A 72,089-nucleotide genomic window follows, 5' to 3' on the forward strand; every position below is an offset into this window, starting at 1 on the left:
TAGTCTAAAGACAACCTTTAAGAGGCAGGAAGTGCCTCTTATAGTTGGGGCATAAATCTTTACCCAATCCCGCAACATATTGCTCCCTTTCCCCAATCACGACAGGCACAGGTGCTTTCTGTACAGTTACTCCTCTCAATTTTTGCAAGGCATGTAATAAATAGGGCTAGCAGCTGAACGTGAACTGGAGTGCTTCCCACCACGCTCCCTTGGAAGAGTCGATATGCACTATAAAAGTATGTTTCTTTTCTTTTGGAATTCCCTCCTCATAAAAATGCAAGCTAAAACGCTTCACACCTTTCTTTGCTGACGGCAGGACTAAAGAGACGCTCACCTTTATGACAGGGTACATGTCGCTGGTGTCCCGCTACATGAACCTGCCAAAGGCAAAGTTAAAATGACTTGCGAAAGCGCACCCTGCACTTAATGACTTAAACAGGTAAGTGCTTTAATGTTTATTCTGAAAAGTCGACTTTACCCTATTCGTAGGACTTTTTCCTTTAAAGTAGTGTTGTGGGTTACAAAAGCTGTACATTTTGGTTTATATTTCCATTATATTTTGTTCAAGACAAAACAACAGATGAACAAAATTCAGGACACATCAAAGCATATCCTCTTCCTAGTTGTACCTCACTTTTAAAACAGCTATCAATTACTTTATAACCTGAGAAAGGATGGACATCTAATTATTTTACAGCCAGGGAAAGGAAGACATGCCGATACCTTAGGCAACATCAAATATTTTTATTGTTTGGGAAACCGGACAGTGAATTCATTCATCATAGTGACAGCCAGCCAATCAGACTATCTAACAATCACATCTTGCAAAACCCCCTGGTAGAATTTTATAATAAATATGCCTCGTCTGAAGAGTGATATAAGAGGGAGTAAGAAGAAGGGATGAAGATGTCAGGAGAAGGGAACAGAGCAACGGCAACGTGCAGCCATTTCTATCTGATCATCAGAAAAGCATCTAATGAAAAACTAGATCAGAAGCCACCTGCAACATTCATCCTTGTCATCTTTAACTTTTCGTAAGCTTTTTCTAAAGACTATATATATCCAGACTGTACTATCCGTTCTATTTTCTATTATTATTTGTTCTACTGATATTATTTTTCCTGTAATAAATACCATGCTGCTTTTAACTTTCTATGCTTTGTCTTAATGTCTAGAGTGATTGAAGTAATAAGGTAGATTTCTTTGAGCACCTGGTGCAGTCGGAGATTTGCCATTACCTTTGTGCTGTGAGGCTTATTAAGGGCTGAGGGTGAGAGCTCCACCCAAAAGTAGGGAACAGTATGTAAAGTAAGGCATTCTTGGCTGATAAATGGCCTATAGTCAATTATGCTGAGCCTTTGTATGTTTACATGTATTCTTGGAGACCAAAAGTAATATTTAGATCTGAGATACAGTATCTTTAAAACATTGTATGTTGTTTGTGCCGATAATAAATAAGTCTCTTGAAGTGCTGAGTGAGTGACAAGCTGCCAGCTGTGTGTTTGTTATTCATAGGGCACTGTTGTGATTAGGGTCAGTGTGTATGTAAGTCTCATGAAGTCCTAGGAGAGTGACAAGTTGTGTTATTCATAAGGCACTTGTCTGTCTTAAAGTGCTAGAGTTTAACCAGCTGTGTGTTTGTCATACAAAGGGCACTATTGAGTTTCTGTGTGTATGCATATAGCTATGTATGCATGTGTTACTCTTAAGCTGCAACAGTAGATCAACCCGGTAATGAATCTGATGAGTACACTTACCCCTAGGTAAAGGGTAAGTAGAGGAGAATGCTATTATAATACAAGTGGTAATGCCTGGTAGGCGGATTACCACACGTCAGTATTCCACTATTAAATTGTATTTAGTAATCACAGCATTTACTGCAAAATATCTGGAAAACCACCTGACTTTGTTTAATGGTTTAAACCCAAACAGCCTCTGCAGCTTTGATAAATCCTTCAAATTCTGCCTTTTTAAACAATGACCTGCAGAAAATTGTGTAAATAGTCCTTAGCAAACTCTCAGTGTCTCTCATCATGGGATTGTCTTTCCAAACATCATCTATACCCATGTACTCATGATGTGCCGAACAATGTTGATCTGATTAGTGTGGAATGGACTGGCACAAATGAGCAACTATACCTTTCTGTTGGCCCTGCATGACTGATGCTCCATCTATTACATTCTGGGTTAAATTTAACTTGTTTTCCATATAAAACTGTTAAATATCCTCATGAACAGATAAACTGTCACATGCTTTAATTTATATGCCAGTGAACATTATGAATGGGTTCACTTTAATTCCTAAATGTAATGTATAAAATTAACATTTTTTAAACTGTTATGCCAGTTGATGCAAAGACTGACATCAAAGTGTGGTGGGCTAATTTTGTAATTTCATTTAATATGTCTGATTTGATTGTTGAATTTATGCACTTGATGAATTCAATGGCAACATTTTTACTTCACCAACAATTTGGTATTTCCATGTATTTGGCAACATGATTTTGAATATCCTGGACCATCACCATAGAAGAATGTATGTTCAAATCCAGCAAAACATTATCATTAAAACTTTTTTACCTTGTCAAGTGTCTTTTGTTTTTGCTGCATAAGTTATTTTGTCTTCACGTTCTTGTTTAGATTTTGTTAATATTTTTTTCAATAAACCTTTTGATTAATTTCTGTGACTGAGTTGATATGAGATTTCTGGTTCAAATGTAGTTTGAGATGGTCCATTTTACTGTAACTCCATGCTTTCTAGGAGGCCAGTTCATTAAAAGATTCCATAGTACTGTATAGCAAGTCCCTTAAGTCATATTGTTTGTTTTATATCATTTTTATCATCTTTCTTAGTGCATTGTGTAGATTTTCTGTCGTTTTTTTGTGTATTTTTTTTAAATTTATTTAGTTATTACTGTTGCTCACGTGGGTGCCCAAACCTTTAATAGCTTCCATGAATCCTTTCTTTGTATGCATTATGTTACTTCATCAGTATGAGCCTCACCCAGTGTTTATTGTGATAACTGTGAGAGGAGAAATTGTACCAGTAGAGTTTGAGCTCTCCAGTTTTCTGTTTTTTAAGCCTGTTAATAATAAACATTAACAGATAAAGGAGTTCAGTTACGGTTTCATAACTCCTTTGTGGTGGTTCACATGAAGCGGCACATCGTGAGTCACAACGCAGAAGCTTCACAGAACTGAATTCAAAGCCAGAGCACAGCCGCGCAGCACAGGTGGTGAACTCCAGTTATAATGGGATAAGTTAAAGTCACATACGATCACATTCGCTTTCTTTTCTCCCTCATACTGTCTGATCACCATCAATTGAATTTTCCTGTAATTGTAAGACAAATGTAACTAAACACAGTCGATACTGCTGCAGGTAATAAACTGAGATCAAGATGAATGTCACGGCATATGGAGCTTTTCTGGCGAAAACTGCCATTTGCCCTTGACACATGATAGCGGTTGTTAGTTGAATGGTCATAAGTCGCATAGGTTGTAAGTTGCCGACTAACTGTAATCAATATTGTTAACATAAACAATGAGCAAAATAGCCATAAAGACATCTTCATTCTTAGACTACACTTTCTGTCATATGAACTTTGACTTTTTATCATGTATTTTGATGTGCTATGTTGTTTACTTATATTTACCCATGGATTAATGACCTTATTCTGTTTTTATTGTGTCTTTGCTCTGGCTTGCAGTCTCATTGATTTAAGTACACACTTTTTTAACAGTGCTTCTCTTAATAAATATGTTAACTTTGAGTGTTAAGAGGAAGTAAAAACCTGGTTAAGGTAGGACTGAGCATACAGCCATTTCACACTCCGTCCTCATTTCTTCTTATTATCCTAAGCAATGTTTTGTTCCTCTTGGATTCTTTCTAAACAATTTCAAGTTCTGCAGCTCATTCTGTCTATCCCTATAGACTAATGTTGAGTAGTGCAGGTAGAGCCTTGTTGACTTATCTTTCTTTGGCAATTTCTGTCCTGGAGGTGTGTGCTGTTCAGCAATTTGTATCTGAAAATGGTGGAGCCAATTTACCTATTGATCTTTTCCCCCCAAAAAAAGCCAGGACTAGTAGCCAATCTATACAGATATTGTGATCTACATGTTACATAGATGAGCATGGGGAATGTTTCGTAGGTTTTGGTGAAGGAAAGCTAAAGGAGAAGAATAAAGATGTCACACATTTACACTTGCCTTTTGTTTCTGTATTTAAAAAGACAGCAGAAGAACCATGACATCACTTCCTCTGGAGTCCTTTATGACCCGCCTCTTCTGGCTCCACAGGCATTTAAGAAGACTGCCGAGTGGAAGTCAACATTCATTCTAGTACATACTTCTGATAATGATGTTGTGATTTTTGACTGTTTTTTCTTTTGATTTATAATAGATAGATCGATAATAGTATAGGAAGAGAAATAGTAAGAGAGACTGACAAAGAGAGATTAACAAGGCTGTGGCCAGCCACGCTAACAATCTTGCATACATGTAAACTGGATTTAAGCTACTGTCATTCATTGTGTCAGCTTTCTTTCTCAACAAAGTAATCTATAACATGTTTTTTTTTGTGGTTCATTTGTATTTTGATTGACTAACTGACATCTTTGAAAAGAATAGAGCATGTTTTAACTTTCTATTATTTGAAACTTTGATTTCACTAGACAGTAAACAAAGGGTTCATACTGATGGAACACCTATTCATATTTTCATCATTTTCCACTTTGGAGAGAACTGAGGCATACTAGTCATTTAGGGTCAATTAGTAACTCTAAATTTGCCTTGTATGAACAAGCAATAGGTGTGAGTGAATGTATCTTTTGAGAACAAATATTCAAGCTTCCTACCCTCAGTTTGGTTCCTATCTTGTTCCAGATGCTACTGTGATAGGCTGAGGGGGCTAAATCTGTTACAACATGCCTCAAAAAGTATTGGCCCTGCACTCCACCATTTCCACTCAGATACTACAGCAGAAGCAAGAGTCAAATTTGGGCTAGAAAAAGAGTTTGTATTAATGAGTAAAGTATGCTGTTCCATTTAGATAAATACTGGGCATGGTGTTGTTATTGCACATGTGCAGGCCACACAATAACTTTATGTATCTAGGGGCTACAGGTTCAGTCCAATTAGGACTCGGCTCCCGCTGCTTTTGGCTGTACTTATACCCATCTTGCCTGACTGGAAGTGCTAATGTAGTTTGGAGGTCCCTCTGCAGCTGCTGTTTAAGTCTTTCATCTCACTTGTGAAAAACTAAAATCAATATGCACTTCGTAATTTCAGTCCACCACATAATATGTCACTTCAGTTTTTATTTTTTTAATTATTATTTTTTTCAGATACTCAAAACACATACCCAAGGTACTGCATATATGGTTTTAAGTTCTACTTAAACTAGAAATGTAGAACTAAACTTTGAATGGCCTTTTATATTTCACTTTGGCACTGACTTTAGCTAAAATGAAATTTAAACACTAGACACTTTTTTGTCTTTTGGAATACTATTTAGTTTTTGGATCATTTTAAAACTGAAATGAAAACAGCATTACGATTAGAATCTATAAGAAACTTTTTTTAAATTTGTCTGCTTTTCTACTTTTTCATAAATGTTCCTACATTTACAAAAATTATACAAAGTAAGTAAAGTTATGTAGATTTAAAAAGTGGAATATGCTACAGAATCTTTAGTCTTTGAAGCATTAATTTTTAGATGTGATAGTACTGGAGATTATGATGTTAAAAAGTGTATATTAAGTTTGTGAAAGCATAGCAAATTCATAATTGTATGGATATAGAGATACATAACCTCTATGTTAAGGTCTTAGGCAAAAGTGGAAGAACATGTTGACAATGCAGCCTTATGAAGTATTGAAGAGTGTGCATCTCAGCAAGGTATGAATTTGCCCACATTACCCCACTTCCCACTCCTATGATGGCTTTGCTATTATTGTACCCAACTGTTCCTTACTCTTTATACTGTCAAATTTAATTTGTATTCTAAGGCAAACTGGTCAAAAAAACTAAACATAAACTAAACCAAAAAAAGGCAACAAAAACAGCACTTTAAAGATTTAAATCCCAAGATTTAGATAACAAAAATGATGTATGGCTGCCTTAAACTGTCCAGTAATAATGACAGTTCACATTCTGTTAATGTCAGTCACATGACAGCAACTGGTCTAGCCACTGGCAGCCAACCTGACTGCCACCACAAGAAAATCACAACTAGAGATGCAAATCAGGCCTTAAAATTGTGGTAGGATGACATAATCAAAATAATGCAAAAATTACGTAAACTCCAAAAAATATTAAAATATTAATATTAAAATATTATGAATATACACATAGATACATACAATCTGCTATGCTTTGTGGACCCTCCCCCCACCCCGGGGTGCGCCACGCACCAGCCACTTAGCGTCTCTGCCACTCACGTTGTGAAGGGGGTGGCAGAACGCACACTTTGAAGATGCAGATGGATCACCTGCTTGCTTACTGCTCCTTCTGCCGTGCTTTGTGTTCTGCTTCTTGTGTGTGCGCGTCGATCATTTCAAAATCTGTACAGCAGCTGTCCTTGCTTCGCTCGTGGGACGTCCCGGCTGATTATTACTTTGCTTATTTTCTGAATTTGCACATAGATTATTAATGTTCTCTTGTGCATCCTTTTTTGCCGCCTTTTCTCTCCAACGCTTTCGTATCTCTTTTCGATGCGATACTCTTTCTTCTTTGCTTAGTCATTCATGTGCCATCTAGAACGTATAATATTTTTAAGAGCTGGGAGCACATGAAGTGTGTCTGCCAAAAGCATTCCAACAACTGCGAGGTTAGATGTTTGTGAACTTGTTTTAAATTGTTTGTAAGTAGGGCATAACGTGCAAAAGTGACTGTCTCACGGGTCTTGCTTCCTAAGGTTGTAATGTCTAGTCACGCGTGACGTCAAAGTGTCTCTCCGAGATGATCACGTCTCGACCCAAGATTTTTTTATATTAAATATATATATATATATATATATATATATATATATATATATAGTAAGTAATAAAAGGCACTATATAGCACCCGACCCGGCACAGACTTACACAGAGGCACGCATAAAATAAACAGGTTCTTTATTTTTCTTCAGCTGGAGGGCACGTCTTCCCCGTAATCCCTCCAGCCACAACACAGTTCCACAAGCACTAATACACCACAAAACAACACTTCTTCTCTCCACCTTGGCACCACCACTCCTCCCAGGCAACCTCGTCCTCTTCCTCCTGATTCTCGCTATGCGTGGTGGATGCTGGCCCTTTTTATAGCCCTCCCGGAAGTGCTCCAGGTGCTTGATCACCTGTGGCTAATTGCACTTCCGAGTGGGGCTGCAGAGATGTCCAGGTGGGTTCCTGGCTCCATGCAGCACCCCCTGTCGGCCACCCCAGCTCCCCACAGGGCTGTGGAGAACTCCATCTCCCATTAAACCCTGCAGGAAACTGAGGCACCATCGTCAGCCAGGGAGGCTTCCACCAAGCGTCCCGGAGGAGGTAGTGAGATGTCTATAGCTGCTCCCCCGGAACATATACAGAAGGGACGTCCCGGCTGGGCATGGGACCCGGCCGCCTGTCACAATATATATATATATATATATAAAGAAAGAGACAACTCGCTCAAAAAGTTTTGGGGGTTTGCCTCCCCTGTATAGTGAAAGGTCCAGTAGTCTTTCTCAGACTTGTACAATCAAAGAACATTGAATCACAACAAGGACAACCATATTGGTGAAATAGCTGGATTTACTGTATATAAGGGACGGACAGGAAATTATGTACAATGGGCATGATGGGAAAATCCAGGAAATGCCAGAGATGACATGGTAACATGGAGCCGGAAGTGATGTCATTAGAACGGGACAGGAGAAAGATACAGGTTGTTGTGCATATGGAAGTTAAATTGCCTGCAAGTCTTCAAAAAGATTTGTTTATTCGTCCATTTTTCTGCTAAATAAAAAAGAGAGGTGTTACTACTCTGTTCCAACCTGTTTTTTGTGTATTCTCACACTCCTTTGAGCCAGTTGGCTGCTCCCTAATCGAGCATGTGTGACAATATATATACATACATACATACTGTCACACAGGTGCGCATGGGAGGCAGCTAAAAGGACCAATAGAAGGTAATTCCATGCCAGGCCAGGGGGTGGTGGGATGTTATAAACCTTTCTCTGATATCCTTACAGACCAAACACGTCTGTAAGGATATCAGGTTAGGTACCAGGGCCAATTCTTTTTCACTCTATTTATTACTATTAATAGATGTAATCCAGAGACATAACATGAATTAATTTGTAAACTGATGACACTACATTTATCAAGGAAACCTAAAGAAATATTTGAAATTATAATACATAAATTTTTGAACTATATTCCTTGATGAAATGAAATAGTTGCTTGAGTGACAAGTACAGGTGTCAACGCAGGGTGTGATTATGTTTCACTAATATGAAAGATTCTCTGAGAAAGCAGCCTTGAGATATTAATTACTTTGATTACTAAAATAAATTTGATGAGCCACCTCATTACAGCTTTCTCATGAATATACAAAAATGGATATTTAATGCTCAATGTCTAGATGGGTATAGAACTGTCTTAAGCACAGAATACAACAGGATGTGGTGCAAGAATCTTACTCTGTTAGACTGTGTTAAAAGCGTCTCTTAGAGATGAGCTCCTTGACCATTAAATTACATAAATTACATACTGTAGATGATGTAAATTAAGAAGGACCTAGCAAGCTGAAGGAGTGGCCAGCACCGTAGAGTCTCACATGTCTCCTGGTCTCCATCCCCATTTTGATATTTTAGAGCATGTAAAACACTGCCATCTTATGGCCAATGCAATTCTAAACTGGCACGACCAGGACATCACCTATCACAGTCAGTGTCATTACCTTTCCCCCTCTGTCCTGGAGTCTGTTTGTAGGATTTAACTCTGCCCATTGTTATCCAAGTGGTGCGCTTAACCTTGGGAACTTGTTCCCAACTAAAGACTTCCTCATAATGATTTTTAAACTAGTATAGTGCCTGTCAAAAATATGTCTGATTTTAATTTCATTAGCAAGGCAGCCTGCAGTTTTCTACACAGCATATCTTTGCTATTTTTGATAACAGATCTATGGAACTCTTACAAAATTAACATACTTTATGTTTTGTAAAGCTTCACAAACTTTGCTTAAAGTTACTTATGACTTTCTGAAGCGTTTATGATACCTAGTTGATCAATCCATGAAGATTTCTGTTTTATATTTTTTAACACAAATTTATTTGGAAAGATGTCATGTGAGGGAAAGATTTGAGAAGGAAATTTGTGAATTATGCGCAAAATTTGGTGGACACCTTAACAAAGTGGGATAACTTTGATGTTGCATGAGGCTGTCCAATGTCCCTTAGGATGCTGTGGTTGAGGTACGGGAATGGAAGAGGAATGCAAGGAATCAAATTTATAAAAAAATGACTCACTGCTTTTAAATTCTTTAGCGACGTTGCCATTTCCTTTCATTAATCCTCAGTTTTGTTCTGGTACAAAAATAACACTTTACAATATATCAACAAACAACTACTTCCGCATTTTCTTTACAAAAGCGACACCTTTCTGCTGCTCCTCACAATAATGTAGTTTGCTCTCATTCCTCTTTATCAGCTTTTATTTTCTTGGACACTTCATTGGGTTAGGAAAGCTATCAGCAGTTATGGGACAGAAATCATTATTGAATGCAAAACTTACATCAGTAAATAAAGTCAAGTGAGATCAGCAATGCTGACGTGTGGGAGTAAAGCTAAGCAAATCTGTTTAAATCACCACCTACATACGTCATGATTGGATGGCACTGGACCAAATTAAAAGAATAAAAAAAACATGTGAATGTGCTGGTGATGTATAACACAGACCAAATTCAAAGTATGTCAGAAACCAGTAGCAATCACATTTAACAAGTGTGGAAATGTACATGTGCTTTCTCTCCACATAAACAACCAAGTCAGGTGAGAAGACAAAAGAATCATTAGGGTAAGTTGAAGCTGTACGGTAAGCCATGTCACATCTTTAGCATCAAACCAAATAACTATAGTCCTTCAAGGCAGTGAGACATGTCACCATCTTTTAATTTTTTCTTGTGTTAGTTTCCATTCTAACTATAGGTTTGTAACTGCAGTGCACTGTGTAGTGCAGAGAAATACAAGCTGACACTGGTGATGCATTTTAATGTCTGGTGTTAAAATAATACAGCTAAATTATATACACATACAATCTATATATGAATTTTAACTTTAAAGGGGTCTTTGAGAAAACTAATGATCATTCTGCTCTGTATGTAACATAGTGAACTGCAAATTTTTGCTTTTTTCAGCATTCATTTGAGTGTTAATACTTCCAACTCCAACTTCTTTCTAGACTGCATCCTGTTCATTAAATTTTTAAAATAACTTACACTTATTATTTTGGTTGTTTCTGATTTTTATTTTGACCCTTTCCCATTCACATGAGATTTTGGGTGTGACACTAAATAAATGCAGAGAAGTACACATCAGACATGAATAATAAATCACAAATGATCAGTTTGCAAGCAATATCATCATAAATTTTTACTGTATATATTATGACTATGTAAAAGGCAAAGCATGGTGTTCATCTTTAGTTTTATCTAGTTCCAGATGTTTTTACTGTTAAATAAAAGAAGCAGAAGAATGGAAAAATGTATGCTGTATTTTTTCTTTACCACTTCAGTACTGACAGTATTTGTATTTCATGCAGTAATGTTTCTTTCAGATATAATAAATCAACATGTCTGTTTCTTTGTAATATGGCAGGGTAGAGAGCACCGTTTCCTTACAGCTTCTTGAGTTTGAATTCCGGCCGGGTCACTTTTTTTGCATTGTTATTACATTCTTCCTGTATCCATATGGGCCCTTCTTAAATATGAATAATAGGGTCAGATGAGCACTCCTCTTCGCATACCTGTTTAGAATGACACATAGATGAGAGAAATTAAATGTTTAGGCAATAATGAAGTCAAAAGATGTGCACGGGTTAGAATACTGAGAAGACCAGATAGAACCAATCTCCCAAACTAAAGTCGCAAACTGGAAATGAAGTATAAAAGTCCTCAACCCCACAATGCTATTTTTGTTTTTTAAAGTTGAATATTCCAGTGCTAGGGTATCAAATAAAGTTTGTATGATGATGCAACTTGTCATAATGCCACCTTAGCAACAGGCATCATCGTCATAAACAATGTGTCTGCAGCCTTGAAAAACAAGTATGTAACCACAGCAGATGACATCAGTGTCATAACAATAACAAATAAACTATACATATAGTAATGAAATAGATTAGCTCAAATATATACAAAAATAAACAAACCCAAGAATCATGATGTCAACTTTGGACTTCAGTGTCCTCTCAGTCCTTTTGCCAAGTGTGTGGAGTGCACTTAAAGATGAGCCCAGAGCTATTCCAAAGATCAGTTTGCAAATGTTTACAATGTCAAGAATGCACTCTAATTGTCTTACCAAAGCTAAATCTGTCAACATCAGGTCTGTAACAGGCAGCAAGACCCCGTATGTTTCCTAAATGAACAGCTTCCTAGTCATGAGAACTTCTAAATACTTGTTAGTCTCCACTGACTAATATGCGATGCTCACAGACTAATAACATTTCAGGCACAATACTTGTTCCTGCAGTACATTTCCTACCCATCACCCCAGGTATCCCAGTTTTTTCCCAAATCCCTTAGACAAGCAGGTCAGGTCAATTGAAATGTTTAAATTGGTCTGATATATGTAGATGGACATGGATATCTGGGATAACTCCTGTCTTGCACCTGTTACTTATGGGGTACCATTTCCTTATTTCCCACTACTGTGTAAAGGAATAATTATATATAAATATTCTGTGTAATAAGTTTATGTTTAGAATTTAATTTTAATATTTGCAGAACTGTTGTCAATTCAACAAATGTGTCATCTGCTGCCTGGACAGACCCAGGCTTCTGGTAGCCCTAAATGGCATCACATGGGCTTAGTAAATAATTGATGGATGACTTGCCAATATCAGTTTGGATTTTTAGTGGAAATATTGCATTTAAAAGCAAATACAGTGGAACCTCGGTTTGCGAGCATAATTCATTCCGGAAACGTGCTCGCAGTCCAAAGCACTCGTATATCAAAGTGAATTTCCCCATAAGAAATAATGGAAACTCAGATGATTCGTTCCACAACCCAAAACTATTCATATAAAAATGATTAATGCAAAATATAAAGTAAAAATACATAAAACAAATTAATCTGCACTTTACCTTTGAAAAGAATCATGGCTGGTGTGAGTGAGTTTCTAAACTCTTGTGGGATTCCACCCAACGGGACGACACGTGGAAGAGCGCCCCAAAGCAATCGCAGTCTCCCAGCACTGTAGCAGTTCACCGTAAAAGCAAATCCGAAAAGATCGCTGACATGCTATAAGCGCCTGCCATCGATGGGTGATACTAGGAACAAGGAACATTATAAATGCGCAGGGCACAGTACTACTTGGCCACGACCCTGCCTGACTGCTGTGTCTGTGAATAGGAGAGTGGCAGATCCCGCTACAATAAATAACCGCGCTGTTGCTGTTTCAAGCTCATCCCCTCTCGAAAGCCTCTGAGAAATTCACTGCTAAACTGGCTCCTAAGTGGTTTGGCCCGGCTACGGTTGTCCAAAAGAAGGGACCAGTGACCTACGCAATAGAGTGGGGATTGCCAGGGACTAAGAAAATAGACACTGTAAACATCTCCAATCTCAAGCCTTGGTTCGGCCGTACACCACGGCCTGGGGGTGGGGATTGCAGCAGTGCTACTTAAGAACCGCATCTCCCAGCAGACCCTGCTGGGGCTGCTGGGGTCAAAGGTAGCCACAGGCAGTTAAAAGGAGGGCAGAGGGCAAAGAGAAGAAAAAAAGTTTGTTTTGTTTTTGTTGCAGTTATCTGTCGTTTCTGCCTGCTGTTATTGGTTTTCTAATCTTTTTGTCCTGGACTGTATTCGTTTGTTGGGGGTCTGGATTGTCTGTCTACCTGTACACTAAGAACTGTGTTGGATTATTTGGTTTTCCGGAAGATTGGAGCGCTCCTGAATCAACCATCAACCATCAACATCATCAGTAACTACCGGTAGGACTGTATTTTTCCTTCTCCATTTCAACATACAGATCGCTGGACTTAACTTGGTCACTTTTCGTCTTCATCCTGTTTGGTATATATGGACTTTGCTGTGTGGTGTTTGTGTTTATATGTAATATCACCGAAGGGGTCAGGGGTGGTATTACTGTTTTCATTATTATTTCAGGTCATTATATTTGTAATTGTTTGCCTTTCCCAGTGTGCTTTATTGTCTCTGTTGTGAGTGTGTGTGTGGGTCGATCCAAGGCTGGGGACGTTCCTGGGATCTCTTCAATTAAAATAAATAAATCACCGTCATCTTTGACGGTGTGAATCTTAGCGGCCCCTGACCGCTACAAGTTCACCGTAAAAGCAAATCCGAAAAGATCGCTGACATGCTATAAGCGCCTGCCATCGATGGGTGATACAAGGAACAAGGAACATTATAAATGCGCAGGGCACAGTACTACTTGGCCACGACCCTGCCTGACTGCTGTGTCTGTGAATAGGAGAGTGGCAGATCCCGCTACAATAAATAACCGCGCTGTTGCTGTTTCAAGCTAAATAAAGCTGGTGTTGCTAAAGTACTGAGACTCAGCTTCGTGTTTTGGGGTTCAAGACGGGGACTCGCACGTCACATCACACACGCGCACACACACACAGTCACAATGCTGTAGTAAACAGTATACGCTCGTACGGATGTTGACTATATGAGTGAGGCACACCGACTCAGACGGAAAATAGGAGACAATTGCCCACAATCCCGCAGCGAGAGAGAGAGAGAAGAACCATCAGCTCAGTGGACAAAGCGTATACATACTACTCGTATTGCAAGACCTCGCTCGTTTATCAAGTCAAAATTTATTAAAAATTTTAGCTCGACTTGCAAAACACTCGTAAACCAAGTTACTCGCAAACTGAGGTTCCACTCTATTGGTAATTTGCTTTTCTTATATCTCTGTGCCTTACAATTCTACATGAATTTAAAATGAAAGTCCTTGGCTTTATTTTCTTATTAAAATATTTAACATTAAAGTTTTTGGAATATTTCTCCATTCGTAGAACAGAAAAACATTTAAGTAAGAGTAAACTAAACATGAAATGGAGTCATTAATGCAGAATCAGTGTAGCAACTAGAGTGACAAAGAAGCTAGGAAGCAAAACAGAACACTGAACAACATTGTGATTATCATTTTAACAATCTTCATTGACTTAACTAGTAATTTAAAGAGGATTACTTATACCACGCTAATTGGGTTATGGGTGGAATTCAATATAGGCAAAAGGAACATTGCAAACTAAAAAGGTGTCATAAGCTTTGTACCCAGTACACTGAAAGAAAACCACAAACAATCATAAAGGATTGGGGCATCCTCAGGTAAACCCCATATAATTGAAAAAGAACATGCAAGTTATAAAGGCGTTAAAAAAAATACACATTTACACAGGTCCAAGTCTCAAGTGTGATAGAATCAAAATGACAGAACTTCCGGTAATGATGACTTCCAGCAGGAAGAGGTGGATCCATGTGGACAGACACCAGAAGTGACGTCTTAGGGCTCGTTTATACTTCATGCTCAGAACGCGTATGCGCCAGCATCATGGCTGCCATGTGTTCTGAGCGTTCATTTGATGCGTCCTCTGAGCAGGTCCTCAGAAATTGACGTGATGCGTGCGCAAGTTGCAGTACCAGCAAAAAGTTGGGGGGGGGGGGGGAGGGATTGGCGCAGTGTGCTAAAAGTTGGAATGTGACGTCAGAGTCTCTGTTTACTATCTACATGTGACAGAAAGCCGCTTTGCGGATCCTATGAGACTGGTGTGCGTACTTCGATATTTGATAAATGGTTCAATGTGGTGAAGCAAAATACCGACATACAGATGTATTCGTGGTGCTTTTATATTCAAGTGTTGCATATTCCCGATCATAATGACACGATACGTTTTAAAAGTCTCACATACCGTCTTCTGTGCCGTCTTTTTTTCTAGGGCTTCCTCTGGCCCTGACAGCAGTGAATTGCCAGCAATAGATCACTATGCTGAGCACATTAAATGTATGATATTCCAACTCTCTGCACATTTAGAATCCTTAGATTTATACTTGATATCACTTTCATGATGAAAAGCATTAAAGTATGTATATTACATTTTACAGATAAATCGGTAATTTCGTTTAAATAATGAATTCTGTTAATAATTACGTACATGGGGGTGACATAGTGGTGGAGCATTAGCACTGCAGGGAGTCACGTGGCTGATATTCCCTGCCTGGAGTTTACATGTTTTCCTGCTGGGTTTCCTCAGTGTGCTCCAGTTTCCTTCCAAAGATATGCAGATTTGGGGATTTGGTGCCGCTAAAATGACGCTAGTGTATGTGTGTGCTTGTATTCACCTTGCGATGAGCCGAGGCCTCGTCCAGAGTTTCTCACTCGTGCCCAATGCTTGCTGGAATGGACACATCCTTGGATTTAATCAATAAACATCCTTTTCAGAGATATTGCGGTAAGGTGTCATCAGAATTTAATGGGTGTTCTAGGCAATTCACAACACAGAGACGCCGTGATAATATCTCGCACTGCCACCTGGCGGATTCCTCCAGATTTACATAAAGTACACGCGCAAGTATAAACACTACAACGATTGCGTAGCAGGAGTGTCTGCTGCAGCATGCGTTGCATCGCGTGAAGTATAAATCCGGCCTTAGGTGGTAAATCCGTCTGTCTTACGGTCTGCAGAAGGAGGAAGAGACAAGGTGTTAATAAACAGCACCATCCTGTGTTCCAGTGGGAAATTAGTATCTCCCAAGCCTTTAAGCCGTCCCCAATGCGCACATAAAAATCGTAAATCTTAGCAGATCAACATGATTGAAATATTATACATCCTCTCTAATTCCACAAATTCACCAGATACTTATAACAATGTTACGTTATATTTTCTTACTTTTGTACTGATGTATTTGCTGATCACTCGCTTTTACAGGTGTAATAAATATTTTGCCTACTCGTTTACTGTAAATTTAGATTTTTTGCAAAAATTGCCTATTGATGAAAGCAGCACTGTTCTTTCTCCACTTCAGATTTGTCCTTCTGTTTTTAAATTATAATAGCCTAAGGTAAAGGTTTTCCATTTGCTGGCACCATGCCTCAGTATAGAAGCAAGTTGAAATTCAAAAATTTATGAAATACAGATTTGTTAATGTTATAACCTAAACACTCACTAAGTGTGGAATAATAAAGTGCAGTTTAAAAATACCTTTATTTATGCGTAGGCTTCAGTCTTAAAGGCACATTAGTAGTGCTGAACCAAGTGTATATTACAGGACAGAGCACTTTGATAACTCAGTCAACTGACTTGCACAATTAAGACTTACATTTCCTTCTTTTGACACCTTAATGTCATAGCTTCTATAGTTTAATTAGCCTTGCATCTTTACTCACACTGTTAGAAATTATGCCACTAAACTTGAGAGATTTTGCATATTTCTAGCCATATTAAGCCTTTTTATTTATAAATCATTCAGACTATTTTTCTTGTCCAGTAAGGACTTTGGGAATATGTTAATGGGCTAATCCAGTTATGTGGTGTGGTCATTTAGGTGTCTTTTGGACTACCTCAGTGTTCACATCCCTGCAGATGAAGCTCTGCACCATAGCTGTTAATGCACATAAAACAGCACAGACATTACAGCTCTTCCTCATGTCATGATTTCTTTGCTCAAGAAGATGGGCAATCCTTTACTGCGTGCAGCATTAAATATACCATTCAAGGCCTGTTTTGAATAGTTTTTCCAAAGTAAAGGATACGCTTTTGACTGACGCATATTTTGGAATAGTTTATTTTGTTATTTTGTACTGGGTCCAAACCCCACATAGTTGATTCTGTCATGACAAAGACGAGAGAGCATACTTTACTTTTCAATTTTCTGTCTGAAACCACCACAAAGTAATAATGACTGGCTGATGTTAGCCAGAACAAGACTACTGAGGGATTTTGCTGAGGCCTTGTTTGCTCATCCTGTGCAGATCTCTTTTCAGTAAGTGCTGTCAGTTATGAGAGAATGTATGCCAGAATAGAATATTTTTACAATATGCAAACTCTCCAGAGGTTTTCCTGGTGCTGGAACCAGCTTTATATGAAACCTGTAAGAGCTATTACCGCTTTCTAGTTTGGATGACGTTCAAGTGCCATATTTTGTATTTCAAAGGCTGTTAAGCAAATCAGTAATTAAATGTCCCATATAATAAACATTCATAATACAATATAACAAAAGCCCCAAGTTATTTTTAACTCAAAATATTTTTATTTTACCCAGAAGTAATATAACTGAATATAGCAGATAAAACTTAAAATGGTATGCAAGTGTCCATATTTAGCTGACCAGAAGTGAATAAGACCAATCCTGGGAGGGCCAGCACTCAGCAGCAGTTGTTCACTAAACACCTAATTGTACAGTGCTCTTCACTAAGAAGATTACTGCAATGACAAAATCTTTAAAACTAAGAAATGTTATCAAAGTATTAAAAGCATAAGTTAATATATAAGGCCAACATTTAACATCTACGATAATAACAACCTTTATTTTAAATAGTGTCGACAATAAACACCACTTAGAAGTATAGAGGTATTGTGTGGTTGTGTACATTGATTTTGTTTTGTTTTTTTCTATTGTGGCTTGGGCAGGTGAAATATCACATAGGCAAGGACTAAACTGGAGACCTCCACTACTAGGCTACACTGCCTGCCTGTTTTCTAAAATATCTTATTTAATTACAGAAAAAAACTCTGGCATGGTTATAGTTGCACAAAAACAGTAAACACACACTCACTATGACTTTCATGGGTCAATTTAGGGTCATCAATTAATTGAAAATGTTTATCTCTGGTATGTTAAAGGATAATGGACTACCTAAAATAAACCCACATGGTCAAGGGAAGAACATGCTAACACCATGTAGTGTCTGGCTGGGCTTTGAACCCAATCACACTGAACTGTGAGGAAGCGGCATTACCAGTGGCACCACACACTATTCAATGTGACTTTTTTTCAGACCTATGTTAACTGTAGCAGGGAGTAACTCATTGGTGTCATTTTATCTTCCACATTTAATGTAAATTGTAAACTGTTTCATTGCTAGCCTCAAGTCTGTTTCTCCTTGGCAAAACTAGAAAGCATTACTAGCCACTTCTTAACGGCATAGCACGTCAAATGATATTTCAGAAAGTGCTGACCAGAACGGACCATAAAACAGTCTGGTCTTATGAGCAGGATGTATATCTCTCTATTATAATAAAAAAAATCCCGGGACGAGACAAGACTTTTTAGCCTGGGACGAGATGTGACGTTTTCAGAGAGATGCTTTCATGTCCCACGAGACAAGACTTTATGCCAAGAGATTTAACCACGCCTGGGGCCAGAAATAAAAGACAAAGTGTAGATGACAAAGTAGAACAGCGTAAAGAATTCAAAAACGTTGGTGCGATACACATGCAGAGCAGGTTAGACATAATAAAAGTACTAACATTCGAAAGTCTCAAAAAATGATAGTAAAGATTGCATTAGCGCAAACAAACAGAAATTATTACTTGGTGAAATAACAGAAAACAGTGAAAAGAGATCAAATATATTGTTAGGATTTAAACTTTAAGTCGGAGACTTGTCGATCGTCTAATTCGTGTTGCCATCAGGGAAAAGTAGTGTTTTTTCCCAATGAAGAGGCGTATCCGTGAGAAGTAAAAGATTTGTTGCTTGGTGAAAGTGAAATCCACATATGCAAGTGGCAGAGATGCGAAGTGGCTGGCGCTTAGCGCAGGCCCTTGGGGGTGGGCGATTGGGGGGGTGGGGTTGGCGAGTGAAGGGAAGTACCTTTGTACTAAAAGGTAAGATAATGGTGTCTATTTTATACTTGACAGATGTGTTGTGCTCCAGTTTGATTCTGCAAAGACTAGAATATCTTTAAAGCAAACAGAACAGGAATCTGAAACTAATCCACTTCAGGTAAAATAATTAGTTGCTCACATTTGCATCATAAAATAATTCTAGGGCAAATACAGTGGTGTGAAAAACTATTTGCCCCCTTCCTGATTTCTTATTCTTTTGCATGTTTGTCACACAAAAATGTTTCTGATCATCAAAACACATTTAACCATTAGTCAAAATATAACACAAGTAACACAAAATGCAGTTTTTAAATGATGGTGTTTATTATTTAGGGAGAAAAAAAATCCAAACCTACATGGCCCCTGTGTGAAAAAGTAATTGCCCCCTTGTTAAAAAATAACCTAACTGTGGTGTATCACACCGGAGTTCAATTTCCGTAGCCACCCCCCAGGCCTGATTACTGCCACACCTGTTTCAATCAAGAAATCACTTAAATAGGAGCTGCCTGACACAGAGAAGTAGACCAAAAGCACCTCAAAAGCTAGACATCATGCCAAGATCCAAAGAAATTCAGGAACAAATGAGAACAGAAGTAATTGAGATCTATCAGTCTGGTAAAGGTTATAAAGCCATTTCTAAAGCTTTGGGGACTCCAGCGAACCACAGTGAGAGCCATTATCCACAAATGGCAAAAACATGGAACAGTGGTGAACCTTCCCAGGAGTGGCCGGCCGACCAAAATTACCCCAAGAGCGCAGAGACGACTCATCCGAGAGGTCACAAAAGACCCCAGGACAACGTCTAAAGAACTGCAGGCCTCACTTGCCTCAATTAAGGTCAGTGTTCACGACTCCACCATAAGAAAGAGACTGGGCAAAAAACGGCCTGCATGGCAGATTTCCAAGACGCAAAACCACTGTTAAGCAAAAAGAACATTAGGGCTCGTCTCAATTTTGCTAAGAAACATCTCAATGATTGCCAAGACTTTTGGGAAAATACCTTGTGGACTGATGAGACAAAAGTTGAACTTTTTGGAAGGCAAATGTCCCGTTACATCTGGCGTAAAAGGAACACAGCATTTCAGAAAAAGAACATCATACCAACAGTAAAATATGGTGGTGGTAGTGTGATGGTCTGGGGTTGTTTTGCTGCTTCAGGACCTGGAAGGCTTGCTGTGATAGATGGAACCATGAATTCTACTGTCTACCAAAAAATCCTGAAGGAGAATGTCCGGCCATCTGTTCGTCAACTCAAGCTGAAGCGATCTTGGGTGCTGCAACAGGACAATGACCCAAAACACACCAGCAAATCCACCTCTGAATGGCTGAAGAAAAACAAAATGAAGACTTTGGAGTGGCCTAGTCAAAGTCCTGACCTGAATCCAATTGAGATGCTATGGCATGACCTTTAAAAAGGCGGTTCATGCTAGAAAACCCTCAAATAAAGCTGAATTACAACAATTTTGCAAAGATGAGTGGGCCAAAATTCCTCCAGAGCGCTGTAAAAGACTCATTGCAAGTTATCGCAAACACTTGATTGCAGTTATTGCTGCTAAGGGTGGCCCAACCAGTTATTAGGTTCAGGGGGCAATTACTTTTTCACACAGGGCCATGTAGGTTTGGATTTTTTTTTTCTCCCTAAATAATAAAAACCACCATTTACAAACTGCATTTTGTGTTTACTTGTGTTATATTTGACTAATGGTTAAATGTGTTTGATGATCAGAAACATTTTGTGTGACAAACATGCAAAAGAATAAGAAATCAGGAAGGGGGCAAATAGTTTTTCACACCACTGTATATACAGTATAACATAACATAATGTGATTCCTACTAAAGTGTGGCCACATTTGTGTAAATTTGGTAAAATCCCTTTTTGTCTGTGATAGATTCTGTGGAAAACCGTGAATGTTATTTACTTAACTATATTCTGTCAGTACATAATACACTGCACACTTGAACGCAGCTTGTATACCACTCCATATCAGTAGGCTGAGACCACGACTGAACTGGAGATCCCTATCAGGTTGTGTTTTTTTCTAATTAGTATAAATAACTCAAAACAGAATAGGCACGCTTCTTTATGTCTCCTGCCCCTATGTTGTTTTTTTTTTTTGCTTAACTTCAGGAAAAATGTATAATGTATGTTTGCAAGTCACAATCCATTGTGTGGGGTAAATTTAAGGTGTGAAGGCAAATGTTTGTTTAGCGCAAAGGGAAGAACAAAGGTCACACAAAGAAACTGTAATAGTGTGTTATGTTTCTCTGTTAGTAGAAAATGTTAGTTTTGGGGGTGCATGTTTTCTTTTGATTAAATGGACTTCAGATTAATAATAGCATTTTTTAGCAATTATATTATTAGTTATTAGTTATTTATTAATATAACTAACCATGTATGCACGTGTGAAATGCTATCAACACATAGCATAACAACAACAAATTCTAATACGGTCATGCTCGATGATATCACCAGCATGTGACTAAAGACCATGGAAAAATACACTAAACATTAAACAAAATAAAAAGCTACATTTGCTTTTTACAACCTAATCGGCACTACCAGGCTGATTTAAAGTTGCCAATTTACTAACACGCAAATCTTTAGGGATTTAAAAGGAAAATCTTGACAAACATAGCAAGAAAGTGTAAATTTTGCACAGGCATTGTAATGGTTTTCATAAAGACAAAGAACATGTCTGAAGGAAATCTCAAAAAATATAATCAGGACATGAAATATTTTAAAGGAGCAGGCAAGAATCATAGTATGGGAACAGGTTTAGGTCAGAGTAGTGGGAAGACAAAAAATGATCAAAAATAAAAAAACATTAAGCAAAATTTATAATTAAAAAGTTCAAATTAAGAATCTTTAAGCCCATCTATTAGCCTTTACCTAAATCAGTGGTTCCCAAACTCGTACTTGGGGACCCCCCTTTGGCTGCAGGTTTTTGTTCCACCCAGAGTCACAATAAGTGATAATAATATTTAGTTAGCTCGTCTATTTTTTCTCTTTGCTATTTTCTGCATTCAGAAAAGCACAGCAGTATGATTTTTATATTATATATGACATTTAGAAATATGTCTCTATTTTTTTCCTATAACTCCCTTTTGGTTTTTTCCTATTATTTTTCCCTTATTCTGTGTAGCCTGCTCTCTTCATTGTATCCTAATAGTGACAATTAAAAACAAGCACAGCACACACCCAGGCAAACAACAGTAAATGGTGAAAGTCTGCAACTGCTTTAGCATCAGACCCGCTAAATAGTCAATAATGGAAAGGCCAATTGGAAATTAAGTTGATAATAAATAAAAATTAAAAAAAAACAAAACATAAATGTGTAATTTTTATTAAAATGCATTAACACACATATAGTACCTTTGTAATTTCTTTATTCAACCCTTGTATATCTGTAGTACTAGGGTGTTGTACCGTGTTAGCCATTATGAATGTAGAGAAAAGCCAAGCAAAAAAGGTGTCATTTTGCTTGGCTTTTCTCTTTATTCAACCCAAAACACAGAAACAGGGAAATAACAGCTCACTTAATTAGGCTAGGAATAAAAACCTGCAGCCTCAGGGAGTCCCCAGGTCAGAGTTTAGGAACCATTGCCTTAAATAATCACCAAACAAAGATTTGTTTTTTGAAGATTTTTATTCAAAACTTGTACATCAAAATAACCCACTATCTTAAATGCTGACAATGTAACAATGTCATATGTAAGATTCCACAGTCATAAACAGTATAAACACAGCCATAAAAAATGGCACTACAATGACCGCCAACCAAACATTAAAAATCAATAATTACAAGAAATATAAAAGAAAGACTGACAGTATCAATCTGGACTGGATTTATATGCTTCAAAGTAAGATCCAGGAATTTGCACTGGATCTGAACCAAGAATTCTTTACCTATGAAGTAGTAGCAGTGACCACACACCACTACAATAAAAGAGATTGTTCTTGATGTTCTGTTCTACTTGCATCTGTTCTGAACTATTCCAGAAATGCTCTTTTCACATTCCAGAAGGGACAACGATATTCATTAAGGAGATGTACTGAGGGGCATAATTTCCATTTCAATTTCTGCAATTCTTCTTCCAGTTAAATGGGGTTTTGCCTGGTTGGCACCCCAAGCATTTGACTTTTTCCTGCATCTTCATTCCTACACACACACACACACACACACACATATATATATATATATATACAGTATATAGATATATTTATACATTGTATATATTAAATTCATGTTAAAAAAGAACTTGCAACACAATCTGATAATGTGTCGCTAATGCCAGTCTTTTGTCTTGTGGTAGGTTATGTATATATGCACGGTCAGGCAGATTTATAGACTTTTCATGTACATGTTTGATGGCTGTCATTTTCTGAGATATACTCCATATGGGCATAATAATTTTCTTGTTAAATGGAAGTCCTGAAAGTAGCATAATATTAATTTTGGACAGAAGAATATAATGGAGTGAGCAAAATAATGTCAAAATCGTATTACTGGAAAAGTGGAGGTTTGCTTTGTTGTTTTGTTCTTTCCTAATTTCTTAAATCACTCTGCAAATGTGAATGCTGACTGTTTAAGTTATAAAGATCATCTTTTGACAAGTGAGGTCACCAAATACAACCAGGATACAATTCAGAAACCAGACTGTCCTTGGAGAGCTTATGCAAACATACCTTGGATGATTTTACATGGAATGTAAATAACAGCCAAATAAAAAAAAAATTACTCAATTGATTTACCACTTAAAATAACTTGCCACTACACAAACATCCTGTTTATTATCATGTTGCTGATGTGTGGCCACTTCTCATGATTCAAAACTTGCTTGTAGTACATATTTAATGACATTTGGTTGTTAACTGAAACCCAACCAGATTCTATAAATCTTTTTTTATTCACACTACAGAGACATAATAAACAAATAAATCCCAATATGCACCCAACATAGAGTCATATAATAAATATGGTCTTCTTAATGTCAGAGTTTTGTCCTTGTTTATGACATTTTGGAGGTTCATCACATTTCTGAATGTAGACAGCTGAACTGGTAGCGGATTTCATCACCATATGCTTGCAATGCAGTTCTCATCAAAGTCTGGATTCCAATATGCTATAGTAGTAAACACTGAGTCTAATTCACAGACAGTCTTATGAGTTTTTAAAACCAGTCCCCTGGGATACACTTAAGGTTTATACATTTTTAGAATCAGCAGGCTAAAGTAGAACATGTTGTTCACCATCTGTGAATTGTTAAAAGAAAGGCTTATGGGAGATTTTAATAAGATGGGTCGTTAAGTGGTAATGTTGTTTGGAAATCAAACAATTTGAGTTGAGTTTCTAATGTTCTCCATCCTCATTAAATAATATAGTAAAAAAAAAGTATTTTTGTAGACTAGTGGCTGAGATACTGGACTGGAAACCGCAGTGTTGCCAGTGGAACCCCTACTTTTGATTGCTTGCACTCACATTGCAGTAATTTTGAAAAAAAAAATGTTTTCATTTACTTCTTATTTCTAAGTCATCTTTGATAAAAGTGCCAGCTTAGTGAATAAATGTAATAAGCTGTACCTCTAGTATACAGTACAGCTCCATTAATACTTAATTTGCTGTAATTTTGAATGCAGTCTCCTTTGTTTTGTTTCCAGGTGAGTATTTATCCATTCAACGGAAATTCATAAGAGATTAAATGTTATAACAGATCCAGTTTCATTGACTTACAGCTTTTTGACTTTTGGTGGTTTCTTGAAGTTCTTAAATTGTGGGTCACTGTCTGGAACACCTTAATAGTTGTGTGTTTGATTTTGGTAAAGTTAAATAATAAATATTGTTTTTATGTTATTGGCACAAAGGCTGCAGAGCTCTAGTTAGCAATGATGCTTATTGTTTGGCACACTTTACAATGGCAACACAACATATGGCAACAACAAGGTGCCACTTTAAAAGCTGGCAGCCTGTAGCAATTCTGTCTGCATTTTGGATCATTTAAACAGGAAGACAAAAAATGCAACCATAATTAAAGAAAATCAAAAACTTGTTGGAAAAGTCTACATTCTGATTTGGACTTCTGACCTGTTTCTGTTATGACTGACGGCACTGTCTGATCAATGTAGGCAGTCTGCTTTTTCTCTACCACTTGTTAAACATTAAACTCCAACTCTTCTTTTGTTGTCACAGTACCTGCAGTCAGAAGATTTATACACTTTTGCTTTAAAACAACCTCCCAACATTTTACCTACAGTCTCCTCCACAGATGAAAATGCTATAGTCTCTGAAGCTGTTCTCCCTACTATGAGACCCACATTGCATCCTCTTTTTTTAAACAAAAGAGAAACTTCAAACTGTTGCCACATGGTTTTGTTTTCTATTTTATTTTACATTGCATGCAAGAGCACTTGGCATTTCCATTGTACCAAAGTGGCAGCAACCATGAAATCAACCACAATATGATGGTGCCCATACTAAAACTTAGCCCGCTAATGATCACTTAATATCTTTCATTGGAGAAAATGTAACATTTGTTAATTCTTTTAGACTTCAGCTAAACTACTGACCCCTTGGCCACAAAATGAAGAATTATGGAATTATTTGGACTGTCAAACACTGATCTTAGATGGTTTACTTCCAATTTGTCTAATCATTTTCTTTAATTAAACAACATATTTCTTCAAACATTTCTAAAATAGCATCTATGGTGTTCCTTACAGTATCAGTGCTGGGATGTCATCTATTTTATTAATGAATATGTCCTTCAGGAGATGTTGAAAATCCAAATGATTCTTTTCCTGGTACACCATTAATTAACTGCAATTCTTCTGCTCTTTCAGGCAATTGATTTTTTTATGTTGTCTATCCTGAGAGAGAAGTGGCATGAAATGACTGAAAACACTTTGCACAGTAATTTGGTTCACTTTTTGAATACACCTACTGAAGAAAGCAAGTACGCTATGTGCCATAGTGCAAACTGGAAATGGGAAGAGTTACCCACAGTAAAACAAATATAAATGGAAAGCAGTGTTGGCTGTAAATAGTCATTATACACAACAAAACCTACAGCATAACATTCTCAAACCCACTTAATGCAATTTAGGATCACTGGGGCAGGCTCCAACCTTGTATGGCCACCAGTAATAGAAGTCTATAAGCATAACTGTATTTGACAGCTGAAAATAATGTCTGCTTCTAAGTCTGTCTAGAGATAAAAAGACACAGAAATTTGATGCTACAACTGTAGTGGAGTGATCCACTTTGCGTTGAATGTGAACACCTAATAGAGTTGGTGGCCATCTGTAAAATTTAAAAAGGGTTAGAGATTTTCACACAGATACCTCTAGCCTGGAACTGTATCTGACATTTCAAGACATTACACTTCATGTCTTGGACTATACAAGCTGCTGAGAGCTCATAAATTTCTTATTCCATGTGTGGCAAGCAGCTGTGGGTGGTACCCAGCCGGGACGACCAGAAGGACCGGAAGAGGAACTACGCCTCCTTCGGACCACAAGAGGGCAGCTGCCCTGGATGGTATGGGGACCACGGGAACAGAGCTTGGAAGCTCAATCCTGTAGGGGCCCGTGGTCGCCACCAGGAGGCGCCCAGATGTCTAGGGAGCCCTGGCTGGGGGTGTGGCGGAAGTGCTAGAGGGAAAAAAGACCAGGGACAACCGGAGTGCTTCCGGGCATACAGCCGGCACTAACGCCACACCGGGGAGTGCCAGAAATCACTGATTGGGAGGCACCTGGAGCACATCTGGGTGGGTATAAAAGGGACCGCCTTCCTCCATTCAATGGCTAGAGTCGGGAGGAAGAAGGCACGAGCTCAGAGGAGAGGAGAGGAGAGGAGAGGAGTGGAGTGGAGTGGAGTGGAGTGGAGTGGAGGCGGACCTGAAAAGAGAGGCATTGTTGTAGACCTGGACTTTGGGGTGATTGGTGCTGCGGCACTGGGTTGTATGTGGCATAATTGTAAATAATTGCGTAAATAAACGTGTTGTGGTGCATTTAACGATGTCTACCTGTCTGTGTCCGGGCTGTATCCCACACATGACAACTTAACACAATGTCCTGAAACTCATTAACTTCAAAAAAGGATTTAAGTGATCAGAGCCTATCCTTTCAGAATTAGTCAAAAATCAGAAAACCCTGTGTGGGGCACAGTCCAAGGCCAGGTCCACATACACCCATACTTCTGAGGGTTCCGTTTAGAGTTTTCAAGGGAGCTAACACACATCTTTTTGGGACATGGGAGGAACACTGGAGTATCTGGAAAAGAACCGAAGAAAAAATGAGGAAAAGAAACTGGCAAACTGTTCACACACAATGACTGAAATTGGGAACCAGTACACGAGATCCAAGAAGCCACAGAACTAACCACTTCACCCTCAAGCCTTTCCTTTACACTTATAGGTTTCTGAAGCATAGCAATGGGTTGTGCACCTCAAAAAGTCTGATACAGACACTGGATCATATCAGTTTAACATAGATAATTATGAATGTAGAGCAGTTGCTCACATTTTAAGTCCTGGGAGCCCCCTTTTGTAGTTGCACATTTCAAATATAATGAGTTTCAGATTCAATGACACATTTTACCTCTAACTAATCTGCTTGTTTAAATAGCCGGTATTTTCATCTTATTTTTCATTCAGAAAATTTCAGAAGTGTTAGATTTACACTTATAAGAAATTTAGAAATAGTTGTGTTTTTGCCATAGCTTAAATCTCTTTTGTCATTTTCCTATTAATTCACCTTTTTCTTTGAAGTTCTCTACCTTCATTTTATCTTATTAATGATACTTAACAAAGAACAGAATAGACACCCATGAAAATGACACTAAATGCTGAGAGGCTGCTGCTACTTCAGAGGAAGACTAACAAGCAAAATAAAAATTGCAGTGGCATTGATGATAAAAACCTTAACAATTAAGATAAAAAAAAACAAAACTGTAAATTATCCCCATATAACATAAATGAATTATACATTCTAGTGCAAATACAGTTTTTGCTGTGTAACCATCTGAGTTCTTGCATATTTTGTTTTAATGTTGTTATTGTTACTTTGTATTACTATTTTTCATATTTCTTTGTCATTTCTTTCTGTTATGGTTATAGCTGGTAAAGGTGCAATGTCCCTTTTAATGTGGTTATGTTCTCTGTTCTTTGCTGGTGGAACCTCAGGAGGCAGGCCACCCTAACATCATCCTTCTGGCTATATACATCTGTTGAGAAGACTCAAGAACTGGAGATCATTCATTTACCAGTAAACCCCCGAAGAATCGCAAATGCAAGAATGGCAATTACTTTCTGTTCCCTCCAATCTTTGAAGGGATGTAAGATCATGGAGGGTGGGAGTGTCCTGGGAAGGTTTTCATTTAATGAAATAAATATATTTGTAGTAAAGCTGTTTCTTTTTGGAGCCATGACTCGTTTGGTTCTGGTGTTTCAGAAGCGCGTTGTAGGTGCCTTAGGACTATGCCCCAATGTAATAACAAGAACCTTTTGGTGCATCGCTGTTTAAGAGAAATACTAAGAGTCTCCTACACAAATATGGGGCAGCAAGGAATTTCATCATCTTACCTAGAATTTCAGGGACAGCTGGTGCAGATAATGGGACTGCTAATAGGACAGGTCTAGGAGTTCCATGAGACATTCTTGACCCAGTCCTTCTCAGCAGTTGTTCCTGACTGGGGCTTAAAGAACCCTTCTAACCATAAGGCAGTTGAGCTTAGTATCCTGAGGGTTAGTGTAGGCAAAAGATCAAGTGATGGGAGAAGGAGACATCAAAAGAGAGACAGAAGCATGAGCTAGAGAAGAAAAGTGGAAAAGTGAGGACAGGGTAACTTATATATAGGTATGCCCAGTGAGGCTTTAGGGCTTGTTGTTTTTATTTTTGGTTTTTATCACCGATTCTAGATTTCCTTCACTGTTTGCAATCTATAATTTTTATACAATAAAGTTTTTATAACCTTTATTTACATCATATGCCCAGTAAATATGCAGAATCATAGTAAACAGATATACAAAATGGCAGTGCTCATGAAAAATAAACACACACAATGGTTAAAGCCATTGAAATCATGCACGCAAAATGGTGACAAATAATGTCACCAAATAATGATTAAATATTCTCAAAAATAAAAGTTAATAGCATTCAGAAGTTAAACGATGAATTTAACATGTAAAATAAATTCCTGAAAAATTCTAAAAAAAGGCTACAAAATATAGATTGCTACAGGGAGACAAGATTTTCATAAAACAGACTTATGAATATATAAACAGTTTCCTATCTGATCATTTTAGAAGTAAAAGTTGAAAACAGCACATTTTAAGTAACCTTAAAACTGTCCTGAAGTCAGTGTCCCACAGAGCTGAGGCACGACTGCACAGTGTGTCCAAGGGTGCCATGCATTCCATCTGCACTGCTTGTAAAATTCCACAGATGATGAAACATTATACAATTGAGAGGTTTTAAATTTTGGAAAAACAAAATGGTGAAATTCTAAAAAACATTGATGTGAGCACATTATTTACTTTTCAGGTTTTTATTTGACCTACATGTAAACTCTACTGAAGGAACGTAAATTTTAACTTGGTGTGGCAAGCATACAATTTAAATGTCATTCATAGTTTTGCACAAAGTGGTATTGGTGTCCATATTTATCCAGAGTCTCAGAGTATAAAAATGGTCCTAACTACCTCAAATAATGTACCTCAGAGTGAAGCAAAATTGGTCTTACTCTTAGGAGTAGAAATAAAAGCATTTTATCAATTTTCCTAATTTAGAAAACTACTCCTAATTTCACCAGGATTTAGGAGAGGCAGTGAACTGTTCTAACTCGCTAGGAGCTGCCAGAAGATGGCATTCAGGCATACATCACCACACACATCCCAGGAAAGTCCAATTGTTTTATAAATGCTTGACAACAATGAACTCATAAAAAGATACTTATTTGACAGACATGGAATATTATTTGTACCAAATCTTGAACGTTACATGATTGCTCCATGTGCGTGAAGAGGTTATGCACCGTCAGCTGAAATGAAAGTTTATGGTCACTGGGAAAATGCAGCATTGCAGTAGTGAAGATCACACCTACCATTTCTTGAATTTTGCACCAAACTTTGAATGTCCTTGCAACACATGAGGAAACATGCAAATTTATACATTTCCCTACCACTACATGTGTGATAATGTTAAAGCAAGCTGCATTCATGCAAACCACAGGTTTTCTGGAGTTGTTAGTAGTTTGATGACATAAAAATCATTGCCCCAAGTGTGGATGAGCTCACATATGTATCAGCACAGGAGGTCACTGTATCAACTCTGGTGGTTAAGGATGCAAACTGTATTATCCTGAAGATAGGTGGGGCTGGATGGATGATTGACAGTGAAATGTCATACAGGTATGCTGAGTTTTGCATTCCATGTATGCCTGAAGCATTTGCTTTACACGCCCAGGAAGGTTCAAGAAGGCAGGTGGACATTGATAAATAGAGTATCACAGAATAAGTTCATTGGGAATCATGAGAGGAATGGCACACAACTCTGGAAGACTATAAGGAGCACTGAAAGAGTGACTGTGACTGCAAAAACAGTACCAGAATAGCTGGCATCATTAGCTTCAGTAACAGTTATTTTACAAGACATTCCCCGTAGCTGTAACCGCAGAGAATTTGCCAACATGTGCTTGCACTTCTCATTCACAGGGTGTAGAACACTTCATAACTACTTCTAATGTTCTACTCTGGGGTAGGACAGATTCTTATCCTAGTCAGACTTATAGTGCATTTTATGGGGTAATTCTAGGACAATGAATGATAAATGCAGGCACAGGTCAGCTCTTTTTCTTCCAATTGTCCGGAAAATGTGTAAACAGATTGATTGCCTGTAGACTTCACTGCAGCAGACATTACAAAGACAGGGTCTACTACAGGTAAAAAGTAGTGATACACTAGCAGTGTAAGCATCAATCAGTAACCAATTACTTATAAAGCCTTGAGTTCACAATAATTAAAAGTTTCACACACATGTGGGGCACCTAATTGTAGGAAATGACAACTGCCCATAATTTCTTTAGTAACTACATGACAATGAGACACGGTAGAAAGAAAAACAGAAAATATTAGCATGTCAACTGAAAAGCACTAAACATACAAAAACACAAAGCAATAACTGCTTTGACTTTCATGGAATGGAAATTATACCAGTTACCAGTAAATATAGCTTTCTTATTCCATGTTTGTTTTCCCTCCTTTAACCTCCATATTCTTTACTCTTTACTGTTCCTAACAGTAAGTAGGCCCATTTATTCCCATTCCTGGACTCAATACCAGGGTAGGGATGAATAATATTTGATGGTGGTTGATGGGGACAATATTTTATACAAATAACTAAAGAACACATGGCTCCAAAAAATTAATTCGTCAGCATATAAAAATCTGGCCATCGGCTGCAACTGAAGACTATTATCAGTAGATTATGCCTTTAACTTGGTATACAGTAATCCCTCACTTATCGCGGGAGATAGGTTCCAAGGCCGACCGCGATAACTGAATTTCCGCGAAGTAGGGACACTATATTTATTTAATTATTTAACATGTATTTGGACGTTTTTAAACCCTCCCTGTATTGTTTACAACCCACCATTTACTCTATTAAAAACAGGGACAACTGCTAAGCAATATGAAATCGGTAGATAAGTTTACACTTACTGTATAGCGAAGTACACGTAGCAGCTTGTAGGCGGTCATGACGTCGTCGACCTCATTGCAAAGATTCCTAAAGCAGATTCCATCCAGACTACTGCCTTATCACGTCCACTTGCAACTCGTTTTGCACCCTGGTTAAAGGACACTGCGGCCATAGATCTTATATGCTTTTCCTCCTTTTTAAATAAAAAGAATCGATGTCCTGCAGCGGTGTAGCTGTTCCCTTCCTTCAACATATCCAAAACTTTTACCTTTTCTGCAATCATTTGCATCTTCTGTTGGTGCTTGGACACGGGCCCTGAAGCATTAGAACGTTAATGATGAATGAGTGAGATGAGACTTCCTGGTTAATGCAACACTCCGTCGCTGAGCCAATCAGCAGCACACAGGAACTTAACTGCGTGCTCTGATTGGGTAGCTTCTCAGCCATCCGCCAATTGCATCTCTTGTATGAAATCAACTGGGCAAACCAACTGAGGAAGCAAGTAAAAAGACCCATTGTCCGCAGAAACCCGCGAAGCAGCGAAAAATCCGCGTTATGTATTTAGATATGCTTACATATAAAATCCGCGAAGTCGTGAATCCGCGAAAAGTGAACCGCGAAGTAGCGAGGGATTACTGTAATCTGAGTTTTGAACTTCTAATAAATAATAATTTGTTTTTTGCATCTTTTGTTTTTTTAAATCTGTTTTCTGCTAATACCATTTCATGTTATGTTTTCAGATGATCACTCTCATTTTGGAACTGGAGCTGTGGCCATATTATTTACTTTCATGATGCCATTTGCTAGTCTTGTGACACATAGGTCACATGACATTTTCTGTCATCAAGTTCTATCTATAAATTACAATTTAATTTTGTTTAAAATGTTTTCATCATATTCCTGAGTTGGTTTCAAGACACTTTACCTTTTTTAGGTTTTTGGGTTGTTAAATTCTTTCCTGGTATTTGTTTCTGGATTAAACTATGCTTCCATCCATTTTCCAACCCACTGAATCCGAACACAGGGTCACGGGGGTCTGCTGGAGCCAATCCCAGCCAACACAGGGCACAAACCAGGAACCAATCCCGGGCAGGGTGCCAACCAACCGCAGGACACACACAAACACACCCACACACCAAGCACACACTAGGGCCAATTTTAGAATCGCCAATCCACCTAACCTGCATGTCTTTGGACTGTGGGAGGAAACCGGAGCGCCCGGAGGAAACCCACACAGACACGGGGAGAATATGCAAACTCCTCGCAGGGAGGACCCGGGAAGCGAACCCGGGTCTCCTAACTGCGAGGCAGCAGTGCTACGACTGCACCACTGTGCCGCCCTAAACTATGCTTTAATATATTTAAAAATAAATCACATTTTGCTGAAATGCCATGTTTGCTTTTCTATATGGGCCGCTATTGTGGGAAATTTTGTTTTGTGTTAGCAAGGTGTTAATGTGCAGGTATTGCCAGAGTGTGCAACATGTGACATCAGTTGTGCAACTGTATAAAGCTTCAGCACTGTGCATTTCTTCCTTATCCAGATACATTTTCTTCTAATTGGCCTTGGGAGTGTGTTTCTGTGTTTGCCTTCCAGATATTGAACTTTTTTTGACTGTGATTTTTGGTTTAGCTTTTTGGCTTCATAATTTGATTTAACTGACTTTCTGGTTTACAGTCTTTGCTGGTTTTTATGAAAATGTATTATCTTCCAGGCAGTTCTTATAAAAAACTATTTCTGTTTAACCTATGAGTCAGTATATAAATGATAGCTTCTGACATCAATGTTCTCTTATTTACACTACACTCTTTCACTTTCTTTTGTTCTAGAAGAAGCAAAGACTTTTCCAAGAAAACTTTAATGCAAAGACGTCTTGCTTGTTCTTTTGACTTTGATTCTTCTTTTTGTGTATTGGACATTTGACGATTGTTCAGTACTGTTGGTAAGTTATTCCTCACAATTCTTTATATACCTGATTGGAGATATCATTACAGAGTGAGCCCACTACACAATATTCCACATCTCATCCTGGCTAGCTATTAGATGACTGCACCTTTTATTTACAGTATATAATATTAATGTATTCACTACATAAAGTTTTTTTTGTCACTCTGTAATCTGTAGGATGCACTCTCATAATGTCCCCCAACCCAAACTGATACCAAAGAGGTCAGATATTCTAAATACAGCATGTTATTATAAAAAATACATATGATTTAACTAAAGAGAGCTTAGTTATTAGCACAAACAATGGAAAACAATAAATGTACAGCTTTTCTGGGCCTTGTCAGTGTATATGCCCAAAAATGTTCTGTTCGCCCGTTTTCACACTCATTTTGAGATGTATAAAAACTAAACTTGGCGGAAAGCCACACTCTTTTTTGATTTCCCAACAACTTTCCCATATTCAAACCACTCATATGTCCTTGTCGGTGAAGGGGTTGTTGTTCACCAGCTGCAAACTACTCATGTATTCCAGAAGAGTTTGTGTGTGTATGTGTGTCTTTATTTAAGATTTGACTTCTTCTCATTCCACCATTCCAGTGCTTACTGCTTACTTTCTCTGAATGTCTACATCTTAGAACCATTTTTTGGGTCTGGGGCATCCCTATAATTGTCTCCATGTACCTCCTTGTGAAATATTGTGATACCCAAAGGAACCAGAAGGCATACTCCCATGCTGGACAACAGCCATTGCCATATTTATTAGAAAATTTTATTCACTAGTCCATAACCACCTTAGGCATTAGGGTACACTAACTGAAAAGTAAGACATTACAAAATTATATTTATAAATCAAAGTCAATGAAATTACAGAAATCATAATATTTTGGGATGACAGGATGATGGCAGAGTTTAGGTCCACTGCTTCTTAGCTCTAGAGATCCGGGTTTGATTCTTTCCCATTCAATGCTTGTGTAGATTTTGAACATTTTCTTCATTCTTCTTTAAATGCTTTCTTCATGCTTTCTCTCAACATTATGGTTTCCTCCTACATCCACAACATGTGAATTTTACTTGATTAGTTTCTATAAACTGAGCATGTGGGTTTGTGAGTGTCCGCTCTATGACAGTCTGCCAACCTCTTCAGGGTCCTGGCTTGTGCCTGATGGTGCTGACATACTTTTTGACTTCCTACAACTCTGTAATGGAGTAAAAGGCATAGAAAATAAATGGATTGATGTCACTTTTGGGGAATACTCTAATTTACAACTTTAAGATATAAAATTTTCACATAGTTCTGAAATCAATAATGTTCTGTCCAATCAAAAGAGAGAGAAAATTTTAGTGCTGGGTATTTTCAGTTAAACATGCCAAACACATTTTTAAAGACTCTTGGGTTACAGATCACAGAGTCCTAATAAATGCTGACTCCATTTAACAAGATGAAAATGCCACATTTAACAATAAAGAAAATCATTAAGAATTCTGCTCTAATGAATTACATGCTCAAAATGGCATTTCAGAAAGTGAAAACAGATGTAAGGATATTGTTTTAGTGGAACCTTGTTAACAAATATTGTAAATTCAATTAGATTAATTTGTTTTGTTTTGGCCAATTACTTTCCTTGTTGTTAATTTACTAGAAGACACTAAGGATGCTAAGAAATACCATCTGTGCTGGAAAAATATAACCTATTTCTAAAATATTTTGTATCCACATCTGTCTTTTTCAAGAGAAACAGCTTTCAAATATGTACATGCACCTATCTCAAGGGGAAAAATTTGATAACAAGACTCAAGTGATTAGGAAACCCAAATGAGATTAACCCCCATTGTGTTGTCTGATGGTCAAGTAGCTTACTGCATGTATGAATACTGCTTTACCACAGATAGTAAACACAAGCAGGTTTCTGTAATCCAAAAGACATCATGTATGCCCTTTCAATATTCCTTTTCTAATACAAATATGTAATGTAAAATGTATACTAGGTAAACAATAACATCTATTTTAGCTTCCTAAATTTGTAACTATTGTTTCTGGGGCTGGTAAGGATATTTTAAGCTAGTAAATGGTGTTTAGCAATCTCAAGCTATTTATTCTAAATGTTCTGTGCATTGATTTTTTCCTCATTAAGAACAACAAGAAAAGATGATTCAAAACTCTGGAAGTATGGTGTATCAACTGGTGGTGTTGCCATAACAGTGCCACTTTGGAGAACCTTCAAGACTGAGTTTAATTATTCTGTAACAAGGCTCTGATACACAAAAAGATGTAGTAAACTAACCTAAACAGAGAAATAAAAAGTATGCACCTGAATCTGTTATACAGTTTAATTTCAGTCACTTTAATCCCCTTCACTCAAAATTTAACACTCTGGTACAGAAGAATGTAAAATAAAAAAGATAACATGCAAACAATTTATAATGCCAATGGAATACAGCAATGACAAAAAACATTCACAGTAGAATAGTCACAGTCAGTGTGAATTAATGAGTCTTTGCCCAAAATTAGTAATACTGATCACATAAGTGCTGGCTTATTTTACAAGAGTAGACTACATGTGATGCTAACCTGGGCGAGATTGTGGCACTTCCCATCATTCTTGTTTTATAAACCTTCCCCACTGTTCCGTGATATACTAAAAATATTAGCAATCCACAAAGACTAACAACCACTACTACACAGGCAAATTAACCAAAATGATGCGACTCTCCAATACTCCAAAACTAATGTCAACCAACTTTGCACTTTTCTGTCTCAGGGTGTTTATGACCATATCCTATTAAGCAGCAGTCAACTGTGGTGGCTGCTATCAGATCAGAGTTTCACTTCAAGTCAAGTTAATCAGCATGTCTCTTCAGAACAGCTGCCAAAAAAAAGCATTCTAAACAGTCAACATATATGATCAAAAGTGTGTGGACACCTGACCACCACACCTATTTGAGCTTGTTCGACATCTCATTCCAAAACCATGGACATTAATATGGAGTTGGACCCTCTTTTGCAGCTATAACAGCCTCTACTCTTCAGGGATTAGATATCTGTGAGCATTTGGGCTGATAAGGCCAAAAGAGCACTTGTGAGGCCACATAACTGATATTGAACAAGAAGACCTGCCTAAACAGGCATTCCAATTTATCCCAAAGCTGTTCAATAAAGCTATAGTGAAAGTTAAATGTTTAGATATATGTAAAATGTTTGTGAATTAAAATAAAGTTTAATATAAAGAATGTAGATGCACCTATTAATGGTGGAAACAGAAAAAGATAAGTGTACGCAGATATGAACAACTAAGGAAAACAAGCAACAAAGCTATTTAGTATATAATAAAACAGTAAAGTATGTGAGTGTGTTAGTTTGGCTTTGGTGTGATTGGTCAGTTTGGATTTGGTGATGCAATCAAAAAGAAGTGAGAATGTGAGGCACATTAAGGAGGAGTAAATGCTTGGGAGGCACGCTGAGAGCTGCCTTTAAAGATAAGAAGTATAAAAGCGGACAGAAGATGAGCAAGATGTGCTGAAATAACAAAGTCTAAGAAGCTGGCTTTATGAAAAGAAGCTCAACAGAGAGAGCACGAGTCAAGAGAGGTTCAGACACATAAGGTACAAAGGAAAGGTGCTGAAGGTACTTGTAAGGCAAGAGATACCAAATAATTTTAAACATATTGTATTACCCTGTCTTCAGCAAGTGACATGGCTAGATACAATATACAGTGGTTATATTGTATCTAGCCAGGAACAAGAAGGAGAGTTCAGTGCATTGTTGTAGCTGAATAAAAGAGTACTTTCAGAAAAGGCAAAGAAAGGAAATCTGTAAAGAAAAATTTACTCACAAAAAAACATTGATCACATGTATATAGCTACATTATAGTACAACATGGAGCAAAAACAAATAATTCTTTCTTCTAAAATACTTAGTCGAGTGCAGGCATGAATTTGAGCTGTATTAGCTGGTTACCCTGAATAGATGCCAGTCCAGTTCAGGGTATGCTCACAAAGAAATCCAGAGTCACCAAACAAATTAAATGGCACACCATGTATAGGAACTTGAGGGAAAGTTTTAAAGATACAGTCAATATGGGCAGAAAGAGTTAATGCCACACATGACAAGGCAGAACTTAAATCCAGTACTGTGCTAACCACTATAGTAATCCACAGGAAAATAAAAGTAAACAGAATATCAAGTGCACTTTTCACACATATGAGTGGATTTGAATATGGGAAAGTTGTTGGGAAATTAAAAAAGAGTGTGGCTTTCCGCCAAGTTTAGTTTTTATACATCTCAAAATGAGTGTGAAAACTGGCGAACAGAACATTTTTGGGTGTATACACCGTTTATACATGAGGCCCTAGGTCTTTATGGCCTGTATATCTGACCCCCCAGTAACAAATTGAAAGTTAGGTAGTGCCATGCCCCCTTCTGCTTTAGGTCATTGTAGAGTCGCCCTTTGGATGTGTGAATGTTTTGAATTCCAAATAAATAAGGTTATGATTGAATCTAATTTCTTAAAAATAATTGTTAATGTATATGGGGATGGTTTGAAAAAGAAGCTTGGCAAGGATGTACATCCTTGATTGCAGTGTTGATTCTCCCTGCTAATGTGAGATGTCTTGCTTAACGTTTTCTATGCAGACAGCAACATTTTGTTGAAAAACTACTTCATATTTACTTGTCAGTAAGAACTTATAGTACTCTTTAAATGTGTGGGTTATATTTTTGATCTTTTATGGTCAAAGATTTTATCTCCATCTGTGTTGGAAATTGCTGTTATTGTGTTGTGGACTTCCTGCTTGTGGATTTGTTGAGCTAAAATCTCATTGCCCTTCTCTCTGTGTTCATAATAATTATGTCATGATTTAAAGAGCTGTTCTATTTCTTTACTAGTCAAATGGTTAAATTATCATTGCAAAACCTGCCACATTTGGAGACCTGGAGTATTCCAGATCCATTCTCGTAATTTCGCTCATTAATTCAGACACCTTCTTGGTTTCCAGTTTATATTTGTGAGAAAGATATGAAATAATCTGTCCTCTTAAAAATGCCTTCAGAGTTTCACAGAGTATTCCTACCGAGACCTCTGAGGATGCCTATGTCGCCAGATAATAATCAGTTTGCCTGGATATGAATTCTGTACAGTCCTCGTCAGCTAATGACAGGGGGTTAACACACAAGTTATGAGATGAGTGTGTAGGGCATAGTGATTTAAGCTCCATTATCAGAGGGGTGTGGTCAGAGATAACAAAAGCATTGTACTTAAGATATTTGATAATAGGCAAAAATGATTGTCTATAAATAAATAATCAATTCTTTAGTAACAATGATGAACTTGTGAGAAGAAGGAATATGATCTTAGGTTAGGATTTAAAAACCTCCATGGGTCCGATAAGTTCTGATCCATTACAAACTGTATGGTTTTATGAGAGTTTACATTCGGAATAGATACAAATACATTTTGGACGAAATCTCTATCATCGACATTAGATGCGTAGATATTTATCAGAATGACTTTAGTGTTAAATAAATTGACCATCACCATGATTTATCACCCAGATATTGCATCTGACGCTACAAATGGAATAGTTCTGTGTATTAAGATTCCCACAACCTTAGCTTTCATTGTATAGCTGGAGTGAAAAATTTGGCCAATCCACTACCTTTGCAACCGAAACTGCTCCTTACTTATTAAGTGAGTCTCCTGTATAAATACTATCTTGGCATACTATCTTGGCATTTAAACTTGTTAAGTGAGAGAATACTAAAAAAAAAAGTAAAAACAGAAAAAAACACCTTGCTCCATTGGGCTAGAAGTCCCATTAATATCAGAAGTTGGTTAAAACAACAAGTTGCAGCCATGCAGGTTTCCTGAGTTTGAGAAACACTGAGCCATTTTACAAAAAAATTTTTTTTTACTTAGCACTATTGTACAGTGGGAAGCATTATGAAGCAGAACAGCATCCTGGCTTCAAAACCATTTGCTTTCTATGTACCATTTACATCTGACTAGGGTTTTCTTCTCACAATCTAAAAACACATATGTAATATGTGTTAGCAGTTCTAAAGTAACAATGTGGGTATGTGCAACACTGAGCACATGAGGGAACTGATGTCCTGTCCAAAGCTGTTTCCTGCCTTGTGTCTGATGTTGTTTTGACTCTCTAGCCTACCCCTGAATTAAATTGATCGGGTCTAAGAATATTATGTCAACTTTCTGGAGTCAACACCATTCAAAGAAATTTTGCAAGTACAAAACTGTTGGTCATATTTTGTAAAAACTGGCACAAAAATAGGTTAAAGGATAAGTTTGGCATTTTGAAATCAAAGTTATTTCTTCACAATCAAGCTATACACTAATTTATAACATAAAATTGTGTTTGAAAGTGAAATGTTTTTTATAAATTAAAAAAAATAATAAGTAGCTTACGCTTGTGTTTAATAATGGAGTTGAAGGGTACTGGGATTCCAGTGTGAAGACAAAAGCTTTACATGTGACAAAATGCCTCCAATTTTTAAGCCTAAAGTGTTATCAAGTATTGATCAGTGTCTTGAGATTGCACACAAATTGTAAAACAGCCTATCCATGGCATTTTAGGAAAGAAAAAAAACAAAAGCGCTGTGCAGCTCACTTTGCTATTTGTCTTCTGTGGCAACTTTACAGCTCCAGGTGTGTGGTTTCATCCACAATATGTTCTTTCATGTTGAAATGTTTTTTCTTCAAGTGCTGTTATTGACATTATTCAATGCTGATACCAAGTTGTGAATGACTGTCTCTGTTCTCTAGACAACAAGGCAATAACCACTGAAAAAAGTCACAACTGATAATATAGTCTTTTAGTATATAGAAACATATTAAGATATTGCCTGCTGCTGTCTGGTATTATCATGCAAACTTTCACTTTTCCTCCCTTGATCAGCGAAGCAAAAGTACATACGAAGCACACAATCAAGTGACAAGAACTGAACAGACGTTATAAGCACATACTGTATTTAGTTTTAATCACAGTGAAGTTTAGAACATTTAGTACAGATATTTTAGCACAGAGAGAGCCGTCATTCCTGCCTCACACTGCTAAGTCTTCATGGAGTGTGCATATTCTCCCCATCTTCTTATGGACTGAGTGACTGCCAGTGAGCTTACTTAGTCAAAAGTTTTGTCCTCGGTTATTACCATATCCTCAGTAACAGCAACTCACCTTGCTATATAAAATTTTAAAACTGGTTTGTGGAGATTCCATCTGTATCATTATGGATTAGCTTTATCTGCCTTTTAACGTTCTCAGTATATTTTTTATGATGCCTGCACACAACACGCCATGGAAAACAACATAGTAGTGAGTGTTATTTGGTCCTGTGAACTTAATGTCGACATGCAAATGGATTAGCTCTTGCAAAAATCTAATGCATTAATAAAAATGTAATGCAGTGTAATCGGTTAATTTCAGATTTCTTGTTATTGGTACAAAGTACAATGAAACTCTTATGTGTGCTCTTCACCACCACGCTGCTGCTCAAGATGAATCTTCCTCCATGGGCCATGTATAAATAACAACACAGAGTGTAATAGGTGAAAAGTAGGTGCTGTTAAGAAAGAAATAATAATATGATTTGAGTACACAGCTATCTGTTACAAGATATGAAGAACATAACCACTGAAAAAACAAAATTGTAGAGACAAGCTTATGGAAGCTCTGGAAATTTAGTGAATTGGGTGAGGTGACTCATGATGTCCACTGTGAGCAGACATACAAACAGGAAGCGCATCCTTACCTCAAGAAAATAGTACCAGTAGTACCAAGAATCTATGATAAAATTTATTATTTCCAGTTTATGTTTTCTATGACAAGCATGCCTCAGAAACACAGAAGTTAGATTTTATCTTAAATCAAAACTTTTGCTGCTTCAGAGTGGATGTATTCAGTAAGTTTTAAGCCTTTTACTTTCATGTTCTGACCCTGGCTCCCTTCACCCCATTATAAAAGGCAGAAGCAGGCTAGGTATTTTTTAAAATTTATAAAAAATGTTGTGTCTGGTAAATTAACATATTCAATGATTGTGAAGAAATTAATTTAAATGCAGAAATGATCCTTATTCAGTATCATACATGGAGACAGGTGCATGATTGAACCAGCAGCCTTTGGATTTAAAGTGTTTAAAATTGAACCACGCTGCCTGAAAAAGATATGAACATCCTCTGTAGTTGAGCACTTAATGCTCAGAATCAGAATTAGTATTCCTGTATAAGAGAGCCTTATCATATTGATAAATATATAGTAGAGACAGGGAGAAAGTAATACTTTTAGAATCAGATAAAAGATTTTTAACCAATTTGCTAAGAATGTAATTCTTTTGTTTTAGAATGTGGTTTATAAACCATGTAGTAATCCAGCTCTTTTCACCCATGAGAAGTTGAACTTTAAAAAATGCAAAAGATGACCTCAGTCAGCCTCAAAGCCAAGCTGCAATGAAATTACTCAATCCAGCTTGTTTTAAGTTCAGGTTCAAGTACACATTTTTATTGGTAAGTTCATTTTAATTCTTTTTTTTGCATTTGTTCTCTCAGTAACAATAAAAACATCAGTGGAAATAGCTAAAAGGAAATAAATATTAGGTGAAACTAAAATCATATGCTGGAACAGTGCGAAGAAAAGCAGAAACGCTCTTCAATAAAAATTCTGAAATGCAACATTTGATAATAATCAAAGCTCCTTTAAGTACAGAACCAATTAAAGAAGAAAACAAAGAAACATTTTATTCTTGATTTGTGACCCAAATGAGTATCTAATTGACAACTGGACAACTTGCCTTCCATTTCTATAAAGCTTCATTTTCTGAAGTTTATCCATTGCATTGACTGTTGATCTAGCAGCACTGGCCTTGATGAAAGAGCACATCTTGAGACTGACTTAAAAGATTTTTTTTTAATTTTCTTCTACTTCAGGCTGAAACTGAAAAGCGGACAAAGGCATGATAATGTTTATGGCCTAAAAAACAATATAATGCCAAAAAATTCGGCTGAAACCAACGCCTACATTGAGACCCCTGTTTGCAATTTAGTTCTCAATTTTAAGATAAATGAGAACCAGATGCAGCAAACTGGCTACTGAATTTGTGAAATATAAAAATAAACAATAGTTTTAAGTCGGACCTCTATGATATAGATCTCTGGAGAGGAACTGGAAACAGCGCAACAGGCTTGAAGCTCTTTATTTCTTTCATAAATAAAACTCTTAGTTTTTTTGTTGCAATGCTAAATTTAGCATTGAACCTCATCATTGCAATGCAGTGTGGTGTAGTGGTTGAATAATTGAACTTTAAACACAAAGGCTTCTTTTTCAAGTCCCACCTCTAATTCACTGTGTGACCCTGAGCAAGACAGTATTGGATACTTTACTCCATTATTTAAATGCATATGTATACAATTGTACTAGATTCTGATTTGATAAGGTACCTTGGGTAAAGGTATCAGCCAAATATACAGCAACATCGAAATCGCAAGTAATATGGGGTTTTACAGAGAATAGTTGCTTTGTTTTTGTTGTGACTTCAGGCACCTACAGATTCATGTGAGTAATCAGTGGTAAGGAAAGTATTAATAGAATTTCAGAAAAATGTACTTGTTTTCCAGGCTTTCAATAAATATGGTGACACCAACACATCCACACCCACTCACAAAAAAAAATACTTATAGTGTAGATTAAAATCTAAACAGAATTTTAATATTCTGTGCTTGAGTCTGAAATTGGCTTAAGTGTGAGTGAGTGAGTAGGTGTGTGTCCTCTGTCTAGAGCTTGGTCTTCTCTTATGCCTGAAGGCACTACTGTTCACTGTGGCTCCATGTAACCCAGAATTAGAATAGGTTGGTTTGGGAAATTGTTGGATGGATTTGTGGAATCTCTTGTCATTAGTATTTTAGCAATAAAGGCAACATCAAATCACAAATGGAAGTTGTAGTGATTACACTGGAGTGTCTCCCTACAAGTCGGTCTTCAGACTGATAATGACCTCTTGAAATTTTGGGTTTTAATTGACACAAGAATTTGGAATTGAAAGGGAAATGAAGTCCTGGGCATCATATTGGGAAAGCTTTTTTGTGGCTGAGAATGAAAGCAAACTTGTTAGTGACAGTATCACATTAAAATGTACTCCTCTGTAATCTAGAATTTGGCCCCTGTACAAGACACACCATGGTCACATGTGTGTTGAAAGAAAGAAAGAAAGAAAGAAAGAAAGAAAGAAAGAAAGAAAGAAAGAAAGAAAGAAAGAAAAGTTGTTATATTGTTTGAGTATTAGCCCTTATCCAGTGCTGGTGCTAAGTTATTTTGTGCCCTAGGCCAAGCTTATTAGTGCGCCAGCCAACTATTCGGTAGCTAACCCATGTGGCTGGGTTCCCCCCTTATGATCTGCACCCTAGGCGAATGCCTAATTTGCCTTAATGGTTTTACCATCCCTGCACTTAGCCAACACTTGCACAGTATATTCCACCAAAAGCAGAGCAGCATTCAAAAAAGAACTCACTGTTACCCTTTGAATGCAAATCATAAATACCGGAGTTAATCTTTCATTTAAACTCTAACAAAAGTAACTTCTGGAGGTCATCTGGGCACCTAGAGAAAACTCACACTTTGGCCACTCTATTAAAAACAGTGCAGAGCAAAACAGAGTACAAAGTCTTTTCAATAGTCTTAAAGCCTTTCTTAGGCTTTACAACAATGGTGTCTCCTTCAGGTGGCACTGTGCCTTTCAAGAAGTATTCATAGTCTCTTTTCTTGATTTGTCCTGAGGTTCATGCCTATCTCATTCATTGAGTACACCATGCACAGAGTGGAGTTTTTCTATCTCTTTTTCTCAGGAAGTGAATGCACTTGCCCTCCTCTGGTTTCCCTTTTATCCTCTTGTTTAAAATCATGATGTCTCTCTCTTTTGATTTTCCTTTACTGGGTGGCTGTTTCTTCCCATGGTTTCCTGTGTCCCTCTTGAATTGGAACTGTTGTAGTTGCTGGTAATCACATGGAAAAAGATGAGACTGTGCTTTAAGATATCTCATTATTCTTTCCCCTGGTTATCTCTTCACTCCCAGCCCCGAAATTATGAGAAGACAGAGAAAACTGTAAGAAATTACTCTAAAGCTACCTACAAATTAAATGAAACAATATATTAATTAAAACTATGTAATGGAAATATTAGGCAGTCAAAGTTTAATGTCTTCTGTTAAATAAAAGAAATGTGTTTTGCACCAGCTTTATAGTTATTATTGTCTATTTTATCCCTGTTTCTCAATAGAGGGTTTGGTGTTGTTCATTATATTACACTGAAGCTATTAAGGAAGAAAAAAATTGTGGTCTTTATTTCCTTGTGGTGAATGCCATGCATTTTCGTTAGTGTTACTATTACTTTTTTTAATCTATAAAAAGCTGTTGGTTTGATGTTGATGGAAAAAAGCATTAAAATGCATGAGGCTAGCCACTATGAATTGAAGTAATCTATTTTTCCTTGTTTTGGCAAATACACTATACATTCTAAACTCTCTTGAGCCCACTTCTAATACAAGCAGCTTTCTACATTTTTTCATGATTTTGGCTCTTTTATTATTATTGGACTTACACGTCTTCTCTCTGGCAGTCTAATTATTTTACTTTTCCCACAGTACACACATTCTACTTTTAGCCCTGTCTAAAATCTGATTAACACATATTTCCAGTCTTATGTAACTTTCTGGACAACAACAAAAGATTGATTCACCTCTTAGGACTAATCAGCATTGTTGATGTTTACGCCATAGATGTTTTCAACTAGGTTTTAACATTAAGCTGCAGAATGCATTATATTTTTGTTTTTGATTTCATTGCTTTGTTCCTGTAATGACACTTACAGTAAATCGTGGTCATTTCTACTGAATGTGATAATATTCCCAAAAGTAATAGAGATGTTCATTTTAGATACATGCAGATTAGCACCTGATAAGTAAAGTGTTCCCTAGAAGTCGGAACTGCTTTTTAATGAATATGTTTTTATTGCTTATGATGACCCCAGCCTATGTAAGACAGAACCCTTGGTTGAAACACACAGAAATCATAACTGAGCTAATTGGGAGCTGGACCTGCACTGCCTTTCCTTGACGCTTTAAACCTCAACTTAAAGTGTTAATCAGATGACCCCAGGAATGTACAAAAGGAGGGTGTGATTCAGTAGAAGCAGCTGTAGATTAGATTGTCATATAAACTGTACATCCAGCTGTGGTAGTGAGAAAGCCATTTATCTGGTAATGTGCCCTGGTCCTAAACTTTATGTTGGTATGAGTGATATGCACAGAGATCAATGAACACCGAACATACTAGAACAGCATCCTTAAAACATTCTAGAACCAGACATTTTATGGAAACGGAACATAATTTGGCACAATTAAAATATTCAATGTTGGAGGTCATGAAACACTAAACTCACAGCAGGGACTTCAATATGCAGCTGATGCAATGAGGGGATTCTGTATTTTTCAGTAGCTGTCAGTGGTCTTAAATAACTAAATGATTTATGTTTTTATAAGTAGTATTTGGAACCTAACAGATGTAATATGATCAAGTCTGATTTTCTTCGTACTATATTTAATTGCATCTATAAGGTCAGTATGAAGCATTCTTTAGTCTAAGCTAAAAATTTGAGTGCATGCATATTTATTTTCTTTCTTTTTTCTTTTTTTTTTGGTTTATTAAATAGCCTTGATGACTTGGATGTGAAGAAGGAATAATAGATCCTGAAATACCATTCAGGCTGGTAGCTTAATGGACACATTTGTTCACGACTTTGTCTAGCAGTATATAAATCACTTATCTCGAAGCAAATGTGAATCTGTAGAAACATCTGGATTATTTCTGCCCATCATTTTGCTCAATGCCATAGTCAATTTTATACAGCACTTTTTCCATAGTGAACACTATCCCAAAGTGCTTTACAAGTACAAAGATATTGTTCAGATATTTACAATTTTACAGATGGAGCACAGGTAGATTATCTGACTTGCTCAATGACACACAGTAGTCCATTGCCTTCTCACTTGAACACTTCCTGCAGAAAGTCTATTAATAAGATAGATTTGGTTATTTCTGCGGGGAACCTCAAATTTATAAGATGTCATCCATTTGCCAATGCTGATGATCCCTTAATTTTTCTCCAAAGAAACAATAGTTTGCTTTAGATGGATAAAAGCAGCATGGTACCCAAGGTAGAACCTAACATCACATGAATCACAAACTATATGTGCTTTATCAGCAGCTTTTTTCTGACATAATCACTGAAATAAGATCCTAATAAGATATCAACCAACATGGTAACAAGAAAGAGATAAAGCTAAAAGGATGATAGAACAGTAACATAGCCATGCATTTCATTATCAAAATTTCATAAGTCAGAACTCCATCTATGTACCGTGAAGAATTGCCTATATCACCAACACAATTACCTAGTCTGTAATAAAACCATTGTGATTTATCAATATAATGCTTGTAAATCCATTATCACAAGAATGGACTGAAAGACATAAAAAGGTTTGGGGCAGCCACTCATGTAATACACCCTAACTGCAAAAGGGTTAATTTTTGTGGAGTCATGTCTGGTTCAATGTCCAAAACAGAACTGATGAGATGTGGCACAGATGGTGGCTTTAAAGGTCTGGAGTGGAAGTGACATAATCTGGATAAGAACTGACGTCATGATGGTGGAACCGGAAGTGACATCATCATATGCCCAGAACCGGAAGTGATGTCGTCTGTGCCGGAAGTGGCGTCATCACTGGCGCCAGAACTGTGTGGAGTTTATTGTGAATGGTCTGCAGAGGATTGAGAGAAAAAGTCAGTGCACCTCACCACACCCTGGTCAGACATGGAATTGTCACTATTCGAGCCCTTTAGCTGCCTCCCATGCACATGTGTGTGACACCATAAAAAAAAATCATCTCTTAGGATTGTTTCATGAAGGGAGAAATTTTCACACTTTCCTCAGAAGGTTCTACAGATATGGTCATTTTATCTCTGCGAAGACCACTACTTCAGTAAAGAGGGCCAAGAAATTAGATAGATAGATAGATAGATAGATAGATAGATAGATAGATAGATAGATAGATAGATAGATAGATAGATAGATAGATAGATAGATACTTTATTAATCCCAATGGGAAATTCACATTCTTCAGCAGCAGCATACTGATACACGGATTGTAGTGGCTTTTGGTGAATGGTTGAAAGATTATTAACAACATCTGACATATGTGGGTAAAACTTCAGTGCACTCCTAAAGATGACTTCATGTCTGGTTAAATGAAGGGATTGAAAGAAATTTTTCTTTCAGATTTCTCAGACAAACAGTGACTACAGTATGTCACTTATTCCATTTCAGTATTCAAAAAATATTACCAGAATGATACAGTTTGGAAAAGAACCTTTGAACAAGGTGGAGTAGCACTGCCATGGAGTGAAGAATTCCTCAGTCTTGCTTTAGGCATTGCACTCGTCGCTAGGCTTTCAGATTTGCCGTGGAGCACACAGTGGAAGTTCCACTGCTTCTTCACAGGTTGTTCGCAGGTGCCTGTATGAATTTGGCCCTTAAGATTTCAGGTGTAGTTTTTCTGACACAAAAGTAATTGCAGTCTTAAGACTTACCAAACCAACATCTGTTGCAGTTTGAAGAACCTGGATATAGGTGAAGGAAGGATATACAAACCCCACAAAGACAGAGGACCAGTGGAGCAAAACTGTAAATCCCTGACATTAGAGATGCTGTATACAGCTTGAGTGGCTCAAGGTAACGTTTAGTAGGTGCTGTGAGAGAAAGTTCCTTGACTCTTATGTATTCTTGGTAATTCAGTTTTTAGGCTGGACAGAAAACTCCAAATAGGATCATACAGGCCCAGGCTATAGGTATTGCATTGGCCCCCATTCAGGACTACATGACCTTGTTGTCTTGGTTTTAGGAACCTCTGGAATCCAGCAGACTTTCTCCCTGAAATTCCTCATACTTTCTGGGATACACCCTATAATTACAGGCCCTGCATAGCCATTCCAGTTTGCCCATACAGATATAAATAGGAAATCTCCTTCTGACATTATCGATTTCCATCCCTCTCTATTTCTTCTCCCTGGACCTTTATTGTTTTTTCTTCTGTTCTGCGTCAATGAAGTGCTATTTCTGCCTATAGCAACTTCTTAGTGGACAGAAACTCTCTACAAACATTGCTTATGACAATTACAAAAAATAATTATGTGATAAGTAATAGATGTGTATTTCATATTTTAAATTGTCATCACTGTTGTGCAGCTTTGTCACTGTTAAGAATTACTACTCATTTTTTACTGTTTTAAAAAAGCACTAGTGGCAAATGATTTAAAGGTCCCCAGTTCAAATTAACACATACAGTACATATAATTAAGGGGCTTAACCTTTGTCAATTTGAAATGTCCTGTGCCTGATAGTACAAAGGATCTTTGATTACCATATATCGAAGGAATTGCTGCCAATTATTTTGCATTTGAAACAAATCAGCACCAGTGCCACTGTGAAGACGTTAACGAGAAAAGCCACCTCATCAGAATTCTTTTGCACTTCAAAGCAGGTTGGTGGAAGGTTAAAGGGAAACAAAAAACAGAGTGCAATAAATCAGAATATTTTAAAAGCTCACAATGAAAATGTGGTATTCATTGCTTGCTTGAAATATTCTAAGTTCAAGCTGATCTTTATAAATTCTGACATTTATAATGGCAAACACTTGCCCTCTACATTTGTGAACCTTTGTGTGAATCCGTCCACGCCCTTCCAATTGCCATAGTCAAATGTCAATGATGTTTGCCCAGCTCTTTGATTTAAAAATAGCCACCTGCATGATATCATTTTATTAAGTTCATCATTATGAGCCAATAATTGCAAGGAGTGAACTTTTAGATTTGTGTTGCCTTATTATTATTTCCATCCTAACTGGAAGGCTAGTACTCAAGGTACTTAGTGTGAGGTAATAGTTGTAAAGTTTAATTTAATATGCACCATTCAAGTGGGATGCCCTGTAAAATATATAAATACTAGCCATCATGTGCTTATAGTGCCATGGTTCCAAACTGTATTAAGTGTGACAAATAATAGATGAATGGGTCATATGCACTACATTCTAAGGAAATTCTTCACTATGTTTGTTAAAAGAAAAATTATAAATATTTTTTGTTCCATGACTGCTAATTTTCAAAGTTAAAGGTCTATTTAACAGTCTCTATATTTTGTCTTAAGTGACTTGTTAATGGACTTTTTACTGCTTGACGAAAGGAAGAGCATGGTTTCTGTTATGTTTTTATATGAGTGTACAACCTGGTTAAAAGTTTCAAGTCAGACTCTAAGTAATTGCCAAAAGATTTCATGGTGGTCCAGTACAGTAAAGGCAATGTCAGCCATATGGCTAAGGCTGTATATCTTAATTTGGAGTACTCAGATGAATTCATTTCACAGAGGCCATTCATACTCCATACAACAGTAGCTGAACAAATCTGTGGCAAACTTCAGGTACCTGTGGTTCTCTGGGTGGATACACAAGTTCAAGGGAGCATGCTTCGCTTCAGTGAAGTGGGATATGAATGGGAATATTCTCTGGATACCATTACATATGTATAAAAGTTGTGAGAATATCTGCAGATCATGATTATGAAAAAAATATTGCACTTAGGGGACAGGTAAATGACTGTTTGGGGACAGTACCTTGTTGAGATCTGAGCTACTATTCATCCTGTTCGTACAGATTCTGACAGTTTATCACAGTTTTTTTTTAGCACCTGATTTATTCTGTTCTTGTTTCAACAAATTTCATAGTACAGGGATTTATACTAAAAACTGTTTCCAAGGAACCATTGGATCTTAATCTATCTGTAGCACACTTACCTTTGGCCTTTAATTCTCCAAGGGTCTCACACTCTATTTACTGTGCAAGGCATAAAGAAAGTAATATAAGGAGTTAGTGGCAACAAAACTAAAGATTAATAAATCAAATAATGTTTCAAAGTGTCAGAAAGAAAAACAGTGGTAGCGCTGTGTAATTTAACAGGTTTGTTAAAAATTATAAGTATGATAAAAGCACAGGTGTTTTGAGATGCTTACATTAACATTGTATCTTAGTATGATGGAGACATAGAATATTTCAGATCAAACTTGAAGTAAATATTAGCTTTACAGTTCAAAATTAAAATAAAAAAATACCAAATTGTGTACAGATTATTTCTACTTGATAACCCTGGCTCATCTGATTTATTTATATATATAGAAATGTATTTTCAGTCTTTCTGCCAGCTTTCCAGGAGTTCACACTTCTGTCTATTTCAAACCAGCTGGCTCATACAGTTACCTTCTCTACAACTCCTTTTATCCGACTAAAAGCTTTCTACCTATTCAACAGTCTCAGCCGCCTCACCAGTTATGAGGGTGACTTCTACAATGAAACACTCAGAATGAGGAGTTTCTTCATTGATAGAGGACACTCTTCTCATGTTATGGACAGGGCCCTCAATTAAGCTAAGCCTAGTCTTCGCAACATCCATTCTGAGGAACATCAATAATAAAACCTGCATCCTGCTGGTCTTCCCATTCCACCCTTAAAACTGTATCTCTCCAACAGGTCATTAAACAATATTTCTCCATTTTGCAGATCCATCCACAGGAGCCTTTTATCATAACCCTCCCTCAATCATGTTAAGTTGAACACCTAACTTATGCAAACTTTACAGCTCACTTTACAGAGGAGGGTCACATTCCCTTGAGCAGTAACTGGAAATGTTGTACCAGTTGCAAATATGTCACCAACAATACTCTTGTATCTGCTCCCTCTGGTAAATTCAATATTAGTCAACAGGTCTTTTGCCAGTCTAAAAATCTTATTTACTGAATTTCTTGTGGGAAGTGTCCAACTATCTACAGGGGTGAAACAGTGAGAAAATTAAAGACCTTACAAAGCCTATTGCAGAACACTTCACATCGCTTGATCACAGCCACACTAATCTTTCTCTTGGTGTTTTCTTAAAGGACTTTAAAGACTGTTTTCAACAAAAGACAGAAGAGGCTATCCTCATTCTCACCCTGATATCACATATTTTTCCAGGTCTTAATGATCAATTAACATTTACATCTCACCCTTCATCATCTCTATGTGAATTTCCCCTTGGGATTAATAAAGTATCCATCTAATGACAGCTTTTTCTCACCTACTTTTTCCCTTTTCTCCTTTCATCTCCACTAGCTTTGTTCTTTCTTTTCCTATATATGTCTCCACTTCTTTTCTTTCCTATTGCTCACTTTAAGAAGGCTATACAGCTAAAACATTGTGTATTTTACCTTATTTTCTTTTTGCCATGGAAAGAACCTTTAACATGTTTTTTTTTCCTTTAAAAGTATAACACGCCCAAATGGGATGGGACTGTGTTGTATAATTTGAAATTTGTACCTATTTTTTTTCTTTGAAGTAAACTCATTTTCTTTGTATGGGTGTCTCTTCTTCATATGCAAAATCAACCTTTAATGGCCTAAATAGTAACGAAAATAAAGAACAGGAAGTTGACCAGGAGGTGAAAATACAAAGATTAAATATTGAATGAGAGAAGCCCAAATGCCACAAAAGCAAAAAGCCATAATACCAAAGACTTCAAAAAACAATTGTTACAAATAAAAATTTCACCATTACAAAATATTTCTTTCCCTAACTAATACTGATACAGATACATTTTTACCATTTATTCAAGAGCTTGCATACTGAAAGCTACATTTCACCATCCTATATAATGATTGAGTGAAGATGTTATGCATTGTAACAGAGACAATCATGTGACTAAGCAACCATAACATTCACGAGAAACAAACACAAAATGGTAACAATTACGATGAAAATGTAACTTAGTTATCTCAAATGTAATATTAAAATTAAACTGAAAGAAACATTTAAATAAAAAATATAGCCAAAAGACTACAAATGTTTCTAGGCAAAATTCAAAAGCCTCAATTCCATCAACTGGGGAAAAGCTCAAGGTGTTGAATCTTATGCTCCCACAATCTCCTGGATTATGGACTACATGACCAACAGAGAGCAGTATGCGAGGCTAATGGACTGTGTGTCAGAAATTGTGATGTGTAACACTGGAGCACCTCAAGGAACTGTCCTATCTCTCTTCCTGTATATCTTCTACACAATAGACTTCCAGCACAATACCAGAGCTTGCTATTTATAGAAACGTTCAGTTGACTTGTCCATCATAGGCTGTATTAATGAAGGCGATGAGTCAGAGTACAGGAAGATCCTGGATGACTTTGTCATGTGGTGCAAGGACAACAACCTGCAATTCAACATCAGCAAGACAAAGAACTGGTGGTGGACTTCTGATCTGCCAAAAAGCCTCTGAGACCAGTTACCATTCAGAGGCAGGACATGAAAGTGGTGCAAAGCTACACATCTGCCAACAAAGTGGTGCGGTACAAGAAGGGCCAGAGCAGACTGTACATGCTAAGGAGATGCAGGTCTTTTGGCTGCAGGAAATGTTCTTCCAATTCATAGCAGCCAGTGTGGTGTTCTATGCTGCAGTCTCCCAGCTCAAGCCACCTGAGCACAAAAGAAGCACAATGCCTGATCAAACTTATCATGAAAGCCTGCTCCAGCACAAGGGTGAAGCCTGAACACTCTGGAAGCTGTTATGGAAAGGAGGATGATAACAAAATAGGATGCCATCATGAAAAATCCCCTCCATCCCCTCCAGGAGGTGCTCCCTTGGAGACATTTAGCCACAGGCTCTTTCCACCATGGTGTGCTAAGAAGTGCCTCTGGGGATTTTTTTCTGCCCACTGCTATCTGGCAATTCCATGCTTCAACCCAGTTTACTTGTTATGTTTTTATTTATTTATTGGATGTATTATCTGTCCTGTGAGTCTGTATTGTTGTTGTTTATGTTTCTTCTGCTGTATGTATTTGAATTTCCCCATGGAATTAACACTAGAATTCCTGAAGCCTACAAAAAAACTCATAATCCTGTCCCACCTTAAATCGCTTCACACCTCTACCAACAGCATCTTTTGTTTTGTAAATGCGTCGATCAGCACAAGCAGCAAGCAGCCTGCTGTCCCATCCCCTGCCTTGACGGAGCTCAGCTTGTGGGCAAAAAGGTCTCCCAGCTCAAGCCAAGGCTCCTTATCTGTGTGTGAAGTGCCTGGAGTTGTATAGGGTAAATAATACAGCATATCATTATTTGAAATACATGCATTTCATGTGTGTTCTGTGTCTACAAAGATCTGGGTAAATGTAGGATGAAAGGAAATGCAAGAAATCCTGAACACATACCTAAAGCAGAAACTTTTTCCATGTTATACTAATAATTAGCAAAATACCCGCGCTTCGCAGCGGAGAAGTAATGTGTTAAAAAGTTTATGTAAACATATATATATACATATACATATATACATACGTATATATACATATCTACATATACATATATATACATATATACATACATACATAGTGCGTTGTAACATGGGCTGTGATTGTTACATGGGAGGGTGACGACAAATCACAGCTTCCCACTTTCTAATCGGGCCTGTGATTGGTGCTTTGACTGATGCCCAGATCCCACAGTATCTCCCCTTAGGAGAGGCGTTAGGCAAGTGTAATTGAATAGCGGTGCTGCAAGTTTAGCTTTACACCTGTTTTTAAGGCTTATTGACTGAAAGGGGCTTTCATGAAAAAAGTTAGGGCTTTGCTACAGGATACACCCTCCACAAGTTAAGGAAGTAAAAATAAAGGTATATATTTCTGTTTTATTTAAACCTTTTAAGTTTGTATGCGGGCGGTATGGTGGCACAGTGAAAGGTGCCAGTTAGGAGACCCGGGTTCGCTTCCCTGCATGGAATTTCAGTGTTCTCCCAATGTCTGTCTGGGTTTTCTCCGGGTACTCCGGTTTCCTCCCACAGTCCAATGACATGCAGGTTAGGTGCATTGGCGATTCTAAATTGTCCCTGGTGTGTGGGTATGTGTGGGTGTGTGTGCCCTGCGGTGGGCTGGCACCTTGCCTGGGGTTTGTTTCCTGCCTTGTGCCCTGTGTTGGCAGGGATTGGCTCCTGTATTTAGGATATAGCGGGTTGGATAATGGATGGATGGACATTTGTATGCATAGCCCCATTTGCCCGTTTTCATTTTTTTTCTTTCTTCAGTAATATTTCAGCAAACCCGGAGCTTGTCAGTTCAAATCCTGGTACTGACACCACTGTGTGACCCTGAGGAAGTCACTTCACCTGCCTGTGCTGCAAAAAACAAAAGTAATGTAACAAATTGTACCTCAGATGTTGCAAGTTGCTGGAATAAAGGCATAAGTCAAATAGATAAATATGTATTATACACATAGGAACTATTCATTTATTTTCAGTTAAGTCATCTGCAACAAACCTTTATAAATGAGGGTTTCTCCTTTTTAAACTGTTTCTTCTTCATTGAGGTTTTCTCTTGGAGAGCTCTTTTCATTTCATTGAAAATTAAAGAAGCAGCTGCCAAAATATGTAGCTTTCTTATTAATTTTTCAACATTGTGTAAAATAACTTTATAAAGTAACATAAAAGGTTTAAATACTGGTTATCCTTTTACACTAAAATATTACTAAAGAGATACCAAAAAAGTAAAATGCATATGTTGTTTTTCTTTAAGGAGATTAAATATTACTAAAGAAAGAAAAAAAAAACTAAAACAGCCAAATGGGGCTATGCATACGAACTTAAAAGGTTTAAATAAAACAGAAATATATACTTTTATTTTTACTTCCTTAACTTGTGGAGGGTGTATCCTGTAGCAAAGCCCTAACTTTTTTCGTGAAAGCCTGTTTCAGTCAATAAGTCTTAAAAGCAGGTGTAAAGATATTAACAATAAGCTACGCAAACCCACCAAGACATGGAATCATTTAAATCAAGGCGCAAGTCGAAAAACACCATCCCATACTATTAGTTAATGATTAACACATTTCTATATGTATTGTAAGCATACAATACAACTGATAATATGTTGCGCTTATTCATCTGGTGTTCCGACATTTTTGCGCGTTTAACGGCTGAAATCCAACGTGGTTTGTGCCCTTCAGAATGAAAACAGTTTGCATTTACCTTTTTAATAAAAGGCGAGCTTTTAAGCCTGAGAAATCACCCCGTAAATGCACATGTTTAATTACACGTGTTAATATGTATGCTTGCACACTGTTTCTTCTTCATTGAGGTTTTCTCTAGTATGTAGATCGGGGTAATTACATTCACGGTATTCGTAGTCTGAATCACAATCTGATTGTATGGGTGGTTACCTACCAGGTAACGCTTATGGTTGGCCAGCAAGTCAGCTAACATCAGCCACGGTGCCTTCAGTTGTGAGAAGCAGATTATAGAATGGTTGAAAATAGTTTACTGTCAAATAATGCAAAGAGTACGCGACACGTGTTTCACCCTAATTCTTGGCTCATCAGGCGTAAGGCAAGTGTAATTGAATAGCTGCGCGTCATTGAATAGCGGCACTGCAAGTTTAGTTTCTTTTCAATAAACTCAGACGTTAGGCAAGTGTCATTGAATAGCGGCGTGTCATTGAAGAGCGGCGCTGCAAATTTAGTTTCTTTTCAATAAAGTCAGGCGTTAGGCAAGTGTCATAGAATAGCGGCGGCACTGCAAGTTTGGTTTCTTTTCAATAAAGTCAGGCGTTAGGCAAGTGTCATTGAATAGCGGCGCGTGATTGAATAGCGGCGCTGCAAGATTAGTTTCTTTTCAATAAAGTCAGGCGTTAGGCAAGTGCCATTGAATAGTGGCGCGTCATTGAAGAGCGGCGCTGCAAGTTTAGTTTCTTTTCAATAAAGTCAGACATTAGGCAAGTGTCATTGAATAGTGGCGCGTCATTGAAGAGTGGCACTGCAAGTTTAGTTTCTTTTCAATAAAGTCAGGCGTTAGGCAAGTGTCATAGAATAGCGGCGGCGCTGCAAGTTTGGTTTCTTTTCAATAAAGTCAGGCATTAGGCAAGTGTCATTGAATAGCGGCGTGTGATTGAATAGCGGCGCTGCAAGATTAGTTTCTTTTCAATAAAGTCAGGCGTTAGGCAAGTGTCATTTAATAGCGGCACTGCAAGTTTAGTTTCTTTTCAATAAAGTCAGGCGATAGGCAAGTGTCATTGAATAGCGCCGCGTCATTGAAGAGCGGCGCTGCAAGTTTAGTTTCTTTTCAATAAAGTCAGGCGTTAGGCAAGTGTCATTGAATAGCGGCGGCGCTGCAAGTTTAGTTTCTTTTCAATAAAGTCAGGCGCGCTTTGCAGCGGCGAAGTTCTGCTTTTAAATTTTTATTATGAAGAAAAGAAAACCTTTTTAAACTGAGGGAAAATATACCAATAACAATTTGTTAAGGATCTGTTTTTTTGTGAAGCTGCCTTTACACAGCCTGTCCGCTGTTTTATAAACGAACGCCATATAAGGCCGTCCTTTCTCCTTCACAGTCAGTTCACGTGATTACGTGTGAGGCGTGATGACGCGATACGCAACCCCGTCTCCCACGGCCAGCAAGCTGCCGTCCATTACTGTATATGGACAAAAAAGAGGTTCCACTTATGACCGTTACGCTTTGAATTTTGAAATGAAACCTGCCTAACTTTTGTAAGTAAGCTGTAAGGAATGAGCCTGCCAAATTTCAGCCTTCCACCTACACGGGATGTTGGAGAATTAGTGAGTGAGTGAGTGAGTGAGTGAGTGAGTGAGTGAGTGAGGGCTTTGCCTTTTATTAGTATAGATGACAAGAAGTGTATAATGTGTGAAAACCTTAGTCCAAATATCAAATAAACACATGCACTTTTATTCAAGAATATAACCAAAGGAAAAAAAAACATTCAATTTACATGTGGCTGTCAATTTAGTTAAAAACTCAAGGTCAAATGTCAGTCAACAGGGAATTTACACTTATTCTCTGAGCTCCGTCAAGGTGGGAGATGAGACAGCAGACATCAAGAAAAAATTCATAATGGTCACTGTTAACAACTAAATCAGGCACATTAATAACAAAATAAAAGTTTTGATCACATAAGTAACCAGTTTAGTAGCATTAGATCTGTGTTATAAAGTATAATCTAAATACTGCTGAATTCCATTCCACATCAGTCTGATGGTATATTCAACAAATACACTTTTGATTTTCTCAGTGACAAATTTTACAGAGTGAAATAGTTTGGAGACACCATAAGCTTATAAATATTAAAATTTCTTGAAGAAGAACTATCTAGTCAATACTGTTCCCAATCTGTCCATTGGGAAACAATGCAACAGTATTAACTCTGTATACTTCTTTTTTTTTCTCTATATCTGTTCCCTTAATATGGCTGTATTTCCTCAATGCTATTGACTCTTGTGTAAACCCAATATCTACCACTAAATCTTTTTTTATTATATTTTATTAATTTTATTTAGAAGGAGATAACATTCCATACAGTCAAGTCAAACTTAAACAGGCAAAGCAAAATTCACACCCAGAGAAAGAGAGGAGAGCCAATAACAAAGCTACTCTGTAAAAGGAACAAGAAAGGAAGGGTATCCTTTTCCCCAAAATGGAAGCTTATTCTAAGATGTAATTGATTAGATCCTGCCATATGTTAAAAAAGTTTTGAGAAGAACCTCTAATTGAGAATTTGATTTTTTCCAATTTTAAGTAGTATACAACATCAGTTACCCACAGACTTAAAAGTGGTGGGATGGGATTCTTCCAATTGAGAAAGATAAGTCTATGTGCTAATAGTGTAGAAAAGGCAATTACAATTTGTTTGTTCTTCTCCACTTTAAGACCGTCTGGGACCACACATAGCTATTAATGAGTTCAGAGTGATTGTGACACCAAGGTTGTCTGATGGGCACGCAAAGATTTTTGTCCTAAATGTTGTTAATTTAATGCATGTCCAGAACATGTGGCCCAGTGAGGCTGGAGATAGACTACAACGTTCGTAGGTTGAATCTTGCCCTGAAAATATTTTGGATAATTTTAATCGAGATAAATGTGACTATACAAAATTTTAAGTTGAATGATTGAGTGCTTTGCACATAAGGAGCTAGAGTGAATTCTATGCATGGATGCCTTCCACTCCTTTTCTGAAATATTAAGTGACATATACTTTCCCCATTGAACTCTGGGGTTTTTGAAAGGAAGGGACTTTAAAATATTTTATAAATTATAGAAATGCTACCTGAGTCTTCAAAAATTATCAATATTTCTTCTGGAATAGAACAAGTTGGGAGGTGAGGAAAACTGGGCAGTTCTGTTTAGCAAAGTTTCTAGGTTGAAAGTAATTTTAGAATTGTATTGAACAGAAGCTGAATTTGAAGCGTAATTGTTCATAAAATGTGAAGACAATATCTATGTACAGGTCTCTGAGTGATTTAATCCTGGAGATTTTCCAGACATTAAATAGTGTATATGTTTGAGAAGGTGGAAAAAGGTGATTGTCATGTAGGGGTGCAACAGATAAAGGCTTCTCTGTCTTAAAGTGCTTCCTACATTGGTTCCATGTTCTGAGAGAGTGAAGGGCAATTGGATTATTAGTGTATTGACAATAATTTGTTTTAACTGGGGCACAAAGAGAGAATATAGAGAAGTACTGCAAGATTTTATTTCTATTTCTATGTACAGGTCTTTATAGCATGTATATTTGCCACCCTGTAATAAAATTGAAAGTTAGGTAGTCCCAAAGGTTATTATAGTTAACGAAAACTAAAATCAAAACTGAAACTACTATTAAATATTTTCGTAAACTGAAGTAAAATAATTAACAAAGACAAAATGAAAAACTAAAACTAAATGAAACTATTAAAGTAGCTGGAAAGACTAACTAAAATAAAATAATAATATACTAAAATATTTTTAGTTTTTGAATTAATATTCTACTTAGTCTTTAACCCTTCTAACTTTTGATTCTAAAACAGAAAGTAATCCACCACGAGCCACCCGCATATATTCATATAGTGAACAACGGCTGGTGACGGAGAGTGGGTGTTCATACAGCATTTGCGGTAACAGAACAAGCTGAATGCGAGCACGTAAAGTGTGTGAAACATAAATCGATTTACTGTAACGCCTTTCTTTGTACTTGTATATCAAGATTTAATTCAAACGCCTGAAATCAGAATGTGATGGTCAACAAAAACTTTACTATATGGACAGAAAAATCGTGACTGAGTAACATTTCAGTTTATTTCTCAGGTGCATGCATTTTGTTTAACAACGAAGCGATACAAACCTTGTAAAATTCCTGAGTTGGCAATGTCTCTAAAGAACTACAGGTAGGTAGGCGAAGAGAGTCTGCCAACTGGTGAAAAAACTAAACATACTAATGTGTTTTTGTATTTATTCTATATTTATTAATTTATCTTTTTTTAGTTTATATTCTCAGCTCAAAATACCTGATATTTTGAAAATAATCCAGTAGCAGAATTATGTTTTAAAATATTTGTCCTCCTTTTTCCCATTTTTCTCTCTCTCTCAAAATAGATAGTTGAAATATCATATTCGTTTTGATCTTAACATGAGTCATATCATACACATTGCATACCAAGGATTCTTCCTGCCTTGCATCCAAACCTGCTGGGGTAGGCTCCAGGTTTCCTGCCATCCTGCTCTCGATAAACAGGTTTAGATAATGTACATATTGTTCCTAATCTCAGATTCTGTTTCTGTCATTTTGTGCCCATCCATACACCTATTACCTAATCTTGCTCTGCTCATTAAGGGTTTACTGTTCTTATGCATGGGCTATTCAAGTCTCACTGTCCCTATCCTTGATACTAAATGCTTGTTTTTTCTTTGTTTCCCTCAATACAGCCAGGTGGGGTCTGCACATTGATTCAAACCTAACAGCTCTGTTCTTCCTAAGCCCCCATGATTTTCATGATCACACCTGTCAGAACACAGTAAAATCTATTTTCTGATTTTTTATATCTTTTCGGGCCTGCAGTTGGCAAAATTCTGTCTATAAGTTGTATGTGCCCGAGATGGAATCACTCACTCACTCAATCACTCAGCCTCCAATTCAAATCAGTCTACCTCTTGCCACATGTTGGAGGGTACCTTGCCTCCGGTTAGCTAGCAATACCTGTTTGTTCAGGAGACATTATCATCTACAGATTTTTAAGGAGTAATATTTGACGTTTTTGAGAGAGGGATCAGATCTACATGTGTTTTAGTGGGTAGCTGCTGATTGCCAGCATGGCCATTTGCTTTTCTCCCCACGTGGGGGACGCTCTCCCGTCAGAGCTGAATACGATCAGATACCGTGGCAATGTTTGACATTGGAGCGTACCTACCTTCCGCTTAGCCAGTGATACCTTGCTGACTTTTTACATTTTTGGCAAAGAGATCACAGCCACATTCTCACCCCTGATAGCAAAACCAAAAATATTATATATGAAGAGGCCCTCGGATATGAAAGCTGTCAATAGAAATTCTTCTCAATACAAATTTCATTTTTAAAATTTTTTTTACTGATTTTTAAAGTGTGTCCGGTTTCAGTACTACGCAGGTGGAGCCACAGTAAAACAGTAATTACTAAAACTGAAATTAATAGATATAAAAATAAAATAGAAATGTTTTTGTGACATAAAAACTGAATTAAAACTAAAAATACATGATGAAGGAAAATTAAAACTAAACTGAATTTCCAAGTAACGTCAGAAAAATCTAGAAATAAAAACTAATATAAAAAGGCAAAAGTATAATAACCTTGGGTAGTGCCATACGCTATTGTGCTCTAGGTCATTGTAGAGTCACCCTTTGGATGCATGGATGTTTGAAATTCCAAATAAAAGATGTTATCATGAAGTCTAATTTCTTAAAAAATTATTTGTTAATGTATATGGGGATGCTTAGAAATAGAAAGAGAAGCTTGGGAAGGATAGTCATCTCAAAAACATTGATTCTCCCTGCTAATGTAAGATGGAGGGTAGACCATCTACCATCATGATGCGCATTGTAGTAAGTCCTTATTTTTCTAAGGAAAGACAGCAATTAGTGCTTGGCAAATAGTTTGAGGTAGAATTTTGTTGTCTTTAGCTTCTATAAACGTTACTAATAGTAATGGAGCTAACTTATTTGATTTTTTTTTTTTTTTGTAAAATTCCACTGGGCAGCCATCAGGGCTGACTGCTTTCCCACTTTGAAGTGCGTTTATAACATCTAGTAATTCTGAAAGTGTCAGAAGTTTATCCAGTTCCACAGCAGTAAGAGTATCTACCTGTGGTATTTGTAGTGAATCAAGAAACTCATTAGATTGTGTTTTTAAACTGAGTAGAATATAAGGACTTAAAGTACTCTCTAAATATGTTAGTTATATTTTTAGGGAGAATAATTTTATCTCTGTCAGCATTGTTATTTGCTGTTATTGCAGTAATGACTTTTTATGCTTGTGGATTTGTTGGGCTAAGATCTTATCAGCCTTCTCTCCATGTTCATATTAATAATGTCACAATTTAATGATAAGCTGTTCTTTGTTGGACAAGAGGTTCAATTGTGAATACAAAAATGAAATGGTAGGTCTTATGTGACAGATCCCTAGCGATGTAGAGCCATTTGTGCAGCACCAATCCACCTTAACAAAAGGATTATTTGCATGATGATGTTGTTTATTGACCTCATAAAAACATTCAAAACAACATTAATCCCTTTGAAGTCAGTAGCAAAGTCCAGAATCCTTGGATTGTACATAATTCATTCACAATGTAATGCTCCGACCGCACCCCCAGTATGACGTGTCCAACTACAACCTCCTTTGGGTTTTTATAAGGACCAAACGGAATTTATCGAAAAGATAAAGCACATGCATGTGATCTGACTGAACCATAACCACACCAATGGATCAAATACTTTACTCTGGAGCCCCACCGACATAAATTAAGAATCTAAAATTCCTCAAATCTATCAATACAAATACAGTTAGAAGCAGGAACTAAACATTTGTAATAAGGACTAGAGTGAACAGGATTTAGCCATAAAACACAAAATGTAGATTGAATTTTAAAGTGAGAAGGAGGTTTAAACCTATATAAATATTTGAAAGGTGACATTTTTAAAGCACATGAAATACATTTGCAGGCAAATTCATTCATAGGTATTCTTATTCTTTGTCTCTTAGCTGCTCATCTGTTTCCATATTTTCCTGTCTCCCTGCATCCTCGCCATTACTCTGACATCAAAAAACCAGGTTAAAAACTCCACTGCCATCCCTCCTTAACACCTCCATACTTCCACAGGTATGTCATCTGGACCAACAGCCTTCACATTCTCCAGCCTCTTCATAGCTATCCTTAGTTCTCCTTTGCTGATACGTTGCACTTCCTTATTCACTATCTCCACATCATCCAACCTTCTCTCTCTCATTCTCTTCATTCATCAACCTCTCAAAGTACTCTATCTATTCAACACACTCTCCTCGCTAGTGAGTACATTTCCATCATTATCTTTTATCACTCTCACCTGCTGCTCATCTTTCTCAGCTAAGTCCCTCTGTCTAGTCAGTACAGGTCCTTTTCTCCCAACTTAGTGTCCAACCTCTCATGCAACTCATCATACGCCTTATTTTTAGCCTTCACCACCTCTCTCATCACCTTATGCCTTATCCTTCTCTCTACTTTCTTCATCTCCCTGACTATCCCACTTCTTCATCACCAACCTCTTCCTCTGTATACTCTCCTGTACCTTCCCCATTCTACCACCAGGTTTCCTTGCCCTACTTCTTCTGTCCAGATGTCACACCATGTACCCTTCTAGCTGTCTCCCTTACCACTTCTGCTGCAGCTGTCTAGCTATATGGTAACTCTTCACTGCCACCCACTGTCTGTCTTACTTCCCTTTTTTCTGTCCTCCTGGCTATCGGACCTTACTTTGTTCTTTGTTACTTAGTATTGCCTAATCTTATTTTTATTTTTTTTTTATAAACTTTTCTTTCTTTATCTTGTAAAGCACTTTGAGCTGCATCATTTGTATGACAATGTGCTATATAAATAAATGTTGTTGTTGTTATCTATTCTCATAAATTTCTACAGGTAAACAATGAAGGCCATTCTCACTGGCTGTATCATATCCTGGTATGCCAAATGCTTGGCTCAAAATCGTAAAGCACTGCAGGGGGCAGTGAAGGTGGTATAGAATATTAGTTGCACCCTGCTGCCTTCTGTTCATGACATACAGTATACAATACTTAAAGCCTTAAATGGTCAAACAGGATAATTAAAGACTTCAGCCATCCTGCACAGTCATTTTACATTAGGTCAGGCCAGGTCAAAACCAGACGATAAAAGCGAAAACCAAGCAAACAAAGCACACTAGTGAATCAAAAATCAAAGTTAAAATCAAAAATAGACACCAAACCTGTGTTTTTGTATTTTGTCTAAAAAAGGGATGAATTTAACTGGAACTGTCATATTTTTATTGGAAGCCCCGTTATTTGACATGTCTACCTTGTTACATAAACGAAAAAACGTGATTAAAAATAATAAATAAAATGATGTGTTTAATGTGTACATAACAATAAGGATGACGAAGACTCAATGTTAAGAACAAATATTGTAACATAACAAACAGTACATATATATTTGTGTGTAAAAGAATAATCTAAAAGATTCAAGGTTCCAGACAGTAACGATACAGAATTTTAAATCAATTTATAGGAGTCATTTAAAAATATACACAAATGTGTGTTTAAAATAAGATTTAGAGTCCAGAGATTAAACACTATAAAGATGCTCTGTTTAAACAAAGTCATAAGGTCCATCTTTTCTAATTGCTCTCTGTTTACTCAGATATCCTTATTGCTGGCAGGGTAATATTAGTTTCACGATATTCCATTTAAATTACAGATTTAGTTTTTAATTGTAAACTGCTTAGTTCATTCTTGTGAGTTTGAACATTAAAATTTTCATATGGCTTATTTTTTTATGCCAAATACAGGAATATAGATAACAAGCTGGTTAATTTTGTAGATGATACCAGGCTAGGTGGAAAGGAAGATAATCTAGAATCAGTTGGACCTGTAAAGAGGGACTTGGAAAGCATACAGGATCGGGTAGATTTGTGGAATGTAAAGTTTAATGTAAATAAATGTAAGGTAAAAGTACCCCTTATGAGAAAGACCTGGTAGTCATGGTGTATTTGTCACTATCAACATCCAGGCAGCATATAGAAGCCATTAAGAAGGCTAAAAGAATTTTGGTTTATATAGCAGTTTGTGTAGAATATAAATCAAAGGAAGTTATTCATAAACTTTATAACGCACTGATGAGGCCTCACCTGGAGTATTATGTGCAGTTTTGGTCTCTGGACTATGAAAAGACATAGCAGCACTAGAAAATTGTACAGAAGAGCAACTAGGCCGATTCCCAGAGTGCAGATATTTATGAGGAAATATTAAAAGAGTTGAACCTTTTAAGTTTACACAAACAGATATTAAGAGGAGACATGATTGAAGCATTTAAAACATGAAAGAAATCAGTGCACTGGATCCACACCATTAAATAAAGGTGAGTTCAACAAGAACATGGGGGCACAGTTGTAAACTTGGTAAGTGCAAATATCACAGAAACCACTCAAAATAAGGACTATGTAACAGCTGACAAGTTGAATCAACAGCAGTATGGGCCAGAATTCCGTTATTCACATGATCAAAACAAGTGGCAGCTGCAGGGAGGTTGCTGAAAAGGGTGAGCCAGCCACAGTTACACAATCCCCAACTAGTGTGGCCAAATGAATTGTCCATCTAATGATAGTGAACTACCTAAAAGGGCGATTAATTGAACATGAATCCATTGGGTCAGAACTGGAGAGTACTGTGCAGTGTTAAAATATATTACAAATAGGAATAACCTTTTGCAAGAGTAACACAGTCTGTAAAAACACTTTATACTTGGGTATTAAAAGACATTACCAGAACAGATGAAAAAAATTAACTATACATTGACATTGGCTGTATGTGGTCTTTCTTGCTCACAATTATGATGATATAGTCAGAGCAAATGTGAGATTGAAGGAATTGGCATCTACTATTACGTAACGGTCTTAAATACTGTATATATGATGGTGTTGCACAGCTTTACCATCTTAGGTTTGGTTCTCAAAAATAAAGTGAAATTTTGTTATTGATAGTTAAAGGTAAATAAAACTGGTCCGTATTCTGACCTTTTAGCCATGTATTCTTTAACCTCGATTTTGTCCTAGTGATCATTATTATGAAGGTCACTATTTCCTGTTTTTTCTGTTATTTTTGTATTTGGCCTGCTCATTTTGGGCCTCATTCATAAAGCTTATGTACAGTATGTACAAAAGTAGGCTTCAAGTGCAAACATCGGGATTTATAAAAGAAAAATTTGATAGGGGAATATGCTTATATTTAAGGTAACTCTGATGCATACGTACCCAAAATTTTGGGAAACTGAAAAATGACAATCAACTAGAGAAATGTAGCCAGATCAGCTAAATGATGACTCAAATGCATTATTATAATATTGAAATTGTAATATAAAATATAATAACGGCTTGGTGATCTGAATTATAATAATTCAGATCATCAAGTCGTTATTATAATATGTGTTAATGTGACAAACATATTAAACCTCTAAAGTGCTGAATATGATGCAAAGACTATATTTCAGTTCAATTTACAGGCTGCAAATGCTGTGCATTTTCAGTGAAGACCTTTTTTGTTTACTTGTCAGTTTGTATTGGCTACCTGTTGTTACTTCTCAGAGAACTGGCCAACAGGTCAGGAATATCTCAGCCAAACTTCACTCCATCATTCCCACTGTGCTGAAAGACACAGTATTGGCTACCTGTGGAGGCACTGTGACTGTGGAGGCACTACAAGAAGTTTTTGTATATTATACATACATAAAATAATATTCTTGCCAGCTTAAAAAGGCATTTTGCAAAAGTGTCCAGTTCTCCTAATGTAATCAGATCACTTTACTATACTCATATTGTAATAAAAGCATCTAACAAGAAAGAACCTGCTTTTGTTAACTGTAAGCTGCTACCTTATATTAATGCACAAGTCATAGTTGATGTCAAGATGAGGCTGACAAACATCATGTCTCTGTGGCCTGGGCCAACTCGTGATTCATTTATTTTGAAGCAAACTAGTTTTGGAAGACCTGATTTTTTCATATGTTCTGTATTATTTGTTGTATGAGCAATCATGTCATTATGTCCAGGTAATAGTGACTACCCAGTCAGATGCTGGTGCCTTACGCTTTTCCCAGACCTTCAGAACACATAGGAGATGTACTATAATGTTGCAATGATCTTATGCTCTCAGTTGCAGGGCGCAGGTGGATGATCTTGAATGCAGGTGGTGGGGTCTCAGCACGTCAGGAGAAAGACTGCTCTACCAGCCAATGAATGTTTGCGGTATTGTGATTTCATATGTATGAGGTTGATTAGCATCTAGAACTATTCATGAATGAACATTTACAGGGTGACTGTGATTTATGAAGGGTATGTTGTGTAGAAATGTGCATACACCAGGTTTTATAAATTAGATTTTTGTTTGGTGTATTCCTTTTTCTGTTTTTTTTGTTGTGCATATATTTTCATGATCAAATCTGCACTAAGTTTTACAAATGATGCCTCTGGTCCTTAGCTCCCTTTCTTTTACATCTGTTAACTTCATGTTACCACAGAGTTCATAATAAGTAATGGATCTGATTAGAAACATCGATGAAATAGCCTACAGGAAGGAAACTGCATTTTTCACTGAATGGTACAATAACAGTCTCTCAATTAAAGTCAGCAATATAAGGGATCATATTTTGAACTTAGAAGGGTCATGTAGTAATTGATCTATTTATATGGAATGATTACAGTAAAATCAATAAAATTTAAAAAAAAGGAAGTATCTTTAAGAGTATCTTTAATTTGGAAAATGTCCACATTAATAAGTACCTCTGATATCCCTCAGATTCATTTGTCTTGTTAGGAAGGAAAAATCACTCCTTCAGTTTTTGAAGAACTTCAATGTACACCCCTTAGTCCTCACTAACTTTCACAGCTGGACTAAGGAGAATTTACTGATCAGCTGAAAAACAGTCTGCTATGGCCACATATAAATCTGATGGCAGTAATAACCAAATGACAAGATGCGCATCTGCTTTGATATGACGCCATTCAGGAAGTTAAGAAAAGCAAACCATGAAGCCTTTGCAGGATTAGCTTAAAAATAAAAAAGCAGACATAAAAAGTCAGTCAGTTAGAAAAGCAAATCATAATTAAAAAATCTTGTTTTAACTGATGTGAGCAATTAAGTCTTCCTTCTACTCCACCTCAGGCTTAGTTTCTCCGTGCAAAGCTCTTAGAATTTATTATGTGGACTCATAGAATTTGCACTTCACACAGCTTTACTTAAGGTCTGTGTTTTCATGCCATCCACTTTATCTGTTAATCTGAAAGATGTTGGGTCAATCCTAATTTCTAAATATGGGCCAATGCTATATTTTACCAATCACTATCAGTAGACAGGAATCCAAAATTTTTAAGAAATAAAGCTGGGTCAAAAAGTACACAGCCCTACATAAAAATGATTAAACTAGGGGATGAACTAGATTGTGGCCATCAAAAAAGGAAAGAATGCAAATGCTTAAGTAATGAAACTCTTCCAAGTTACTTGTGAGGATAACTTTCATTTAAACTCTTGGTTTTTTTGTCTTTGTTATTAAGAGTCCATTTCTCTTTAATGGTGACTGTCTCAAAAATATAATCCAAAATGGATGAAGAAACCATGAGGGCTTCTGTGCTGTCTGTAGAGAAAAACATTCTTTGACTTGACTACGCCATGAGTAGAATTCACACTAAAACATGCCATACGGACAAAAGCAGAAATGTTCGTACGCAACAAAAAATCCAGATGCATAAATCTGTGCGTACGCCAACTTCCACATTCTTCCTTTATGTAAATGCCGGTCGGCTTGAAAAGTAACGCATGTGCATGCTCCTGCTGTCACTCCCCTACTCCTCCGAGAATTACACCTCTTTGAATATGCAAATCAATATAAATAGCCCTTAAGCTCAGCATTCTGTGAAAAGGCAATGGCAAAAGCACGGGGGAAAATAGAAGAATTTCAGCGAATACCAATTGGAAGCAAGGAAAAACATACTATTTGTTGTTTAACCAGTGGTATAAACAACAAAAGGAAGTTGATCGAGTGACATAGAGTGTCGGAGAAACTCAAAAGTTCAAGTTCACAAAGTCGCAAATTGCCTGAAATAAAAAAGAAGTTGTCATCAAAGTCGCAGTGAAATGGTGAGTAGTAGCCCACCGTCTGAGTGTTGCATGGAAGCTTATTAGGGTACAGAGAAAAGAAAAAAAAATAGGGCACAATGGGAAAAAAAGCACGGAACTTTAATCTTGAAATTTCCACTTTAATCGCATTGTTTATTTTGTCATTAAAGTAGAACATCATAAACTTCATCTTAAAATCTTTAATTTACTAGTTTCTCAAATTCCATTGTAACTAAAGTAGCACGTTAAATGCTTTGTATTGTATTTGTTCTTCTATGTGCTCTATGTGTGTGAATCACTAAGTGATTCTTAAACGGGCTTTCTCATCCTCCAACAGGACACAGAATCCATTACATTTGTGATACTAGAGCTTTCTGAATAATTTAACTACTGAGATGTATACTTGATATCATTTTCATGATGATAGAAATTAAAGCATGTTATTAAACATGGGAACATGGTGCAGTGATAGTGATGAGCTGGAGCCTCGTCCAGAGATTGTTCCTGCCTCCCGCAAGATGCTTGCTGCACTGTGCATGACCTTTGATGAAATAATTTATTGCAGTAGTACTGTCTCTTTCAAACGTACTAACCTTCAATTCCTGTCGTTCCTTTTCTTTCTCCAAATAACCAATCGCCACATGATCAGCTCTGTAATAGATGGCAAGCCATCTATATGCTTAGAACGCCGATTCTTCAAAACTTTTAAGGAACATTGAAATATCTTCGTAGTACATGTTTAATTATTCTATCCATCTATCTATCCAGTATCGTGCCAGTACTAGCAAGAATAAAGCGAGAGGCAGGAACAATCCCTGAATGGGCGCCAGCTCGTCACTAGCGCTGAGACACCGTGTCCTCACATGTTTAATTATTAACAATATAGATTATTTAAATGAAGTTAAAGTTTTACCTGTATAATATAATAAACATATTTTGCTGCATTTCATCTTAAAAATGATATCGTCATCATATGTAAATATGCGCTTCATAAAGTGGCTCAGGTTGTGCAATATTATAACTGTATCGCAAGTTTACAGTGAGGTAATTGTACTTATAAGTACAAACAGTTCTACAAGGAGCACTTGGTGGACTGATTGAGTGCATTTATAGTTCTTGGGAAACTGTTTTTGAACCGCGATGTCCCTACAGGAAAGGCTCTGAAGCGGTTGTCGCATGAGAGCAGTTCAAATAGACGACATGGCTGAGGCATCATGTGCTTGATGCTGTATACCAATAATTCTCTTTCGGATCAGCTGCTGTAGAGCTGTGATTCCACACTCAGATACAGTGATATAAATACTCTGAGTGGTGCAGTAAGAGTAATATGGAAAAAGATGATCCGCTGTGGCAATCCCTAACGGGAGCAGCTGAAAGAAGAAAAAGAAGGTGCAGTGATAGTAACAATGCTAAAGCAGCTATGGTATTTGGAATAGTTTGGCTATTCTGTGGACCATTATATTGTTACAGGTTAATTACAATCAGATGCCTTAAACTAATAAACAATATGTGGTTAATTTCAGTGTATATGATAAAGCCGCGTCAGGGATGTCAATCTAAAAAAGAAAGGGAAACCACACTGGAACAAAAGCACTGTTTTGACGCTGGGTGCCGCCAGTTTGCAAAAAAGGATGGAGAACTTGCATACACCAGGGTATGCGCTAGTGTGAAAATGTGCATGACTTTACACCAAGTTTAGGTTTTATACATCGCGATTTGACTGTGGAAACGGGAGTACGCAACATTTTTGTGCCTATGCACCATTTATACATGAGGCCCCTGGTCCTTTTTTAATTGTACTTTTAAATGTAAACCCAATATCACATGGAAATGTGCCTTGGGATGCTGGAGTGAAACTAAGAGAGAGGCCAAACAATATATTATTAGAGGTGGTGTCGGATGGTATGAAATGAATGGGTGAGTATCATTCCAAAGGATGCCCAGGGCCACTGTGAGTGAAGAAAAAAGCTTTTGGGAGTAACCAGCTAAACTGGGAAAACCGGTGATGATAATGATGATGATATAATGATTAAGAGGATGAGAAGGAGTTTAATCCCAAAAGACAGGACTGGGGAGTGTGCATAAAGTTCTGCAATTAACTTAATATATCAGTTATTTTAGCCTGTCATTTTCTCTCTATTCCTGATATTTTTTTTCTTTTTAAATTGTATTCCTCTATTTAATTCTGTTCCCTGAAAATCTGTATTACAGTGATCCCTCGCTACATCGCGCTTCGCCTTTCGCAGCTTCACTCTATTGCGGATTTTATATGTAAGCATATTTAAATATATATCGCGGATTTTTTGCTGGTTCGCGGATTTCTGAGGACAATGGGTCTTTTAATTTCTGGTACATGCTTCCTCAGTTAGTTTGCCCAGTTGATTTCATAAAAGGGACGCTGTTGGCAGATGGCTGAGAAGCTACCCAACTTACTTTTCTCTTTCTCTCTCTTGCGCTTTCTCTGATCCTGACGTAGGGGGTGTGAGCAGGGGGGCTGTTCGCACACCTAGATGATACAGACGCTCGTCTAAAAATGCTGAAGGATTATTTTCACGTTGCTACCTTCTGTGCAGCTGCTTAGTGAAGCATCATGCTGCACGGTGCTTCGCATACTTAAAAGCTTGAAGGGCACGTATTGATTTTTGCATGTTTGTTTTTCTCTGTCTCTCTCTTTCTCTCTCTCTCTCTCTCTCTCCCTGCTCCTGACGGAGGGGGTGTGAGCTGCCGCCTTCAACAGCTTTGTGCGGCGGTGCTTCGCATACTTAAAAGCTTAACAGCCCTATTGATTTGTTTGCTTTCTCTGTCTTTATGACAGTCTCTGCTCCTAACGCACACTCCTTTGAAGAGGAAGATATGTTTGCATTCTTTTAATTGTGAGACAGAACTGTCATCTCTGTCTTGTCATGGAGCACAGTTTAAACTTTTGAAAAAGAGACAAATGTTTGTTTGCAGTGTTTGAATAACGTTTCTGTCTCTCCACAACCTCCTGTGTTTCTGCGCAAATCTGTGACCCAAGCATGACACTATAAAAATAACCATATAAACATATGGTTTCTACTTCGCGGATTTTCTTATTTCGCGGGTGGCTCTGGAACGCAACCCCCGCGATGGAGGAGGGATTACTGTATTCCAAT

Source organism: Erpetoichthys calabaricus, chromosome 4 (genome assembly GCF_900747795.2).
Source record: "Erpetoichthys calabaricus chromosome 4, fErpCal1.3, whole genome shotgun sequence".
Taxonomy (NCBI): domain Eukaryota; kingdom Metazoa; phylum Chordata; class Cladistia; order Polypteriformes; family Polypteridae; genus Erpetoichthys; species Erpetoichthys calabaricus.